The 72,089-nt window shown below is 36.0% G+C and overlaps 6 protein-coding genes and 1 pseudogene across 8 annotated transcripts in view; 4 read left to right on the top strand and 3 right to left on the bottom strand.

Annotated features, from left to right (window-relative positions):
- Positions 1–27, top strand: part of LOC145070299 (putative histone H2B.1) — a 711-nt gene extending 684 nt beyond the window's left edge. The window contains exon 1 of the mRNA XM_079017236.1: positions 1–27. This exon is cut by the window's left edge and continues 684 nt beyond it. The gene's annotated coding sequence lies outside the window, so the exon portion shown is untranslated.
- A 29,429-nt stretch (positions 28–29,456) lies between these two features.
- LOC145068990 (small RNA-binding protein 11, chloroplastic-like) lies at positions 29,457–31,022 on the top strand. Its single transcript, XM_079015967.1, has 5 exons — positions 29,457–29,649; positions 30,084–30,150; positions 30,238–30,306; positions 30,396–30,502; positions 30,803–31,022. Exons 2-5 carry the CDS (start codon positions 30,111–30,113, stop codon positions 30,878–30,880), a joined length of 294 nt encoding a protein of 97 aa, XP_078872093.1. The 5' UTR covers positions 29,457–29,649; positions 30,084–30,110; the 3' UTR covers positions 30,881–31,022.
- Positions 31,023–32,195: 1,173 nt separating this feature from the next.
- Positions 32,196–33,200, bottom strand: LOC145066012 (histone H2A-like). The gene is made up of 2 exons (XM_079013154.1): positions 32,924–33,200; positions 32,196–32,610 (listed from the first exon to the last, which is right to left on the bottom strand). Exons 1-2 carry the CDS (start codon positions 33,131–33,133, stop codon positions 32,353–32,355), a joined length of 468 nt encoding a protein of 155 aa, XP_078869280.1. The 5' UTR covers positions 33,134–33,200; the 3' UTR covers positions 32,196–32,352.
- A 2,059-nt stretch (positions 33,201–35,259) lies between these two features.
- On the bottom strand, positions 35,260–35,673 carry LOC145067304 (uncharacterized). The gene has a single exon (XM_079014474.1). The coding sequence runs from the start codon at positions 35,671–35,673 to the stop codon at positions 35,260–35,262; it is 414 nt and encodes a 137-aa protein (XP_078870600.1).
- A 9,948-nt stretch (positions 35,674–45,621) lies between these two features.
- On the top strand, positions 45,622–47,597 carry LOC145066167 (actin-depolymerizing factor 1-like). Of its 2 annotated transcripts, none has more exons than XM_079013370.1 (3): positions 45,622–45,848; positions 46,891–47,156; positions 47,227–47,597. In XM_079013370.1, exons 1-3 carry the CDS (start codon positions 45,816–45,818, stop codon positions 47,375–47,377), a joined length of 450 nt encoding a protein of 149 aa, XP_078869496.1. In that variant the 5' UTR covers positions 45,622–45,815; the 3' UTR covers positions 47,378–47,597. The 2 variants fall into 2 exon arrangements, with proteins under 2 accessions (XP_078869496.1, XP_078869497.1); XM_079013371.1 differs by having other exon boundaries at positions 45,626–45,818.
- Positions 47,598–47,800: 203 nt separating this feature from the next.
- On the bottom strand, positions 47,801–50,263 carry LOC145067303 (uncharacterized; annotated as a pseudogene).
- Positions 50,264–56,639: 6,376 nt separating this feature from the next.
- On the top strand, positions 56,640–58,826 carry LOC145066166 (bidirectional sugar transporter NEC1-like). 2 transcript variants are annotated; one of them, XM_079013368.1, is made up of 6 exons: positions 56,640–56,768; positions 57,115–57,151; positions 57,248–57,458; positions 57,697–57,858; positions 57,975–58,094; positions 58,330–58,808. In XM_079013368.1, exons 1-6 carry the CDS (start codon positions 56,717–56,719, stop codon positions 58,513–58,515), a joined length of 768 nt encoding a protein of 255 aa, XP_078869494.1. In that variant the 5' UTR covers positions 56,640–56,716; the 3' UTR covers positions 58,516–58,808. The 2 variants fall into 2 exon arrangements, with proteins under 2 accessions (XP_078869494.1, XP_078869495.1); XM_079013369.1 differs by lacking the exon at positions 57,975–58,094 and having other exon boundaries at positions 58,330–58,826.
- The last annotated feature ends 13,263 nt before the right edge of the window (positions 58,827–72,089 follow it).

Below are 72,089 nucleotides of genomic sequence, written 5' to 3'. Positions count from 1 at the left end.
GTTATGAATATCCATATCGTTTCTTCATACTATGAATTCTGAAGCATTTCTAATCTGTATGTAGTGTTCTTTTTCCTCAACACATAAACGTCTTATCTGTACGTAATGTTCTTTTTCCTTAGAAACATTATTCATGTGTTTTATTTTAACCTCTAAAATGTTATTTGTAAAAAACGTGAAGATGGCTATTGCATCCATGACTAATTGTATGTCTTAAAGTGGAAGAACTGCTTTATTTTATTTCATTTTTAGTAAGATGTTTACCATTCATTTTTTTATTTATGTATATTTATTGATTTATTCTTCGTAAGCTACCGCTCCTTTTACTTACGGCTTAAGTGTGATGATCCAATGATTTGAGAAACACAAATAGTAGGTTTCAATGGATCAAAAGTAAAGTGATTTGAGCTTATGACAATTCTATGACTATCGTTAGATAGAAAGTAAAGTCATAAGCCGAGTTTTAATCACAACTGATGCCCTAAGTCAAAACGTGAAATCCTGAAATTAGATTCTTATGTGTAGTGAAACAATGATGGATTCCAAAGTTTAAATGAAGCTTACTCAAATCTTAGTGACTTAGTCAAAACTAATGACGGTTACATGCGTGGATTCTCAAAATTAAATTTCACGATATTGTTAGAGCTTTGAACCTTCAAACGACCAAAGCATATTTCCATATAGCAAGAACTAGCACACGTGTTTACGAAAGGATTATGTAATCATCAGTTCCACCGTCTTATAAATCCAAGTTAAACATTGATGATATTTATCAAAGTTCAAAGTAAGGGAAGGATGATTTTTATCACATGATTTTATTTAGATACGAGTTAGGATTATTTTTAGTCAGTTAATTTCCTTAACCACAGTTTGTCATCATGTAGATATAATAGCTTTCTGCAAGGTAACGGTAACTCATATGATCAATCATGAAGTTTTACATTCTTCGTTTCTCATTTCTCTTGAGCTTGAAAGAAGCTTCCAAAACGCAATCTAAACTCCATATTTAGCAATAAATCTTCTATCCTAATAAAAAAGTGCTAAATTGCCGCATGACAAGCTTCCTTTCCTTCTCAAAATGTCTAATAAAAACGTGCTAAATTGCCGCATGACAAGCTTCTTTTCCTTCTCAAAATGTCTAACTGAATTTCTGAAATTAGCATTTGCTATTATAAATATGGAAAAACACCGATAATTCTTCGACCTAAAATCAGGAATGAAATCAACAAGAATCTCGCCTAAGTTATCTCCTCTTCGTTCCAATTATATTTTTAGCCCTTATTTTTATTCGATTGAGTGATTTTGCGAAAATCATATCTATTTCGCACGGACTTTGGCGTTCTTTTTTTTCCCCCTCAAAATTCTTATGTTGATGAGTACTACGACTCTCCTTTTGGTAACTTTAGCCAAAAATCAACAATTCTCTTCGTAGTTTTTGACGCTACACATTCCTTGTGTGCGGTTACTTTTATATCTTATAAAAATCGTATCTCATTTATACGGAGTCGGATTTCTTTGAAATTTATATTTTCGGGATCAGGATGATGTGTACTTTCGGAATATAACATAACTTTTTGTGCACTTATTTTTACGGTTTACAAGCGATTTAGTTGATTTTTCCGTATTTAACTTAATACGAAACTTTATATATATATATATATATATATATATATATATATATATATATTACGTACCAAGTCTATTATACTCGACGTTTGTCGCTTTCCGTAGATAATGACCGGTGGCAACTGTCGAAGTTGTTACATGATCATCATCAACCCCACCACAAAATATGTCAATACATCATATAATCAAGTAATCAAACAATTAACAAGCAAAGACTATACAAGCCTACATGGAAAATACTACAATACATCAACATCCTAGCATACAAGGGATATATATAGTGTAACGCATAGTATAGTGAGATTATTTACCTAAACAGTTACTGACATGGCTAACAATGATAAAAATAGGGAGTAGGAAGTAGGAAGTAGGAACACTAAACATGAATTAACATATAATACAATAACTGATCAATAACTAGGGAAGTCAAATAACTAATCTATAATTTCCTTCAGTAATCCCATTAATACTGAAATGAATATCAAATAAGGATAAGCTAATCAAGACATTCACGATGTAATACTCTAAATTTTCAAACAATTTTTTCATTTTTAAAACCACATAAAACACAATCTCAGATTTCCTAAAACCCTAATGTATAAGTTGTTCAAAACACAAGACAACAAAATGTTTGATAATATACTAGAATCCTCAAAACAACATAATCTCAAGCTGGTGTGTACAATCAAGCCGGCGCCTTCTCGCGATCCCGAGAGGTACCTGAAACACATTTCACACAACACTGTAAACATGAAGTTTACTGAGTTCCCCAAAATACCACACATAAATAATTAGCTTCTCATGGCTATATCTCAATAAGGACCCTCCGGTCATGTGTCTCAGTGAAGACCCTTCGGTCTCACGGCTCGGGTCGGACCCTCCAGTTCGGTATCTCAGTGAAGACCCTCAGTTCTCACAACTCGGTATGGAGCCTCCGGTCCTAACTCAGTAAGGCACAAAAAATTATACATCATAAATCACAAAGACAAAATGCATGATATCAAATAACTCAGAATAAGCACATAAGACCCTCCTGTCAGTAACTCAAATAAGACCCTCTGGTCACACAATATTACCACTCAAGTAAGTATAGTAAGAAGACTCACCTTGTAAGTAAGCAATTAGGTCTTGTACTCAACGATCAGTCTAATCTCCTTCCACATGTCATAATCATCTCTAATTAACAATTTATAACAACAACTCCAAAGATGTAACATCCCAAATTTCAAGTCTAAAAATTTCGTTTTTAATATAGTAATTCATAAAACAATTTATAAGAAAACATCATCAAGTGATGTATTTCATTAAAACCATAAACTACGTGTCTCAAAACCATATCATCAACTAGTAACAATGTTAGAGTACAAATCCCAAGAATCTCATGTGCGGAAAATCATGTGTGTATGATGCATTGCTACCGTGTCGGCTCCTTCCCCTTCGATGAAGAGGTACCTGAAAACAAAACTAAAAACTGCAAACACGAAGCTTAATGAGTTCCCCCATCATACCACATACCATACATAACATATATTGCTTAACATATCTGGGTAATAGCTACCCCTTCGACCCTATCGACCGATAACTTGCCTAGCATATCCGGGTGCTTGCCTACGTCTTCGGTCCTGTCGACCGGTAACTTGGCTAGCATATCTGGGTGCGGGCGTACCCCTTTGGTCCTGTCGACCGGTAACCGGGGACTATTTCACCCCTACCACTACCACATAATATCATATCACTAGGACTGTTCATTATTTGGATAAAGCCGAATTGTCCAATTAGACAAATTGGATTGGACTATTTGGTTCGGATATTCGGGTTTTTGGATTGATTTTCAACAAAACCGAATTGCTATTTTGGATTGGTTTTGGTTTATAAAATATGAACCGAATAATCCAAAAAAACCGAATAACAATTTATTATTTATTTATTTTTAATATCAATATAACTATTTATTATGTTTAGAATTTATTTTTCAAATAACTTTAAAAAGTTTCATCTAATAAAAACATTAATATGCATTTTCTCTTAAAAGTTCTTTACCTATTAAATATTAAACTATAATATACATTCTTAGTAGTTTATAAATTTTTAATCACAACTAAATATTTTTTTTGTTTCTTCTATAAAAATTAAATAATATTATAATTATATGTTATTTTAAAATGTTTTAGTTTTTGAAAACCGAATTATAAAAATTGATCCAACCGAATTGTAAGTGGATCGGATCGGATCGGCTTTGAATTTAGTTTGGATTATTTGGATCCACATTTTGAAAATCGAAATCAATTTGGATTTACTTAATTGGATCGGATCGAACCGATCCATCCGAACGAACACCCCTACATATCACATAAGTCATAAACTGTCTAGCATAGCTGGGTACTAAACTACCCCTTCGGCCCTATATATCGACCGGTAACCGAGGACTATCTCCCCTACTACCACTATCACATAAAATCATATCGGGCTAGCACATGAAACATATCAGGTAGTAGCAAACCTAGATAATTATCACAAAGACAATCATCTAAGAAACAACTCCTACTAGTGGGCCGACATTGTGGCCTTAGACCCACTTCTACTGGAAGATAACTCACCTCAATGTTGTGCAATAAATGAACTGTCCTCGGTGCTGGGATCAACTCCTCTCAAGCTCCTACACATAACAACCTTCCTTAATTACCCTTCCATACTTATAACCCTTTCAAGGATCACTCGGGTCAAAATCAAAGTCCAGGTCAACACCCTGGTCAAGGTTAACATCTGGTCGACTCAACTCGCCGAGTTGGTCCACCAAGTTGTCAAGCTCCATAACCCACAAAATGTTGGAACTTTGATCCTACTTGTTGAGTCTTTCAATAACTCGTCTAGTTCTCCTTCATATAGAATCAGGACCTTTGCTCATGACTTGCCGAGTTCATCCTTGAACTCGTCGAGTTCTTTGATCTTCAAGTCCATATCCACATCCATCTTGTTGAAAACACAAGACAAAAAATGTTTGATAATATCCCAGAATCCTTAAAACAACATAATCTTAAGCTGGTGTGTACAATCAAGTTGGCGCCTTCTCGCGATCCTGAGAGGTACCTGAAACACATTTCACACAACACTGTAAGCACGAAGCTTAGTGAGTTCCCCAAAATACCACACACAAATAATTAGCCTTTCATGGCTATATCTCAATAAGGACCCTCCGGTCATGTGTCTCAGTGAAGACCCTCCGGTATCACGGCTTGGGTCGGACCCAACTATCCGGTATCTCAGTGAAGACCCTCCAGTCTCACAACTCGGTATGGACCCTCTGGCCCTAACTCAATAATGTACATAATAATATACAACATAAATCACAAAGACAAAATGCATGATATCAAATATCTCAAAATAAGCACATAAGACCCTCCGGTCAGTAACTCAAATAAGACCCGACGGACAATAACTCAAATAAGACCCTGTGGTGACACAATATTACCACTCAGGTAAGTATAGTTAGAAGACTTACCTCGTAAGTAAGCAAGTAGGTCTCGTACTCAACGATCAGTCTAATCTCCGCCTACATGTCATAATCATCTCTAATTAACAATTTATAACAACAACTACAAAGATGCTAAGCTAACCCCTTTTTTAACTCTCAAAAGGGTGAAAGACCGTTTTACCCCTCCATGGTCTCCTAAGTCCATAATTGACCAAACCCTAAAAGTCAACGAAAGTCAACACTTGAGTCAATAGTCCATGTTGACCAACTCGTCGAGTGCATTGTAACGACCTAATTTTTATCAAGAATTTTTTTCATTTTTAATTACTCAAATAATTCCCAACACTCATAATTTCCAAACCATTTGTTTTCCAAATCATAATTATTACAATTTCAATGTACTTTTGAAAACATCAGATAGTCCCATCCCACAAAAAGAGAGGTAGAGTGCACGCCACGTCATCACGCCTTGCCTTTTCCCTTCGGCTCTGAAGTACCTGAAACAATCAACAACCTGTAAGCGAAATGCTTAGTGAGTTTCCCAGAGCATACCACACACCCAAACCACATATCATATATCCTGTTAGCTATAAAAGCTACACATATATCACGTAAGCCATGCATACATGAAACCTGAGAAAGTGCCATGGGCTACCCCACATGGTCTTTGCCTAGGACTGCCATGGGATCCCCCACATGTCCTTACATCCAATGCCATGGGCTACCCCACATGGTCTTCACCTAGGACTGCCATGGGCTACCCCACATGGTCTTACATCCAATGCCACGGGCTCCCCCCAGGGTCTTCATGCATAACATGCCATCACATAACAGCACACAAAATATCTACCACATATGTCATAAACAAATAATGGGCCGGCCTTGGTGCCTTAGACCCATGGGTATGGTGAGAAGACTCACCTGTCACGAATGCTGAACTGACACTTTGCGACCAAATGTACCCCACGGGCTGCTCCACGCAATTTCCTAAAAAGTGTCATACAATATCCAGTCATTTAACCAAAGTCCATCCTGGTCAACTACAGCCAAGGTCAAGTCAACTTGTCCATGTTGACCCTAACTCGCCGAGTACAACTAGTGACTCGCCGAGTTTCCCAGAATATCATCTACTCGCCGAGTCATCGAGGCGACTCGTCGAGTTCATACAGTCTTGATTGATAATCTAAGGTCATACATCGAGTTCCCTTGCTTGACACTCGACACGTCTACGAACATCCAACCATTGGGAAATCCTACTCGACTCGCCGAGTTGTTCATCCAACTCGCCGAGTTCTAGGTAACTTTCATCCGACTCGCCGAGTTGTTCATCCAGCTCGCCGAGTTCATGGCAAAATTCATCGGGCTCGCCGAGTTGTTCATCCAACTCGGCGAGTCCATGCCTGCCTTCAAATGACTCGCCGACTCACCCTCTGTGACTCGCCGAGTCCTTTCAGATCTCAATCCATACAGACCCTTTTTGAGCCATGCAAAGCTTCCAAACTGCAGATCTAGGCTCCTGAGGCATGCTTTCCACGTAAAGTTGCAAACTTTATGTGCATGCAAGGCTTTAAGGACCTAAAATAGCAAATCTAAGCTTGGAATGGGGTAATACACTTGAGGGAAGGTACATGCTAAGCTCAACTGATAATTTTATGCATCTTAAGGCCAAAAGGAGTTCAGATCTAAAGTTACAACTTCAGATCTTGGCTTAAACACAAAATCCCTTTCTTAGAATCCATGCACAAGAGGGTTTTGGGTGGAAATGAGCCAAGAGATAGCTTAATACCTTTAGAAAGTGCTCCATAGAAGTAGATCCAGAATCCCCATGATCCCTTGCTTCTTCTAGCTTGATTCCTCAAGTGATTCCTTCACCAAATCCCCCCTTCAAGCTTCAAAATCACAAAGAACACACTCACACTCGAATCATGGTTTTAAGGAGGTATAGAGCTGTAAAGGGGAGGCCAAGGGAGGCTAATGACCCTTTAAATAGGGTGCAAGGCCCTAGAATCTAGGGTTTCATCCGCCAACATCTACTCGGCGAGTACCATAATGGACTCGGCGAGTAGATCATTAAACCCCCGCGTCCAAATCCGCTACTACTCGACGAGTTGGGAAGCCAACTCGCCGAGTAGGTCCTCCAAAAATCCACACCGAAATATCTTTATCAATACCTGAGGATCAGGGTGTTACAACTCTCCCCCACTTGAATTAGACTTCGTCCTCGAAGCCTGCTGGTCCAAACAACTCCGGATAGAAGCCTCGCATCTCACTTTCCGGTTCACAAGTCCATTCGGAACCCTTTCGATGCTGCCATTGCACCTTTACCAAATTTACTTCCTTATTACGGAGCCTTTTCGTCTTCTGGTCTAGAATCGCAACTGGTCTCTCGACATAATTCAGGCTCCCGTCCAACTGAATGTCGTCCAAGGATATGACTGAAGACTCGTCGGCAACACACTTCCGGAGGTGAGACACATGGAAGGTGTTGTGAATCCGACTAAGCTCCTCTGGGAGCTCTAAAGGATACGCCACCTTGCCCACCCGAGCGATGATCCTGAACAGGCCTATGAATCGAGGCCCGAATTTGCCCCTCTTGCGGAACCAGATAATCCCTTTCCAGGGTGACACCTTCAGTAAGACAAAGTCTCCTTCCTGAAATTCGAGGTCTGATCGACACCGGTCCGCATAGCTTTTCTGACGACTCTACGCGACTCACAATCTATCGCGCACCTGCTGAATCAGTTCGGTGGTCTCGAGTACCACCTCCGTGCTCCCCAAAACCCGATGTCCAGCCTCATCCCATCATACTAGGGTCCTGCACCTCCGTCCATATAACATCTCAAATGGTGCTCGGTCAATACTGGCGTGATAGCTGTTATTGTATGAAAACTCTACCAGTGGGAGGTACGTATCCCAACTCCCTCCGAAATCCAGTACACATGCCCGCAGCATGTCCTCCAGTGTCTGGATCGTCCACTCACTTTGGCCGTCGGTCTGAGGGTAATATGCTGTACTAAAATGCAGCTGGGTACCCAGTTCCTCATGGAACTTCCTCCAAAACATGGATGTAAACCGAACATCCCTATCTGAAACCACTGATACCGGCACTCCGTGCCTGGCCACCACTTCTCGAACATAAATGTCCGCCAACTTCTCTGCAGATATACTCTCGGAGATCACAATGAAGTGAGCACTCTTCGCCAGTCTATCCACAATCACCCATATGGAATTGACTCCCCTCGCAGTCCGCGGTAGCTTCGTGATGAAATCCATAGTGATCTCTTCCCACTTCCACATGGGAATGGGTAATGGCTGAACCTTACCATGAGGTCGATGGTGCTCGACCTTGACCTTCCCACAGGTCAAGCATCGTTCCACATACCCGGTGATCTACCGCTTCATGCAGGGCCACCAATAGCTCATTCTCAAATCTCTATACATTTTTGTCGCACCTGGGTGTATAGAAAATTTGGACTTATACGCCCCCTCTAACAATCTCTGCCTCACTCCCCCCGACATCGGCACCCATACTCGGCAACACTGCGTCAACAAGCCACGACTATCCTTAATAAACAAAGGATACTGCCCCCGAATTCTTTCCAATTTTCAGTTCTCCTTCTTCACCCCCTCGACCTGAGCCTCTCGAATCATGTCTATTAAGGGTGGGCTTACCGTCACCCTCAAACAAATATCCCTGATCGGCGACCCCGTCGCTTTGCGACTCAAGGCATCGGCCACCAGGTTGGCCTTCCCTGGATGGTATAGGATCTCGTAGTCATAGTCCTTTAGCACGTCCAACCATCTCCTCTGACGCATATTCATGTTTTGCTGGTCCATCAAATACTTCAGACTCTTGTGATTGGTATACACAACGAATTTCACCCCATATAAATAGTGCCTCAAAATCTTGAGGGCAAACACCACTGCCCCCGACTCCAGGTCATGCGTGGGGTAATTTCCCTCGTGAGGCTTCAACTGCCTCAAGGCATATGCAATCACATGACCCCTCTGCATCAGTACCGCTCCCAGACCTGAAATTGATGTATCACAATATACCATGAAATCGTCCAATCCCTCGGGCAATACTAGGATCGGAGCCTCACATAACTTCTGCCTCAGAGTCTCAAAAGCCCTCTGCTTATCCTCACCCCATCGAAAAGCCACATTCTTCTTGGTCAAACGGGTCAATGGTACCGCAGTCTTGGATAAATCCTGGATAAATCTCCGATAATAACCCGCTAAGCCCAAGAAGCTACGAATCTCTGAGGCATTCCTTGGTACCTCCCATCGCATCACAGCCTCCACCTTTGATAGGTCAACCGAAATACCCTCTTGATTAAAAACATGACCCAAAAACTGCACTTCCCGTAACCAAAAGTCACACTTAGAGAACTTCGCATACAGTTTTTCCACTCTCAAGGTCTCCAATACCTCTCTCAAATGCTGCTCACGTTGTTCCCTGGTCTTGGAGTAGACCAGGATATCATCAATAAAAACAATCACCGACTAATCCAACATCGGCCTGCATACCCGATTCATGAGATCCATGAACGCGGCCGGAGCATTGGTGAGCCCGAATGGCATCACCACGAACTCGTAATGCCCATAACGAGTTCTGAAAGCTGTCTTCGGTATATCCTTATCCCGAATCCTCATTTGATGGTATCCTGACCGAAGATCAATCTTAGAGAACCACGATGTCCCCTGAAGCTGATCAAACAGGTCGTCAATCCTAGGTAAAGGATAACGGTTCTTCACCGTCAGCTTATTCAGCTCCCTGTAATCGATGCACATCCGGTGTGACCCGTCCTTCTTTTTCACGAAAAGGATCGGAGCTCCCCATGGAGAACTACTCGGACGGATGAACCCTCGGTCTAGTAGCTCTTGAAGTTGTGCAGATAATTCCTGCATCTCGGGTGGCACCAACCGATATGGTGCCTTTGCTATCGGGGCGGCACCGGGTACCAAATCAATTCGAAACTCCACCTGCCTCTCAGGAGGCACCCCAGGTAACTCTTCGGGAAATACGTCCCAAAATTCCTGCACCACTGGTACACCATCGATATCTGTCACCGCCTCCACTCGCATATCTGAAACATAGGCCAAAAATCCCATGCAACCCTGCTGCAAAAACCTCCTCGCCCTCGCGGTTGAACAAAGGGTCGGGCCCTGCGTAGTCCTCTTGCTGTGGATAACCAGTTCTCCTCCTCTTGGGGTTCGAACCCGGACGAGCTGCCGCTCACAATCGATCATAGCCCCATTAGCCCCCAGCCAGTCCATCCCAATAATCACCTTCAATCCTCGCAATGGTATGGGAACCAAATCAACGCGAAACCTTTCGCCGTGCACATTCAGGACGCAATCCTGACGCACCCTCGCAACACTCACAGTGCGATCATCCGCAATCTCCACCTCGAGCGGGGTATCCAGAGTCCCCGGTGCATCTCGGAATCTCTTGCTAAGCGCAAGAGATACAAAAGATCGGGTAGCCCCCGAATCAAATAAGACATGGGCTGTCACACCATTGACCAGAAAGGTCCCTATACAAAGCATAATAAGCGTACATACAAGAATTTAACATAAAAGAGACAGAGGATAATGAACACATACCAGCCACAACGTCTGGCGCGGCCCGAGCCTCCTCGGTAGTCAGCTGGAATGCGCGGCTCTTCACCGCTGGAACCTCCGCCTTAGGGCGGCCATCAGTAATCCTCATAGTGGCGGGCGCGTGTGCTGCCACAGATCCTCCTCCTCCTCCTTGCAACCTCGGACAATCGGCCTTTTTATGGCCTGTCTGGTTGCAGTGAAAACATATCAAGCCCTTCTTGGGGCAATCCTTACTCAAGTGACCCTGCTGGCCAAATGAGTAGCATCCCGACATCCCAGCTGTCCGAAAAGTCCCACTATGAAATCTCCCGCACTTGGCACACCGGCCCCGACCCTGCTGGCCCTTACTCGAAGAATCGGAGGTCTTAGGCTTCTTAGCCTGGGCCCCCGCTGCCTGAACCTGCTCAGTCTTCCGCTTCGTGCGAGACTCCAACTCCATCTCTCTCTCACGGTCCTTATCAACCATCTCATTTAGGGTTTTGCACCCTGTAAAGCTCACAAATTCCCGTATCTCCTCTCTCAACATAGAGTGGTATAGGGTCATCCTCAAGTCCTCATCTGCCGCATACTGAGGGATCAACAAAGCTCGCTCTCGAAACTTTGCGGTGATCTCCGCCACAGTCTCAGTAGTCTGATGTAAATCATGAAACTCCCTCACCATCCGTTGTACCTCAATAGGTGGTGCAAACTCCTGATCAAATCGTCGTACAAACTCGGCCGACGACATGTCAGCCACACCGGCTGCTCCCACCTGACTAGTAATCTCGCCCCACCAATCTCAGGCCCTATCCCTCAGCATACAGGAAGCAAATCCAACCTTTGCCTCCTCCGGGCAAGAACTCGTGCGCTGGGCATTCTCAATGTCCGCCACCCAACGTCTGCTCGCAATGGGGTCCCTGACCCCTGAAAACTCCGGAGCTCCACATGCCTTGAACTCCCTAAACGAGGGGGTTCGAGCTCCACCCTGGCTCGCAGAAATATCGGCCTTGAATGCTCTAAGCCTCTCTTCCATGATCTCCATCATACCCTCCTTGACCGTCCCAAAGATGACTGGGGTAGCGTCAAGGATGCCCCTCGTAACCTCGGCCGCAATCAGCTCACGCAGCCTATCATTGATACCATCAGTAGGGCCGCCTGAACCAGCCCCGGATCCCGATCTCGATCTTGATCCTGATCCCGGTCCTGATCCCAATCCCATAACCGCCATGCTGGACTGTCATTTCACAAAACATAATGATCAGGACACCGATAACGAGGTTACTTCCATACTGTTTCCTTTGGGATTACCAGGTAGAACATGGGTTTGGGTACGGGTCCTGTGCTTCCAGTAGTACGGGCCCAATACTACCTTCCGCACCTACTCGTACCTTACCCCGCTACTTTACCTGGTACTTCCAAAGCTATTCACACAAACCATGAATCACAACCCTCGCATGAATAAAACCCGGACACCCTATGGTTGTCCTACTCATAACAGTCAAACCAATCACTACAGGTTGCTTTTAGGCATGCAAATTATACACAGAAAGGATCAATAGGCTAAATCAATCATTCTGAGGCTATCAGCTCCTAACTGTATATAATTTTTAAACATACACTTAGCAATTTCATATAACATGGCTATTCAACTTGGGAAACTACTTACTTGGCTCGGCTGATCACGCACATTGCACTCTCCTCTTTTCGTCCAAAAATCCTTTTTAAGTTTCTTTTGAAAACATTTTACCACTTCCTTAGTTTGAGTCCCGACACACCCGAGAATGTGCCCGAATCCCTCAAACCAAGGCTCTGATACCAACTTGTAACGACCCAATTTTTATCAAGAAATTTTTTCATTTTTAATTACTCAAATAATTCCCAACACTCATAATTTCCAAACCATTTGTTTTCCAAATCATAATTATTACAATTTCAATGTACTTTTGAAAACATCAGATAGTCCCATCCCACAAAAAGAGAGGTAGAGTGCACGCCACGTCATCACGCCTTGCCTTTGCCCTTCGGCTCTGAAGTACCTGAAACTTATTTATTAGAACGAAGTGTTGCCCAAATTACTATTTTAACCTTCGGTTATTGCACGGTGAGTTCAATATATAAGAACAATTGTATGTTATGTGTTATATGTGCTATGTGCTTTTCCGTGTTATTTTCACAAGCTATTGTGCTAGCAAAGCTATACCTTTGACCATGTGATCAGTAAAAGGACTAGTATCACAGTGGTATTGGTATGTAGCTTCTGGCCTTGTAGAGCATGTCTCGTAAGAGAATGACTTCTACCCCTATGACATTGGCAGAAGGTTAGATAGAGTTGAAAGCCTGAAATCTACCAAAATGTTTAATTAGAAATTGTATGTCTTATGTGCCACTGTGTCACATGATTCACATATGCCTTTGTTGTTCTTGTTTCTCTTTGCTTCTGTTATATTGATGTATATATATATATATATATATATATATATATATATATATATATATATATATATGTCATAACGTTATATTATATCTATTATTGAACTCACTAAGCGTCACCGTTTATCCCTCTCAGTGTTTAACCATTGCAGGTAATAAGGACCAAGTATAGACATATACTGTTAGAAGATTTTGAATAGATAATACTATTACTTTTGTAATTAGTGTTCATGTATGTATAAAACTATAATATCATGGGTAGTTATGTAATAAAGATAATACTTTGTAATAATCTTAACAGTCAGTTTGTATCCAGTCTTTTGAAATTAAACTACCGATGTAAAATATTGTTTATAAATATGCACATAACATGTTTTGGAATAATATGATGTAATTATAGAGAGTGGTTCTCACAATCATGGTATGAGAGCGTTAATTTAAGTGAACTAGGATTCTTTAGCTTTTAGAAAGCTTCATAGTTTGCCTATCTAAAAAGATCTAAAACATTGTTTCAAAAGCTATTTTTAAATACTCAAACCTTTTTTTTTTAGTTTATTAGTTTTTCAGTTTTCCAAAAATCAAATAATCTAATAAGTATTCTTAGAAGCAATCACAAACACTGAATCTAGAATATCTTAGGAAAAAAACACTTGAGAAGTTTTTTTTAAGCTAAAAGCATTATTAACTTTTGGCATGGCATTTAAGTTTGATTATCGCATGACGGCTTTAGAAACGCCTAATAAAAAGCTTGACAAAACATATTATTTCTTGTAATTAACATGCAAGTTGGTATTTCGTTATTTTTTTTTACAAACATCATATTATTATAAAAAAAATCTATTAGAAAGTAAGCATCTGATTATTTTTCTTCATATAATAAAACAACATTAATAACAATTAAAAATGGGAAGAGATATTGCCACGGAAGTTTTTGGTGCTTCTACTGCAAAACATAATGACAATTATGTCCCAATTTATTTATAAAGGTAGCATCTATAATTTTTTTTTTCAAAATCCTTTTTCTCTTTGAATTAACCGCCTCATTGTCTCAGTGAAGGACCATTCGACCACCATTCCCACATCAACATCCTCTGAAGAAGAATAAGGAGAAACACATGCCTTTACACCATCGAAGACCGTTCTTCTTTCCACCTTGGCAGTCTTGAGGTTCAACAATATCTTTGCAAACCGCAATTGGAGATATCACCGATGTATTTGTTTTTATGGGGGTTTTGATTTTTCACAGTCATCTAATTCAACGGAAGAGAATATGGAGTCGTTCCAACCTTAAAGCAAAAGGTCAGAAAGGATTTACCTTCGAAAGATTGAAGACGGTTTATGCTTAGCTATTTTGTTTTCAATTCTCATTGATGAAGTTATGAAGGCGGATTGAATCACTGATCATGGTGAGTTCAACCTTTGATGTCAAATATTTTGCATAACCGTTGATGTGCCTGTTCACTCTCGTTTAATGTTTCTCTCAATTTGTTTTTTTTGTTTTTTTCATACGCAGATATAAAGCTAGTTGTTATGTTTCAAATTTACATTATTTTTGCTAGGTAATATTTACTCCATTTATATCATTCACCATCACTCCATATCTCGTGTTTGTTAGTTTGGATGAAGTTTGGCGTCATTAGGTTTGTAATTTTTTGGTTTAAATTGACTTCTTGCTAGCGACATAAGATATTTCAATTAATTACTTGGCACTGTTAATTAAAGATTCATGAGGGTATCGAACTTGTTGAAATGAATTTGTTGCAAGCCATGGGCACCATCAACTTATGGCTACTGTTTGTACCGATGGTGCCAGCTAAAGATGAATCTGCTGAAGAGCATCGCCGAAGGAGGAAGAAGTGTACCTTTTTTGTGTGTCGTTTGAAGTTCCAGGCTTAGTCGTGTGTTTCATAAAATAAAGATTTCCATTTACATCTCTTAGATAAATAAAGGAAAATTGTCAATCTATGTTTTTTTTTTCAGTGGATGGTCCAAAACTTGTGGCAATATCATCCCCCGTTCAAAATAGAGGAGTTTTTATGGAAGGAAAAAAAAAGTATATATGGTATTTTTCTAGCCCAACATTATCTGGTGTTGTCTTCCCTCTTTGGGGTTGAGGGTTCAAGTCTCGTCGTAGACATAGATAGACTTAAAGATTACTTTAGGAATATGTTAACCATTTAATATATATATATATATATATATATATATATATATATATATATATATAGAGAGAGAGAGAGAGAGAGAGAGAGGGTTAAGTTCATATGAGACCATAATATTTTGTGAGACATGGGGACCTATTTATGTCCCTTGATAAAAAATAATCTAAGGCTGAGATCAAAACATACAATCTGATAACAGGCAGTGGAAATTTTGAAAATTTATCAAAGTTTATGATTAATTCGATGACACGAAGGGGTAAAATAGGAATTGTGTACTCCAATGGATGATATCTGATCAATTCACGTTCAGAAGTTTGTTCATCATTCTCGCCCAAATTTTCTTGATCTAAATTTCCTCTCAATCTTATTACCACCATCTTCCTGAAAAAATTGCTCTTTTGATTATATACATGATGAATCTCCACTTTGCAAAACATGAACATTTATAATTCCAGTAAAGTCTAAATACTCTGGAATGTTTTATGTGATGTGCTAATTCGTATATGAAGTATAATGTATGTTTTAGTTGAATACTATGTATATTTTGGATTTATATTTATTTTATATATTCTTGATTGTTATTATGCTATATTTTAACTATTCTAATTATTATAACGTATTTTCTAGTAAAATATTTTATGTATTCTGAAATGTTATTACATGATATCTTGTTAATCTATGAAATGAAATGTGTGCTTTAGTATAAAATTATATATATTATGCTTGATATTATGTGTTGTAAAAAATCAAAACCCTAGAAAACATAATCACCAAGCTCAACTTTCATCTATTTCTAAATCAACATGTTTTTCGTGATTATAATTTGTTTCAGATTTCATCACGATAAATACTAAATCGGTCATAGAAATGCTTCATTCTACAGATTCATATTTGGATTCTACACCTGATCATTCTCCAATTCACAAAACAGGTATTGATTTTTTCTATATTTCAACTATAACTTGTTCTTGAGTTATCCTTAATTTTTTATGATTTACGTAGTTAGGGTTTATGATATAGTTGTTCTGATTTATAAATCAACAACAATTCAAGCATTTGTATTCTACATGCCCTTGAGTTATCCTTGATTTTGATTCTACATGCACTTTAAAGTCTAATTGTTTACAATTTCTTTAGAGTTTATGATATAGGTTTATTGTATATAGGTTTAGATATGAATTTTAGAATTTTCTAAGATTTTACAAGTGTTTGAACATAATATAATCTTAGATGTTATTGCTACTTTGCTGATTAGTTGGGTATTGAAGAAAAGTTTAATAATCTGATGTTTCATAAGTTGATGGAGCATACACGTTCAATTATCGTGTATTGTAATTATAAAAGTGAATAATATTACGAAATATTATATGAAATTGAGTGTGGAGTTCTAATGGATAGTTTTACTAAGGAATGAAGTAAAACTATGTTTAGGATCACTCAGAAAGTATTGGAAGTCTTATGAGATTCCACTCAAAAGGCAAATAGTAAAATTTAACGAAAATATAAAATTCAAAATAAGTAAAATTTTATTATTGAAAGTTGTAAAGAATCTTGTTAGAAACATTTAGGCGAAAACCTCATCGAAATTCGAGTTATCACAAAGAAATTATGACCAATTGAAATTCGAGTGATTTTTAGCCTACACAACCAAAACGAGAATTGAAGGTCTCGTCATTACTGACGAAAACAGACGTCGGATGAAGAAGTTATGAATTTTTAACATATTTTCCTGTCACGTCCCGTTAAAAATATAATAACAAAAATTAATTCAAAATTAGCCAATGGAGTCTAAACGAAAGTTGTAGAGTATATTCTCGCCTACGTGTGCATATAAAGAACGTCAAAAACGGAGTTCGTATGCAAAAGATATGAATTTTTGAAGTTATTAAATAAAAATAAATGAAAAATCGAAATATTATCCGCAGCCGTACGCCCAGTGTACGAGTGCGATCCGGAATCAGCCACGTCTCTAACTCTTCGCCTTATGTACCACGTCCGAGCCCGGGAACCGAACAAGTGACACCTCGCATGTACGCCCAACGTACGAGGCTACGCCCCACGTAGTTGGCCGCCTCGCAGTATGCCCAACGTAATGCGAGCCTCGGTCCCCTATAAATAGAATGTGAAGGCTGCCGGATTATGTTACATTATTCACCCATTTTACCCCATATACACTCTCTAAATTTACCCTATTAACCCCTGAAGTCCCGGTATCAATCCCGAAACCCGAAGCAAGTCCCGACGCTCCGAAGTTCCCGAGAAAATTATATTTTCAAGTCAAAACTCTGCCCGAATAAGGCCCGGTTCTCAATAAAGCTCCTAGTTTTCAGCAAAGAAAGCTATTTATTACAACGAAGTGCTACACAAATTACTATTTTAACCCTCAATTAATTCACGGTGATTTCAATATATAGGAACAATTGTATGTTATGTGTTATATGTGCTATGTGCTTTTCCGTGTTATTATTTCGTGTTGTTATTCCATGCTATTATAGTAGCAAATTTATACCTTTTACCATGTGATCAGTGAAAGGACTTAGATTCACATTGGTACTAATATGTAGCCTATGGCCATGTAGAGCATGTCTCGCAAGAGAATGACTTCTATTCTATGGCATTGGCAAAAGGTTTGATAGGGCTAAAGATATCTAGCCTCTGGCCATGTAGAGTATGTCTCGTAAGAGAATGAATTTTATTCTATGGCATTGGCAGAAAGTTAGAAAGGGCATGAAAACCTGAAGTCTACCAAAATGTTTAATTAGAAATTGTATGTCTTCTGTGCCATTTGGGCCAAAGCGTTATCGATGTATATCAAGTATGGAAATTGTTATGTCTCATTAGTTGTATATCTTCGAATCAAGTCATTGATTGAAATTGAAAGCTTATCACATGATTCACATATGTCTTTGTTGTTCCTCTTTGCTTCTGCCATAATGTTATATTTTATCTATTATTGAACTCACTAAGCGTCACCGCTTACCCTCTCAATGCTTAACAATTGCAGGAGATAAGTAATCAGTATGGTTATATAATGTCTGAATATGTAGAATAGTTTTTACTATTACTTTTGTACTTCGGTTTATGTATGTATAAAATTACAATATCCTGGGTAGTTATATAAAATATTAAAACATAGTCAGTTTTTATCCAATCTTTTGGAATCACTTTGTCAATGTAAAATATTATTTTACAAATATGCATGTAGCATGTTTTGAAAAAGTAACTTGGAGTGTTTATGAAATGTTTCAATTATGAAAGTGTGGGTCTTTCAGTTGATATTATAGGTATTCTAATATAATGTCATATGTTACTTCATAACTTTATTTCATTAGATGATATAGTGTTTTATAACATTAAAGTCTAACTGTTTTTTAATACTTTTACATTTATGATGTAGTTTTATTGTCGACAGGTTTAGCTATGAATTTCAAATTTACAGAAAATTCAATACCAAAGAGTCGACGATAAAGGATTCAAATAAAGTTCTCAAACAAAGTAACATTATGATTCCAATGAGGACCATATGTGAGTTATTTAAGGTATTATGTTGATTATTTATCTTCTGGTATAAATTTAGTAAAAAAGTTTTTTCAATTTTGATATTCTACTTATTCTTATTAGTATAATCTAAGTTCAAATGTTATTGCATTATTTAACTGAAAGATGCAGTACAAATAGAGTGATATGGGTTTTGTTATCAAAATATTATGATTTTGTCTAAACTAGTTAATTTGAAACTTTTGGTGAAGTAATATGTAATATTCAGAGACCATTTGATATACTATGAAGTAATGTGTAATATTCTAATTTCAGACATTTTGATTTTGTTGGAAACAACGTTCTTTAAAAAAAATTGAAGTAATATGTAATATATTATTTTAGACATTCACTACTAGAAAAATAGTCTTTTACGCGCAAATGCGCGTCAAGAAAGCCCCTGTCATAAAGAGAGACGACACACTTTTGCGCGTCGTCTATAGACGACGCGCATTTACGACGCGGATTTCTGACACGCAATGCGTATCATGAAAACCCTGGTCAAAAAAGGCCATGTCATAAACGAAGATGACACACAGTTTTGCGTATCGTAAATTTAAATGTTTTAAAACTATATATTTATATATTTCTTAATTTTTATATTAAATTAGCATTTAATGTATCATAATAGAAATAAAATACCATATAGAAAAAATACAATCCATTGCATAATATAAAATAAAATTTCATACTCAAAAAATAAAATAAATTGCACAAATTATAATATGTCGTACAAAGAATCATTCAAATGTTAAACAAAAATAAGACATTGCTAACATGGGTTATACATTCCTATAAAACTAACAAATAATCATCCATGTCCAAAGTCGGATCTACCTTCCTAATTTGTATGTATAACAAAGACACATGTTTTTTGTTGATGGCAAAAGAAAAATGGGAATATTGGTTATTATATTTAAACCTTCCAGACTTTGAAATATTTTAATTGTGTTAATGGCAATGCACTTGTTTTTTGTTGTGTGAGACAAACATTAGTTGTATTCTATTTCACACCACCAGTTTGCATGAAATAATTAAAAAAAATGACACACCTGCAAAAAGAATGAAAATTGTCAATTAATATGTAATTTTTAACTTACTTTGTTTCTAATAACTTTAGTAAGGGTAAAATTCCATCTACTTTGAGTTTATTAAAACTTTCAGCTCTTAATTGCTCAAGACTTGTCTCATACAGAGAAATTTTAGGATTAAGAGGTCTTACTTCAGGGCCAAGGATGCCAACATAAACGGTTGTGTACTGTGGATTATTCTCAGGGGCATCACTATCACTTTTCTCTTTAGTATCCTTTGCAAAACAAAACTAAAAATATATATCAAAAAATGAAATTTTATATAGTTTTATTTTATAATTATGCCTAGAGTATTGCATACCTGAAGATCCATTTGTTAGCAATGAGCACCTGAGTTGCAACAACCATACAACCAACAACCACCATTAACCCAAAATAAAGCTGCAAATTTGAAACAAAGACAATTAACACAAATGGTCGAAAAAGATGGAAAGAAACTGCAAAAAAGAATGAATGCAGGGGCTACCTTTTTGTATCATCATGTTTGGGAAGTGAATCCAAGTTCTCAATTAAGTGGCCTGCCAACGACAAGTATTAGCAAATGTTCAGCATAGTAAAAACTGCTTATTCATGCTGCTTGTTAACCAAAAAATAACATTGTGGTGCTTATGTATTGTGTACAGGGCTTTGAATCAGGCCAGATAAATACCCAATTCTTGTTGTTCAGGACCTCATGTTCACAAATTAACCAGCAGTCACAATCCATGATTTGAAATAGTGTGGTATAGCTTGAAAGGCCATTGTAACTGACAGCGATCATTGGTTTCTCGGTTGGATCGGGAGTGACCGTGAAAGGCGATAAGACATTTTCCATCTATTACAGGACAAATAAAGTAAGCATAAGCTTTGACCCAACATGAAACAAAGTCATATTTCAATTATTTGATACAGATCTATGAAAATGTATGTTTGGATTTAAGGAGCATAACCTTTACCTATCTATGAAGCCTATTCTTTGTGAAATCAATTTTAACTTGATGATCCCAAATTGGTCCTTAGTATCTCAAAACAAGCCCGGCCAATTCCCACAAGAACCCTGTACATAATATCAATGTTACCTCTCTTCCAAATAACAATGTACTTACATTTTTTATCCATAATTGACAACTTTCGTTTTTCACCTGTAATAACAACATACCTGGATTTTTTATCCATAGTTTTAACTTTTAACACTTGTAAGCTTTTTTAAGTTTCAAGCTCCATATTTCAAGTAGGTTGCTATTTTCTGCAATTTGATGAAATAACACTTACAAGACAGCCTTTTCTTGTTCATGATCAAATTTTCAAAAATAAAAATAAAAAACAGTTGTATTCATTGTTAATATAAGACTTTAGGTATAGAACATCTCAACTCCAAATATACAAAAAGAAAAAAAATGGCCTTTTCCGAATTAGAATGCAAACCTGAAAATCCCAAACCTTGAAATTTTTATGAGCAAGCTTCTTGCTACTACCTAGTTCCCATATCATGACTTCTCTAGTAGTTGTTTCAACTGTAATTATTTAAAGAGTCAGAAAAAAAATTGAGATAATAAATGCTTAACAGAATACAACTATATTTATTTAGCAGATGAAAACTAACCAAGAAGCAAAATTTGATCTAATAGATGGAAATTGATGCTTTTGACTACAGAAACTTGGTTTGGTGTCATCATCACAACTTTAGGTAAATCTTCAGATGAGTATCAGCTTTGACCATGACCTTTCACATGCAGAATGATTCAGCTGCTAACATCACATAGATGTGTAAAATGAGTCGATTTGGTAAAAGAGAATGCAAATTAAATAATCAAGAAATATAATATTGAAAGAGAGAAAGAAGCTTACCTCCTCAGATATTACTTCCGAGTTTGGTAATCAACAAATAACATTTAAATTGTCCTTCAAATTTAATCCCAAAAAATATTATTAAGAAAAAAACTTACATGATTTTAAAACATGAGGGCATAACTTGCCATTCCTCATCACCAAACCTTCATCAATCATGTTCATACCACTGTTGATATTGCTTTAAAAACCCACAACAGACATCACTGGTACAAAACAAAAAGCACAAATTGTCGACCTCTAACTGCACAAATTACACAAAAAAAGTATTAGTTATAGTGGTTTGATTAGAATCGTTTTCATTGTACGGTGAACTTTAATCCCAGTTGAGATCAGAGGTGGAAGTGTATAGGCGACTGAATAACTTTCCAATAATCATCAATGGAAGTCTAGAACTCTTATTGATTATCAAAACTGTAATAAACTCTTTGAAGCCAAGAAAGCCTTGTCGTCTAGAATCTGCAATTGCACATACCTTAAGAAGTAGTATGAACAGGCGTAGAGAAATAGTTAGGACATATTGGGATTAAAAGATTATAAAAGCAGAAAGAGAACTATAAGCTAATTTTTGTGCCCTTATGAACACACTTAGAAATCAAATTAATGATCAAAACTTGAGGATGTAAAACCCATATACATGGTAATATAGATAAATGAATTCAACGCACTGTTCTTTCCAAGATCGGTTAAAAGAGGGGTTTATGTACAAGCTAGGGTTTATAAAAATCCACAGTTCCATCGTAGGTAAAAAGTTAGAGCATCAATAGAGATGAAGATCGAAACCTACTTGAGATTTGGTCGAGATAAATTGAACATGACAAAGAAATTCAACGCATTGTTCTTCAAGGTCAAATAAATTGAGAAGACAGTCTGATTCACCTGTCGTTCAATGAAATGATTCAAACAGAAGCCCTAATTTTAAAAGATGATAGCTATACTTAAAAAAAAGAGTCAACATGAGAAGTATCAAGAGGTTCACATTACCTTGGAGACAACTTGAGAAGTATTAATCAAAAGTTTCAAGATCTCTCTGCTATAATGGTTCAACCCTGCATTTTGATTCCGCCACAACCACCACAATGGTTTTGACTCTTGATTCAGTATATGGAATAAACCATACAAGTAACCCTAGGAGTGAAATTAAAGAAACCGTGAAGATTTTAATGGATAGATGAACAACGATTTTAGTGAAGAGATGAAGAGTTGGGGAGGGGACAAAGTCGATTTCTAACTGAAAAGAAAAATCTAATTGAATAGATAAACCTATTAAGGTAGCGGACAGGGAGGTGAGACGGGACGCAATCACAGGTGTGGTGGAAGAGTCACATTCGTAGTCAATAGTGTGATGGAGGAGTTGCACACCCAATTGAGAGTGAAACGATTCTGTTATAAGTATTAGCTTATCGTTGGTCGATTTGTAATGAGGAAGTCCTGATGTCGCCGGAGGAGAACTGACCAAAGGCGAAGCAAGGTGAATCGTCCAGTGTTTCAGAGCTAAGAGAGATGCGAGAGTGTTTTCCTTCTTGAAAAAATCCCTAGCTAAAATCGTCACAACGATTTTGTGGAATTTAGTATTTGGTGATGTTTTGGGATTTTGTTGTGCGAGAAAAGAGGAATGGTTATGATATTAGGGTTTTTTGGGTATTGATCAATGAGAGGGAAGAACGGTGGAAATAATGTAGAGGATAAAATGGCGGCCTTTCAAACTTTTGGGATTTTCATTTCCCCCCAAGCTGCTAACGAAGAAAACGCGCGTTCATTAAATAAAATATAAAGCGACACCTCTACACGACACTCATTTTAACATAGGTGCCCTCCGTGTTTTTAATTTTGTTTTATTGGACACTAATTTTAGGGCACGCTAGAATACGTGTCCTCTATCCTTCATTTTTCTAAAAAACGGACATTATTTCTAGGACATACAAAAATGCGTATCGTAAATCACTGTGTGTCATTGTTTGCGTGTCATTAAAGTGCAGTTTTCTAGTAGTGATTTTAATTTTTTTGAAGCATCTTGTTTTGAATATTTTTGTTAAGTAATGTGTAATATATGATTTTAGACAAAATGGATTTAGTTGGAAACAACATTTTTTAAAATTTATTGTTTATATCCTAGTTTATTGTTTTAACAAAAGTATGGTTTATTTTTTGATGCAGATGAGATGACAAAATTACCAAATCAAGGGAAAATGAGTTTTTTATCCTAAAGAAAAGAATGTATGACAAGGTCTATAAAAAACTGTAGTTCATGGTACCTTATCAGATAGCTCTTCAACTGATCAAATACATGACACAAAATATGAACAAGTATATACGACAATATAGTTGTAATTTTAGAATATAAGATGTATAAATTTAACATTCAATTGTGTTATGTATTTTAAAGAATAATAGATCTAATGTTATAGAATTATACCTAATTAAATTTAGGCTTGTTTAATACTCACTGATATGTTATTATTCTGGTTATTCTAACTATTTAAAATATAATATTGTGTTGAAATTTAACATTCTGAAACTATGTGTAATATTCTGATATTAAAGTGTAATATTCCAATATTTTTAATGTGTAAAATGAAATTATATTATGTAACATTCTAATATTATAAATTAGTATTTAACAACTTGATATTATATACATTTTGATTTGGCGAGTCAGATGTTCCTTCTTTTTTTAGATGTTCTTTTGTCATAAACTACTTACTTTAATCATTGTATTCAAGTAATGTATGATATTATAATAGTATTTGACATATATGAAGTAATATGAAATATTATGAAATTATGTGTCATGTTATCACTTTAGACATTTTGATTTTGTTGGAAACAAATTACTTCGAATATTTTTGTTAAATAATATGCAATATATGATCTTAGACATTTTTCTTTTGTTGGAAACAGCTTGTTTTGAACCTTTTTGTTAAGTGCTGAGAAAGTACTTCAGTAACAATGAAGTAATGTGAAATATTCTGAAATTATATGTCATGTTCTGATTTTAGAATATCCAATATTCTACAATTAAAAATTAATGTTATAAGAATGTTATTCGTTTAATGATCAATGTGTTGTATATTAAGGTATACTTTTCATAATATTGTTGAATTTTGAATATCTACATTAAATTTGATTATCCCGATGAATTGAATATAATGACATTATTATGTAATATTTTCAACATAGATTATGTAATGTTAGAATTAACTTATAATGTAATATGTAATATTATGATATTATTATGTAATATTTCAACTTACAACTTATATTGTTAAACCAAAAAAATTTATAGATAACAAAATTTTATGATGTTATTAAGTAATATTCGGGGCACCATTCCCTTTAACTGTGAAGAAAACCAAAATAACAAATATTTAAAACCATAGAAAAACATATAACTTTATAGAATCAAATGAATATTTTTTTAGGATGAATATCAAATTTGTCGCTGAAAGTAGAAATGTATTCTATAAACCTGATAGATTAAAAACACATATTAAGGTTTTAACATATAAGATCAGCAAGAATTTGCCAAATATACAATTTCTAGAGTTATAAGAATATCTAGAATTATTTACAAGAAATCAAAATAATTTATAGAAACAATTTTTCTGACATTAATGTGTAATATTATGAAATTATGTTATAAAGTGTAATATTCTAATATAAGATGTTATATTCGAATCCAGGCCACCCTTTCCTTCAACCATGTAGGAAACCAAAATAACAAATTTTCAAAATAGAAAGAACCACATAAGTTTAAAGAATGAAATGAGTGGTTATAGGATAAATATCAAATATTTATCTAAAAGTTGAAATGTATTCTAAAAATCTAGTAGTTTAAAACCACATTACAATCTTGTACCATTAAAAATCTATCGCGGTGTTACAAGGTGTAATATTCTAATACAATGTGTAATATTCTAGTTCGGGTCAGTCTTCCTTTCAACTATGTAGGAAACCAAAATAACAAGTTTTTCAAACCAATGAGAACCACATAGGTTTATAGGATGAAATGAATATCTTTAGGATAAATACTCAATTCATTGTTAAATGTTTAAAATGTATTCTAGAAACCTGATACCTTGAAAACAACATTTCATGTTTGTACCATAAAATCTGTCAAAAATTATTTTGTTAGATAAATGGAGGAATGATGAATTTCAAAAAGGGTCTACAAAATTATAGTCAAATAACATTATACCAAAAGCCTAAAAAAATCTATCACATGCTTGTAAGATCTATTAAATATTCAATCATCTCAGCACTTGTTAAAAACTTCTAATTTGAAATATTCAAGTAGGAATTCATTAGCTAAAATTACCTGCAAAAAAATGAAAGAAATATAAGAATGAAGTACGGTTTCTACAAATATTTCAAATTGAAGTCAACATGCTATGGTATTGTAATTAATGAAACAGCATAATAATGTAGTATGTAATGTAATTGATCATAAAACACATAATGCAAACATTTCTAAGAAAAATACTTTGATCCAATGATCGTTTCTTGAGTACAACCAGTTACTACACATCAATAAGAGCAGACAATATTGTTCAAAGAGACATCGCTAACCTTTTGTGTTCAAACAAACCTTTTTTGACACTATTATAGTAATTATCATATTCTAGAAACATATATATGAGAAGCCAATGTTTTCTTTTGTACAACCCTTTTTCTGCAAGCTAAGAAGAAGATATCCGAACCAAACTATGTTGAATAAACCTCCAACATTATGTGTTTGAAGAAGTAAAAAAAAAAATTAATAAAACTGTGGTAAATTTAATAAAAGTATCATCATTGCATTATTTTTCACTAATTGTGACTAATATTTTAGAAATATACTCATATTCTTAAAGAATAATTTAGTCATGAGAAAGGGTGATACATCTAACTCTTTTTTCATTCAGGACTTTCATCAAACAGGTAGAATGCATGTATAGTTTAAGTGAATTTGTTGAATAACAGTAATTACTTTTTACATACCTTGTCAATTTTACAAAACACATTGCTTGAAAAGTGTTGAAATCAAAACATAAAAGTGTTCAAAGTCAAACCTTGACAAATTGTAAAAACCAAATATCTGATAAATGAAATCGAATCTTGAAAGTGCTCAAAATAGATCTAAAACAGCTAAACAAATGTGATTTGATGAAGAATTGTTGAAATTGAAGATCAAGGAAGAAAAACTAACCCTTTTTGTTGAAATGGGTGATCATGGTGCTAAAAATCGATTAGATTTTGATGGTGATATATGTGATTTGGTGAAGTATAATTTTGAAAATAACCTCTATCTGATGATCACCCCCAGATGTCGATGGATGAATATCAACCCCAATCAATCCGATTATCAACTACAGATGTAGAAGAGTGAAGAAGATGAACTCGAAAACCACAAAAATCATGAATTTAGAAGCTATGATGTAGATAGGATACTATCATTCTTCGATCAATCAATCTGAAAAATCAGAGGATGATATGGTTGAAATAAGTGAAGATTTAAGGAGATTGAAGATCGATTACATGAGAAGATTAAGGAATGTTGATCACATATGAGCGATAATCTTGGTAGAAGAATCGAAGTAGATGAAAATGTTCTTGAAGATGACGTGAAAACGATGCTAAGTGTGTATCAGATATGGTAGTGATGTTATATTTAAATTAGTGACTAATTTGCCCCTAATTAACTAATCAGTTAGATTAATTAGTGTTAATTTGTTTCTTTTTTAAGCCACAATATCAAATTTAATGAAAGACTAAGATTTGTTCCTCATGTTTCACAAAATATAGGCGGTCTCAAATGAACCTCTACGTCTCCGTCTCTCTCTCTCTCTCTCTCTCTCTCTCTCTCTCTCTCTCTCTATATATATATATATATATATATATATATATATATATATATATATATATATATATATATATATATAGAGAGAGAGAGAGAGAGAGAGAGAGAGAGAGAAAGTTACAGAAATGGTCCTTATGGTTTGGGATAATTTGCGCGTTTGGTCCCTCACTTATTTTTTAACTCGAAAAGTCCCTACTGTTTGTTTTTGTTACGCCATTGGTCCCTATTGTTTGTTTTTGTTACACCCTTGGTCGGTTGGTCCCTATCTTAACTAAAAATATTATTATTTAAATAGGGAAAAGTTATGGGGTAGGTAAGGTAAGGTGAGGGTGATGAGGTTGGTGGTGTGTTTATTTAAATAAATTAAAAAAAATCAATAGCAAAATAGTTTTTTTAGGTAAGACAGGGACCAAACGCGTAACAAAAACAAATAATAGGGACCTTCCGAGCTAAAAAAACAAGTTAGGACCAAACGCGTAAATTATCTTAAACCATAGGTACCATTCGTGTAATTTACTCATATATATATTATTTCGACAAAACTGTAAAATTGGTCCTTGTGGTTTGCAAAAAATTTTGGATGGGGTCCAAAAAGTTTTTAGGTTGTATGGAAAGTCCAAAATCAAGAATTTTCTTTGGTTTTGGTCCTTGAAAAATTAAAATGACTATTTTGCCCTTATTATTTATTTTTCATGTTTTCTTTATTTGTTTTAATTGTTTTATTATTAAAAAGAAAGCAAAAGAAAAGAAAAATAGGACGGGTCTACCCCCACCTGATCTCTCTCTCTCTCTCTCTCTCACACACACACACACACACACACACATATATACATACACACATGACCTTTTCTATTCATATTGTCTTCTCCACCCTTCATCTTCAACCCATCTTGTTGTATCTTACACAAATCAAAGACACAACATCAAAAATACTTCACTCCGTGAAGAATTTTCAATCTGTTCACCTTACGCTTCTTCCCTTCGTGTTTCTTCACCTCGAGTTTCTTCTCTGAGATCGACTAAGATCAAATCGGTGATTCCAGCTCTGATTTAGAGCCCAAGTCGTAACCCTGGCCCTTGCCCAAGTCCAATAGGATCAATACAGAAGAAATCGGTCGTTAATAGATGGTTATCGGTGTCCGAAGCAGCTTCCGATCGTAGGGTATCGGGGTTGTCTAGAATGGGTCCAGGTTCTCATTGAAGGTTAGTGTTAAAACTGTAAAATTGTAAAGTTTTTTTTGAGAGAGTCATGTTCTTATCACCGTTGACCCGGGCAGTTCACGCACCCCCAATCATATCGTCTCCACCACCACGTCTTTTCGAATCCAAAGAAGAATACCAACATAGTTTGGGCTTAACTGCCATGGATATTTTAAATTTAGGGCTTATAAATTTAAGATTCAAACAGGGGAGGGTGGGTTTTGTTTTTTTGAGTTGCAACTGCTTTTCAATCGACCCAGATGAAGAAATTTGAAACTTCAGAAGAAATTATTTGATATAATGGTAGCGAATTTCAGTTCTTGTTTCAAATTAAACTAACCTAAATCGGACTATGAGATTGATCGGACAAAATGGAAGGAAGTGAACCAGAGTTGAGGAAGACGAACTGATGTGTGTGTGTGTGTGTGTGAGAGAGAGAGAGAGAGAGAGAGAGAGAGAGAGAAACCGTGTGGGGTGGACCTGCCTTTTATTTTTCTTTTCTTTTGCTTTTTTTTTAATTATAAAACAAATAAAAAAAATATGGAAAATAAATAATAAAGGCAAAATAGTCCTTTCAAATTTTCAACCAAAGAAAATTCTTGATTTTGGATCTTTCATTCAAACTGAAAACTTTTTGGACCTATCCAAAAATTTTTGCAAACATATGTACCAATTTTGCAGTTTTGTCTGTTATTTCACTATTTTGTATGAAAAAACCTCAAGCTGTTGCTCCGCGTTTCTTTCATTCACTTCTCACTTTCTCAGCCAGGACAGCAGGCAGCAGCGCATCACTTGGGCAATTCAGCTTCGCTCTCACCTTTCATCCCTTCGTTATCGATTGAACCTTCCCGTTCGTTCGGGAACGCCTGTTATTTTTTGGTATATTTCAGCTGGTAGAAATTCATATTGCCCGTGTCTCACATAATCCGAATTTCCTTTTTAGTCATAGATGGGTGTTATGTTTTCTTTTTAATTTAGTATTTTCTATTCATTGTCAAGTTCGAAATTGAAATACCCATATACTTAAATGGGTGATTATAAGTTTAATACTTGATCAATTTTCAGTATGCAGGCAAGGTGTTTGATAAAATGTCTCAAATGGTTCACGTTCATGAAATTGCTTTACACATTGTTCGTTAATTTTCAATCAACAGCGTGTAAATCTTATATTGATGCCAACAATAAACTGGTTGGAGATTTGGATTACATTTAAAGAACGTGCTCAAATTTTGATAAACTGCCTTTTCAAATCATGCATAAATTGTACAAAATCTATATTTAACATTGATGCCTAGTATTTTTAAATTCTACAGTTACCCATTTTGTGGCAAACTTACACAATGGCAAAGAGACTTCTTGGATCCCAGCTATTCGTGAGCAGTAATCTCTCCTTCTTTTCCATTTTCCAGACACTATTTTTCCCCTTTTCTCTTTGAGTAAATTAAAGATTATGTTATTGTTATGTAGGATTGTCATTTTACACTACACATAAGGACTTGAAGAGGTTGTTTTCACCTTTTGGTGCAATCACTGAAGGTATATGTTAATTTTTAGTTATTCTTTTTGGTAATTCAAAGTCATTTTTATATCAAGATTGTTTGAATTTTATTGAATCAATGTTGCAGCTAGACTTGTTGTGGATTCAAGAACTCAAAGGCCTAAAGGATTTGGTTTTGTTTCATTTGAATCAGATGTTGATGCCCAAAATGCAATGAAAGCCATGAATGGGAAGGTAATTTGACTATTTTGATTCTATCTTTAAAGGATACCTATATTTTTTTTGGGTGTGTGAAAAAATTGAATGCTCAAAAAAAAATCTTGTTTGAATTGAAGTAATTCACAAGCCTAAAACCATCTTCTTGTTAATACCCTTGTGACGCTTCATCAGTATTTCTATCTTTCTTGTTTTAGATGGCCAATTTAGCTATACATTTTCTAAAATATCAATTGAAGAAACCTGTAAAATAGATTTAAAGTTGTGGTAATGCAATTGGGTTCTTGAACTAATTAGTTTTTCATACTTAATGTGCAGATTGTGAATGGTGGAATTATTTTTGTTGAGGTTGCCAAGACTCAAACGCCCCAAGATGATAATGACACTGTTAGATAATTATTATACAAATGATTATCTGATGAGCATTGTTGTTCTATAATTAACAGTTGTATACCTGTTATAATCTGAATTTTAGTATATCTGAAAGATATGTATATTTATTCCATATTCTTAATAGTTTAAGGTATTCGGTTTTATATAGCCTCGTTTGATCAAAAGCATAACCCTTTCGAATTAAAATAAATGATGCTATAGTTATATGGGTAGATTTCTTGGGTAAAGATAAAACATGATTAAATTTGTTATGCAGGTTTTATAGATACAAAATAATAGTTGGTGAATCAGTTTAAAAATGTTATATGGGTTTTTTCAATACAAAATGATGAACCAATAAAATGGTCAAATTTTGTTCGTTTGGGTTTCGTCTGTACAATATGATTTGTTATTGGGAAGGATTATAAAATTTAAAATTTAAAAATAAATAAATAAACATTATATAGTTTTTGAACGAAATAATTCAAATCATAACAAAGCCCCTACATGTACCAATTAAATCATCCATACATTGCATACTAAAAGCATGACACTTGCATAAAATTAAATCTCCATATCAAATGACGTTTTTACCCCTCAAACTGTCAGCATAGAAGGCCAAGGGTAAAAGGAGTCTTCTATTTCTTTTCCTTTAAAATCCGTGCAAATGTGAGCGGATACACTTTGTGCTTATTTCTTTCTTCCTTAACATGTAAAACTAAACATTACACAGCAACTTCACCTGAAGAAATGGTGAAATTTTCGTTTGATCTTCGAGCACAAAAATATTTTGTATTGAATATTCAATTAAATTTAGGTAACAAAGATTCATGGAAGTAAGAAAGCAGTTACTTTTGGTTGACGTTGAGACTGATGTTAGTTCATATTAAATAAATCCAAAGAATAATCACTCTTTCCAAACATCTACAACACCAAGTAATAATAAAATGCAATTGCTAAATTGCTATAATATCACATTAACAACACTCGATAATTAATAAGTTAACATACAACTCAAAAAAAAACCAAAATAAAGAGGACATGTTGAGTGGAAATTTGCTCCATAATACTAGTTTGCACATATGCAACACCTATAACAAAGAACACTACAACAATTCAATATATAAATAGAAGACACTCCAACTGTAACAACAAAATAAACATCATAAATGACGTCAAATAAAGGAAAACGTAACAAATATCTAAAAAGTGCATTTAATGATTCGCGAAACTGGGCAGAAGAGTCTGGACATCTGTTTATTTGATTCAGCTCATTTAAGTTATTGAAGTTACACATTAATGTAAGAAATAGTAGAATAACAGAAAGAAACAAACAAAGTTGAGAATAGAAACAAGTGGTTTCTTCCATTGATAAACAGAGAGGTGGTAACATACGATCGATAGTCTAAACAAACGGAATGGTTAGAATACTAAACTCCATATGTAATTTAACGACAAATACACACACAGATGAACAACAACCAAACTACCATAGCCTATTCAGCTTTCTTTGGAGTTTTAGCTGCTTTCTTTGGTGACTTTGCAGCCTTCGATGGTGATTTAGGCTCTGTTGTAGCAGACTTCTTGGGCAATAGAACAGCGTGGATGTTTGGAAGAACACCACCATGAGCAATAGTCACTCCACCCAAAAGTTTTCCAAGTTCATCATCGTTCCTGATGGCCAAAAGAACATGTCTTGGGATGATTCTGGTCTTCTTGTTGTCCCTCGCGGCGTTTCCTGCCAACTCCAACACCTACAATCGAACAAAGAGCATGATTAGATATGGAATGTATAATCGAAAAGTATTGAACAGGAGATCTCGATTCAGCGCCGTATTTGGAATATAATGTTATAGAACTAGGTCTAATTCTTCAAATCAATCAAAATACTAACTCTTGTTTTGATTTCCATTTCGTATAATACAAACTTTCTGAAAATACATATACACCCCCAAATTGCAAGTTTATACATTGAAACCCTAAAATCATTTTTGTTTCCTTGAAGTGATCGAATCTATAATTAACTACATGAACGAATTGATAAAGATAATAAAGAAGCAAACTTACTTCAGCGGCAAGGTATTCAAGAACAGCGGCGAGGTAGACCGGAGCACCGGTTCCAACACGTTTAGCATAGCGTCCGACCTTAAGGTAACGCCCAATTCTACCAACGGGAAACTGGAGACCAGCTTTGACGGATCGAGTAACAGACTTCTTCCTTGGGCCACCGCCTTTCCTTCCTCCGGCACCCTTCTTAGCTTTTCCGGTGGTTTCCATTTCTCTTTTTGGCTTAGAAGACAAGTGATTTATGGGTATGAAAACAAGTGATTGATGATAACATTCGCCACCGATGAGTTGTTTATATAGCGAGGATTATTTGGGGAGGATCAGGACCGTGAACTGGGCTTGTTTTTGGCCGCTGGATTGGTATTTAATCTAACGGTCTTCGTTTATTCATCACCGATCCGTGTGAAGTGGATCCACCAATTAAAATGCTCCGATGAATTTTAAATTTGGGTTACTTTTTGAGATTATTTTCGGTTTCCCGCCTTGCATGTTTTCTTTTCATGGTTTTTAAAGAAAAATTTTGAATCCTCGTGCTGTTAGGAACCGTCCTTGGGCCAAGTTTAAATTTGATTCATTTCGTTGATATGAATCCGCAAACACATTCATTTCATTAATACTTACAAATATTGAACATATAGATAAAACAACATTGTTTAAAACATTAAAAACATTTATAAGATTCTATTTTATATTGTTTATTCTTTTGGTCTATTTTATATTGTTTGTGCTTTTGGTCAGTAATTATGTGTTAAATGCTATATGTTTGCCATATATGAAATTGTTTGTCCGGATCTATGGTTTGTTGGCGACCAGATCTGGAAACCTTATGTGTTTAGGATTCTAAGCGTACGACTACGATATTAGAACTAGTATGTAAATGTTTCGAAGTGATAAGGATGATTTGAATATTTACCGTGAATGAGTATCTAAAATCACCTTATTCAGTGTATAGATCAAAAAATGGCAAGAATCAGGAGTGGAGCTAGAAACGTGAACGAAAACAGGAATCAACCACTTGTGGTTGAGCAAGTAGTTTGAGTAAGGTTATTGAGCAGCGTGATTGCGGCGGTGGAATAGAAGCTCATCCGGTTTGGGATGTTTGTTGAGGTTGCGGAAGGAATTCCGCAGGTGTAGAGTCAAGAGGCTCGGAAGGGATGCAGGGAGAGAGTCTCGGTCTCTCGGTATGATTTCTGACCAGAGTATTGAGTATATTAGTGGTTCATCCTGGGGGATGTTGGAGGATATCATCAGTGTATCGGGTTTTCCCAACCTGAGGGTGCTAGAGCTAGTTCAGCATATGTACGTGATTGCAAGAGGAGTTGCTCAGAGATTGAAGAATGGGTCTTTCCATCAGTATGGAATGGATGGAGTGGGATTCGGATCGGGGATCCGATGGTTCATGGTTTGCGGTAGTCAATACATACTCTCCACCCGTTTTGCACACGAGTGGGGACCATCATACCTTTGTTGTTCTCGACCACCGTGATTCCCGTCTTCTTTGGAACGACTTGCACCGGGCTCACCCACTTGCTATCCGAGATTGGATAGATCATCCCCGCATCAAGAAGCTTTAATATCTCTTTCTTCACAACTTCCATCATTGGCGGATTTAAACTTCTTTGCGCGTCTCTACTTGGCTTGCATTCATCCTCCATTAAGATCTTGTGCATACAAGTGGAAGGGCTCAAACCCTTGATATCCGCAATCGTCCAACCCATGGCTTCTTTATGCTCCTTCAACACCTTGAGGAGTTGCTCTTCTTCAGATTCGGTTAAATGAGTTGAAATGATAACCGGAAGGGTTTCATTCTTTCCCAAGTAGGCATACTTCAAATGTTGAGGTAAGACCTTCAATTCTAATTCGGGTGGTTGAACAAGGGATGGAGGCAATTTTGTGTGAGTTGGGGGCAATTCAATTTTCTTGACATCTAATCTTGTGAATTTTTTCATCTCCATTTTATTTACCAACTTCTCAACTTCCGGATCCAAAGAATAAAGCTTTAATTGTTCGGCTAGCTTCCCACAATCGAATCCTTTGCTTAAGATCATCTCCAACATATCACCGTTAGACAACTCAAACAATTCTTGAGTAATTGGCTCAACAACATCAACAAAGTACAAAGATGAGACGTCACTAGGATATCTCATGGCATCATAAATATTAAAACTTATTGTTTCGCCATCAAACTCCATTGTCAAACTTCCCGCATACACATCGATCTTTGTCCTAGCCGTCTTCAAAAACAGTCTCCCAAACAAGATTAGAGCCGATTTGGAGGACACTTGCTCATCTAGATCAATCACATAGAAATCCGTCGGGAAGACTAATTGGTTCACTTACACTAGGACATCTTTTAAAACACCTCTAGGAAAGACACTTGATTTATCCGCAAGAGAGATTATGACACCGGTTTCACTTAAGGGTCCGACATTTAATGATTCATACACCGAATAGGGCATGACATTGATAGAAGCACCAAGATCAGGCATAGCACTACTAAAAGTGACATCTCCAATCTTGCAAGGAACCGTGAACATTCCGGGATCTTTGCATTTGGGTGGAAGTTTCCTTTGTAAAACCGCGGATGCGTTTTCATTCATCAAAATTTTCTCATTTCCCTTCAATTTCCTCTTGTTGGTACAAAGTTCTTTCAAGAACTTTGCATATCTCGGGATTTGCTTGATTGCGTCAAGTAGAGGGATGTTTACTTCCACCTTTCGGAAGGTGTCCAAAATCTCTTTCTCCTCCATATTCTTCTTTGAAGTTGCAAGTCGGGAGGGGAACGGTGGTTGAGTGGCTATTGGTGTTACTAGAGGGGCAGTCTTCTTTGGAACTCTGGCTTGTGCATCATTCTTGATTATAGGTACTTCAACGGGAATAACTTCTATCTCTTCCTCTTCTTCCCTCGGCTTCTTCTTTGAACTACTTTCTCCGGCTTGTTTGCCACTTCTCAATGTCACCACATTGACATTTGGGTTCTTTTCGGTTTGAGAAGGGAGTTTACCACGGGATTCCAACTTTCTTATGGATGTAACTATATCTCCCATTTGTGCTTCAAGGTTGGAGATACTAGTCCTTGTTTCTTTTTGGAATTGTTGGGTACTAGTGGCTAGAGATTTGACAATGTATTCAAGAGACATTCCGGAGCTACTTGGTTGGGATTGAGGAGGTTGTTGATGATGATGTGGAGGGTGCGGTTTGGGTTGATAGTGTGGTTGTTGATGTTGGTAATGAGGTTGTGGTGGTGGATAGGATGGTCTAACCAATGCATTTTGAGGCAATGATCTTGGGTTGTAGCTCATGTTGGGATTTGGCTTCCAACTTGAATTATATGCATTTTGGTAACCGGATGGTTTGTTGTGGTAGTTTTGGAACTCTCCCGTGGCATTCACATGCTCCGCATCTTCTTGAAGGATGGGACACATATCCGTAGGATGTCCCATTGTTGCACATATTCCACAAACCATCACTTGTGGAGTTTGTCCCATGGCTAGCTTTTGGACAACGGAGGTTAGATCTTTGATTTGAGACTCTAGATTTGATGTTCCCACTTCATTGACTTTGTGTTGTGTGTCTCTTTTCATATCTTGGCGAGGGCCAAAATGTTGTGAATTCGCGGCTATGGTGTTGAAAAGTTGTCTTGTTTGTTGTGGGGTTTTACTAAAGACATCTCCACCACTTGAGGCATCAACTAGTCTTCTCTCCATTGGCAACAATCCCTCGTAGAAGTGTTGAATGAGGAGTTGTTCCGGAATTTGGTGTTGTGGGCAACTATAGCACAAGTTGTTGAACCTCTCCCAATAATCATGGAAAGTCTCATTTTGACCTTGGCGGATTCCACAAATCTCATTTCGAAGACTTGAGACTCTTGAGGCGGGATAGAACTTATCAAGGAAAGCTCTTGCCATGTCGGTCCATGAGTTGATCGACCCCGGTGGAAGATAGAATAACCAATCTTTTGCTCTATCGGCCAATGAAAAGGGGAATGCCCTTAGCTTGATTTGGTCATCGGTTGACCCTTGTGGCTTCATGCTAGTGCAAATAATGTGGAACATCTTCAAATGCTTATGAGGGTCTTCGTTCTCCAATCCATGAAAAGTTGGTAGGTGGTGGACTAAACTTGACTTCAATTCCGAACCTCCTTCCAAAACCGGGTAATTGATACCGGTTGGAGTTTGTGTAACATCGGTCTCCATCATTTGCCTCAAGGTTCTCTTGGGAACTTCTCCTCCGTCCGCCATTACAATTGGTTCAATAATGGGTGGATTTTGTTGTAGGGGTGGTGTTTCGGGAATTTCTTGGCGAGGGTCGGGACTAGAATCGGGTTCTATATCACTTAATGAAGCGGTTTCAACCTCCGGGTTCCCGTGGGGATTAGAAGTTTGACCACGTTCAACTCGTTTTTCCTTAGCCAAACGCCTTGCTTCTTTTTCGATTTCGGGGTTGTAAATCAAGTCACCTGTACGCTGAGATCTGGGCATAGAGAAACAAATTGATTAAAAATAAACCAATCCCCGGCAACGGCGCCAAAAATTTGGTGGTTGTCGAGGCCAACACAAATAATAACCCTAAATATTACACACTAAAATAGTGTATAGTGGTAAAGGGATCGAATCCACGGAGATTGGTTCAATTTATAACTCTATGAAAAATCTCTTTGTAAAAATACTTGTAAAATGACAATAAAAATAAAATGGGGGGTTTTGGTGTTTTGAAATACTTGAGACAAACTAGAATTAACTATGATTTAAATAGACAAATGCAACAAAAATAAGAGTTTGATGTAAAATCAATAAGGGAGAGATGGTTGACTTAAAGTTTCCTCACTTTGACTTTTGATGAACATATCATTAGAATCCAATGGTGCAATACTTTGATTTAAATCCTTAATTTGGCTATAGTAATCCAAAGAGCTTGAGATTACCTAGAATTTTCTTAATTGTTGAAATGGCTAGAGAAGCTCATAACAATTTCCTTAGTCAAAGTCACTAATTCTAAATAGCATGTAATTAGTGAAAGTCAACTAGCATTAAGAACCAAAAAGTCACCAAATCCAAGAGGGGTCAAATGCTTTCACCACCATGTTGGAGGAAATGTTTTTATGATTGTGTGAAGCAAAAACAACACAAAAATCATTTGTTGCTTGCTAATTTGAGGATCCTTTACTTAATCAAGAAATTAGCCAACTAATCACCACAAACACATTTAAACTCATGAAATAAAACATACAAGTAGTGATAAGATGTTAAAACACAAAACATTCCCATAAAGATTTAAGAACATGTTCATGGATTCTTCAACATTCAACAAAAGTTCAAAGGATTAACCAAAAGTCAACCAAGATTAGTTTAGCCAAGCATGGCTAAACCCAAAGAAACAAAGTTAGAGAAAATTGTACCAAACATTAAGCAAGAATCAAGAGGTAAAAATATGATGTTATTTAAGTGTTCTTGGCCTTCAAAAGTCTTCAAAACTCCATAGAGAATCTCCAAAAATCGGATGTCCAAGAGTCCCCAAAAGATGGGCACCAACCTTCCTCAAATAGCCTTCCAAATGGATTTCCGAAATTACCCCTGCAGAGCCTTGCGCGACCCGCGTGCTGCTGCGCGGGTGGGTTGCGCGGGTGGTGCCTGACATGGGCTTCTTTGAGATTTTGGGCCTCCAAAGCATATCCCACTAGCCCAGATCGAATCCAATCACCTCCTAGCCCATTTTCTTCAAGTTTTTCTTCATTTTAAGCCCAATTTGACCTCTCCAAATCCTCCAAAGCTCGTGCACTCTCCCGATTAAAAATCTACATATGCTTGAATAAACTCCCGCATCTTGCAAATTTAAAGTTTATTTCTCTCCAAGCCTTCAAATAACCATCAAGCTCGCTCCATGCATAATCTCCACAATCACCAAGCCTAATATCATTTTTGTCTACCAAATCTCATCGCTTCCCATACGTCCCGAACACTCCCGCTCCGCTAGACCCGAAAACCTGCAATTATGCTCACAAGATTCGAAAGTACCCGAAATAGTCATAAAATAACAAAATGGAAAATATGCATGGAAATTATCTAAATTATGAATGAAATATGCTAAAATAAACTATAAAAAGAAGTAAACAAAACTAACTATCAGATCTGTAGTTTGGGCTAAAGAGCTTAAGCCATTAAGCTGTAAGAAGGACTCAATAGTTTTGGCAGTTACGCCCCGCGTAGCGGGCCGGTACCCCGATTGTCCTTTGCGAGTCAATGCAGTACGCCCCGCATACTCCTCCTGTGGACTTCCTTTTTGGGCCTTTGTGTTGGGCCATTTGTGGGTTGTGGTGTTTGGGCCAGGTCTGGAAATTATGAATAAAGTATTTTGGGTCCAATTAATATTATGAATATTGGATCTAGGCTCATTTGGTGAGGTGGGCCCAATTTGGTAAATTGGGCCAATGTGGGATTTTGTATGAGATTGGGACTTTGGTCTTGGCCCGATAAGTGAAAGTATGATTGACCCTATGTTTATTTTGTGATGATGGTTAGTTCGGGATTTGCGGTGAGTTGGTGATTCGAGAGTCTGCTTCTTCGGTCCAGAGTGTCGGCAATCGCGAGGTGAGTTATCCTCACTATATCAACGGGGTCTACAGCACCAAGGCCGACCCTTTATCGGATGGAAATCCGAGTAATGTTTGTTGTTATGATATTGCGGAATATGGGCCGGAAGGCATTACGATATGGGCCGGAAGGCATTACATGTTGTGGGCCGGAAGGCATTGCGATGTGGACCGGAAGGTCATGGCCTGGAAAGGCGTATGTGTGTAATTAGTATGTTGACTGATTCGTAGGGTGATGTTATGCTAGTGACCGGTTAGTCCGGTATCTTGGTTAGGGTAATGATATGTTATGTGATCTGTTGATCGATTTGCTGACTGTGATCTGTTGAATGATTATATGTTATGTGCACAGTTGCTTGGTCTGGGGTTTGACCCGATATGTAAGGCTGTTCTATGTTCTGTTATGTTATGTATGTTGTTATGTTATGGGCCGGAAGGCGATGTGTTATGGGCCGGAAGGCGATATGTTTTGGACCGGAAGGTCGTGGCCTGGAAGGGCGTATTTGTGGTTGGTATTTTTGGGGGTATCTCACTAAGCTTTCGGGCTTACAGTTGTGGTTTTATGTTTCAGGTTCTCAGGAGTCTGTGGCAAGGCAAAGGCGTGATCGTACCGTTCCCCGCGTTGGTGTTTTATGATTTGAACCTGGGAAAAATACTCTGTTAAATAATGTATTGAAAACCTTTTGTAACAACGTTATTAAAATGAGTGGTTTTTGAAAAAAATTAATTGTTTTGAAATTTTGGTCGTTACATTTTGTATTGACAATGATATCCCAAAGTTTTAACATAAATAAAATACATTTGTTCATAAATTCTTTGATAATATATTTATCATGTTTCCTCGGAACAAATTCCGCAGTATTATCCTTTAAAATGGATACTCTGGTTTTTAAATAAGCATAAATAAAAATTTTCAAATGACCGTGAATTTGGGGATGTCATATTTTATATATGGAAATATTATAGCAAAAGATTGAACAAATATCAGACCCTTGTAATAATGAATTAAATCCCATATGCTTCAGATATAGGATCGACTACATATGTTATAAAATTCGATTATTCTATTTTTCAAATGCTCTTAGCACAGTGTGAAAAGGATTAGAATTTCATGTGACTAGAGTTATTAAACAAACTGTCAAGAGCATTATAAGTTTATACCGAAGATTGGCATGCTTATGTACAATTAAAAGTATGACATTATTTGGAAGGACCATGGTGACACGTTTTGGATTGAGATGATTCTTGGTTAAAATTGATGGTCATATGGGAATATGGAAATGTTTCCATAATGGGAAATGTTTGCAAAATAGACATATGAGATGGAAACTTTAATGCAAGGAAGTATTCAAGGAGAGTACCCTAAATTTGAGACTTTATAACCATGAAATTGTTTTGTAACATCCCTATTTTTCATAATCAATTAAAACATTTTTCTTTACACTTTATAAATTGAGATGCATAATTTCTCAGTTAAATAAAACATTTTTAAAATAACGAAAGTTATTTTATCAAAACCTTGAGGACGTCATTCATTCGTATCCAAACATACATTACAACGTAAAGTGTAAAAGGTCACGAAACTATTTATTACATGCACATCTCTTTATTCCACTCAACATCCTAACTAGACCACAACAACCTTGGTTCCACTAAATGTGATGTATAAAAATGAGTGGGTCAGGTTTGGGAAAACCTGGTGATATGCATAGGGATTTCAAGCCCATAATAATAATTTAATGATAATAAAAAATATCAATCATGGGGAACAACGTTATCAGATAATATATGTGTATATAGAATTTGACCTAAGACCAACTACCTAACCTAACCGATCCCCACATATCCTAATTTGACAATCATCTGGAAGAATCACATTACCTGATGAATTGTTTGAATATCTCATTTACTATACAACAAGGGGTGTCCTTGGCTAGTGTGATCGAAGTTGTCGTCTCGATAAAAAATAACCTCAAAACCACTAGATAGCTAGGGTAAGTAAGGGTCGAATCCATGAGGAGTTCATGGTTAAACATTGTGTTAAAATATTCGGATGTAAAAAAAGTAATACTTAAAATTGGTTGTTAAAACAAATACTATAAATGAGAAAACAAGGTACTCTCGGTTCAGTTGTCGGACAGTTCATATTCACGCAATTTCTTCCCTAAAATACCAATTCAATTACTTAAGTGTAATTAGGGGTTTATTAACTTGTAACATGTAATTTTGGGCACACATTATGTTCATTCAACAAGTTGTCTTACTCTTTAGGTCTGATTGAATTAAGAACAATTAGTGAATTAGCAATATGGTGTCTTGCAATTACCTATTACAATCTTAATCACTACATACCGTAAGTTGGAATAACATATGTAAATTCAACCAAATGTCTTAATTCCTATACTATTTGAACTTGGAACAATCGGTGAAATGACAAAACACTATTTTAGTTATGAAATCAAATAAGTTCACAGAACAACCCAATTTCAACTATCATTACCATATATTATCACTTGAAGCATAAAAAAACAATTGAAATTAACTAGAATCAAGTAATAATCAAGTGTATTCATAAAAAATTCCTAAACATCCCCGAAAGTGACCCTAATAGTTTAGCCTTCCATTGAATTCATAACAACAATAACTTCGATGAAATGATTAAAATGCATAGTAAAATTCATAAACAAACTTAAAATCATCCAACAATTCCTAATGATTATCAAATAAAGAAACAAATAAACTTTGGGGAATAAGCAACCATTTATGAAAATGACTGGAATTGATGAGATTCACCGGTTGAATGATCTTCAAATGTTGCTTGACGATGCATTGAATTAATTCTTGCATTAAATCCGAATTGAAATGGAATGCAATTGCATTTTGGAATGATTGTAAGGGTTTAGAAGCCTCGAAACCGTAGGCAAGAGCTTTGATTTTCGCCAACGGGAACCCTAAAAACGGATGCATAGGTCCATATTTATATTGTGTGGACGAAATAACAACATTTTGGCGATGTTGGACGTTGGACGTCTTAGACGTTGTGAATAACGCCGAGGCGTTATTTGTGCGTCTTTGCATGATCTATATTGTCCTTGAAATACACTCGAAAATGGCCTAAAACGGTCGGCATCGTAGGAGACGTTTTAGACGTTGCATATGGCGTCCTTCACAAATCCGAGCTCCTTACGTAGCACGCCGTTCCAAAACGAGACACTATTAAAGCGCCTTTATGTCCCAGGGGACGTCCTAGACGCCTGGTAAAATGTTGAAGGGGTTTCCTTCTTTTCTCTGCTCCGCAATCTGCCCAGATGTTGACCTGTTTGACCTTGGCGTCCCATGGGGCGTCATACACGCCTGATCTGCGTCCTTCGCCTTCCAGGCACGTTTTGGTGATGAAAACCACAAAATCAACAAAAACACAAAACATGAGAGCTGTGGGAAATTGTCTCTAGTTTCCGAAACTTCTTGATTCATGTCAATATGAGGTCTAGAGCTTGAGATATGACCAAAACAATGAAGAGTGGTCAATTTTCCCATCAACCTTTTTTCTTCATTAATTTAACAATTCGTTTCCCTTATTTGTTAGCTTCCTTTTGTGCGTTTTCTCGCAGGTTTCGCTCACTTTTATATTACATAATTACCTGCACATAATGTTCAACATTCCATCAAAGTAGTGCCATTATTGGGCAATTACACATCAATTCAACATATTTAGCACAATCTATGATATTATAAATATAAACTGATCATAGTGTAAGTCATATAAGGCAACCAATATTCAAAGATTTGATAAATATGATATCTCATTTTATCTACGTCCATGGGTTATAAGTCCAATGCTAGCAACGTAATTCACTAGACTGACTGGAATAGTTAAGTTTTGTCATCTACTCTAGTTGATGACCTATACATACTTGTCAGTTATATGATATGGAGCCACCATTTCTGGTAATCCAATAAAGAGGAGGACTTCACCCCATTCTGATCTTAAATTCTACCCCGACTACAAGACCCAGTCGATATGAAAGTTAATTTGAACTAAGTAAATAAGTAATTCTTAAACTCAAGACAAAACTTATAACTAAAGGCAATCTATTCCCAATATAGTATCTAATCCAATTCTCGTATTTATACAAATAAAACATAACACGAATAATACATGTAAACATTTTGATATTACTTAATAACACTAATACTTTTTAGATTACGATTATGTTCTCGATAACAACTACACACTCACCTGACAAAATGGCTGGTGATTGGTGAACCGACAGAACTTTACCTTATACCTTTTTCCAGAAGGCCTAGATGTATATAACGCTAAGTATTGGTCTAATTTCACATCTCATGGAACCATTATCCTACATGTTTAGATTCCTCAATAATCTCAAAGTCTACTTCATGATCTATCAAGTAAGGATTAACCATGTAGGACTGTCGGGAGGCAAGACCATTTCGACGTATAGTCTTTCTAAAATCCAATAACCAAGCTGACATGACCATTTAAGACACCTCTCCCGTAAGTGGATCAATCAATATATCGACTTATGATCATTGATAAATCTTAATTATAAGTTCCCAGTAAAGACTTATATATTAATTATAAATTACACAAAAGCAGAGTAAGTGAAGCTTACTTACTGAGTGCTTTTGATGAGAACCGGGATCTAAGCAGACAGAATACTAAATCGGGAACTCCTACTCGAAGATTACAACTAGTTGAGCACTCATGGGTGTTGCAGGCATTCACCGCATGCCAGAAACGAAGGAAATAGGGGCTAAAATAGGGTAGAGCTCGAAAGAATCGTATGAAGGGGTGATGGAATAGCAGGAGGGACTGATTGATATTTATAGGACGAATTAGGGGTAGACGCCCCGTGCACCATAGAGGCGCGTCACACTCTTGATCGAAACATAGTGTCGTGGCGAAATGTTGGCTTGACACGTGGCGAAAAGTGGGCGAGGCTGCATGGTCTTGTCCGACGTGCCGCACTCCTGACGATTTTTAGTGTTTTCATATACATATATTGGATGATATTCATATACTACAACACAATAATATATTCCAACAATTAGGGGTTTCTCACCAAATTATGCTTTTATTTCATTTTATTTTTTTATTTAGGTTGTCTACCAAAATTGAAATAGATTATACGAAAAGATAATCTACCAAAACCGAGACAAATTAAATGAAACCTTATTGTAAACGGAAACCAACAACAAAATCACTTTTAGGATTTTCTACAAAAAAAAAAAAAAAAAACAAACAAACCACATTGTAAACAAAAATCAACAAAAAAAGGCGCAGCCAACACTAACCAATGATTTCACATAATTATAAAGTATTATTGTAGGTTGTCACGACTCCAAGACTTGCAAAAACATTGAAGAAGGTTTACATTTACAACAACAGGGCTCGTTTAGTACAAGGTTATCGACGAGATCATTTGCTACTTGACATGATAACCTTAAAGAATACATGGTAGTTGAAGAGGTTTGATCGTAAAAGGGGAAACATGTGTGAATTTGATCTCAAGACACCCTTGTCTTAAATACAAGTCGAGTTGTCGCCCAAGTTACTATACTATGGCAATATGGTCTTATTTTTGGTCCACGTTGCATTTACCCAAAAGGGGGATTAATGGTAAGGAATTGAGATTGAAAAGAATCCCTTAATAAAACGTGCATAATCTAAATTAAATGATCTAAGAGTATAAAAAAAATGTTGGACGATCAATTAATGATATTATTGAAACTTCATAAGGCTTTTATGCCAATAACATTTCTTATAATCCAAATAAAAAATAATATTTACTATAGTTTTATTATATTATCTATATATACGAAAAATAATCATATCCATTACATACAAAAATAATCTTATTGTATTTCTTTCGCATACAAATAATCCGGATCACATAAATTAATTATTTCACTTTATTTTTTCATTTATTTTGTAGAAATCATTGGAATCGTTTTTTTTTTTTTTTTTTTTTTTTGACAAGATCAAAATTTTGAGAACTTTTTTACAATATCATGTACATCTTTGACAATATTCAAAATATTTAGATGTCACAAAGATATTTGAAAATATGAAAGGCGAGTAGCCAGCGATTCAGCAAATTCGAACCCCAAATCTCTGTTTATTATTTATCTCCGGAATGCCATTCCTAATTTGCCTCAAACTTTCTCTCTCTAAAAATTATTCATATACACCTTTCTTTTCCCCTAAATATCCTCTCTACGATTCCGTTTGATTACCATCTCAATCTTCTCCGATCAATCGGTCAATCCCCTGCGGCCATGGTTAGTCCATTCGAAACACATTCATCTATAGTTAGTACTTATTCTCATCTGTATATATTATTTAATTTTCATTGTTTATTCGTGTACTGGTTTGTAACTTATTAGCTGCATGCGTGGTTATGTGTATACGTTTGAGTTGCGCAGTACTTTGGTGTTTTATCGTTGATATTTGATCTGTATATTTCCTTTTGGTGTATTTGAAACCCTAGCGTTGTAATTGTACCTGGATTTGCTTCAGAGTTGGTGCCTTTTGAGTCTCCGGATCTGATTTCTGTAGAACTTTCATGATTGAGAGCTCTCGATCTTGTAGCCTCTGCATAATCTTTGTTTATCACTTGGACCAGTTAAATTTTTGGCGAATTAGTTTTAGGGATTAGCTAGAACGAATAATAGTCGGCTTTAGGTGGCAACAAGTTGGAGCTTGTGGGTTCAAATCCATCTTTCTTTTACCTTTTAAAGCAAGTGTTTGGAACTATTATTTCTGGTTACAATTTTATTCTGTAGTTGATTCAGGATGAAGGTCTGGATCGAAAATGTATCTATCATATCGTACTTGTCATTAGGTGACACCGAACTCAGATACATGATGCAAAACCAAATGTATGAAATCGTTCTTGTTTTTTGATTTCTAAGGAGTAAGGTCTAAGCCATGAATATACAATGACACATATTCTTATTTGATAGTGCAACAAGAAGTCAAGAATAAAAAAAAAATTAAAATTACTTCTTTTCTATTTCACCCATGATTATTTTTCTTCTGTTTTTGCTCTGGTTTTTTGGTATTTTCGCTTTATTGCTACATGACTTATTTCATCATTTGTTTCTCAAGAATTACTAAACATAAGGTGGAATCTGATGGAATTGGAATCCAAGATTCCATTCCATGGTGTGTTTGCTTGTGAAATGGACGGAATTCTATTCCACTAGATTTCTTTTAAACTCCATGTTTGATGGATTTCATTTTCACCTATTCCTAGGTGTAGGAAAAGAGAATTCCATTCCATTCCTTTTTTTTTTCTTCCTTTTCAATTAAAAGACGAAAATACCCTCCTTACATGTAATTAAAATGTAGGCAAATGCGGCGTCTGGAATGGCGGTGCATGATGAATGCAAGCTGAAATTCATGGAGCTGAAAGCAAAAAGAAGCTTTCGCTTCATTGTTTTCAAGATCGAGGAAAAACAAAAACAAGTAATTGTGGAAAAAGTTGGTGATCCAAATCGAAGCCATGAAGATTTTGCTGCTTGTCTTCCTGATTCCGAGTGTCGATATGCTGTTTTTGACTATGACTTTGTCACTCAAGAGAATTGCCAAAAAAGCAGGATCTTTTTCATTGCATGGTAAGATTTTAAATACTGTAGTTTTTTATAATCATAAGTAGTAATTTTATAAAAATGTAAAATTGTAAAGGTCTCCTGATACTGCGAGGGTGAGGAGCAAGATGATTTATGCAAGCTCAAAGGACAGATTCAAGAGGGAACTTGATGGGATTCAAGTGGAGCTTCAAGCAACTGATCCAACAGAGATGGATCTTGATGTGTTCAAAAGCCGAGCCAATTAACAATTAGAAAAAGTAAATGACTTTTGATCATTTATTGGTTGGTTTATTAGAGAAGAGAAGAGATGTTAATATTTTGGTTGGGTTATAAGGTGTTGTTATGATGGTTTGTTGTTAAAAAGTCTTATTGATGTTGTTTTTGGGATTTTGGGTGATATTTTGTCAGATTTGATATTTGATCTTTCACATAGTGAAAGCCTTGTAACTGAGGTTATGTGCTCCACCATTACTCCACTTTTTAGATTACGTTAGGGATTATATATGATATAATTTAATAGTTAGTTATTAATAAAATTATTATTTAATAAATATTTTAAATCTTTAGATTAATATACACTAAATAAATTTGATAAAAATATTTGTTAAATAAAATTTAAAATGATTGTTGATGTGTAAGCTGGAATCACTTTTGAAAGAAAAGCAACATTACACCGTTGTCAAAACTTTGAACTTCTCGACTTGACTTAATGAACCCATCTTTAAAATCTCTGGAGGGATCTTCTCACTCAATTGAAGGATCTTCTCACTCAATTCGTTAATCTTTACGTCAAATTTAATACATTCACTCAAATCTTTTGATATTTCTTTAAGACTTTCAGTAATCAAACCAACGACATTATGGAACACATCATCGGCACGCCGTTTCCTCTTATTAGAGCGAACACTTGGTGAAGTTTCATCATTTTGCACTGATGTATTATGGCTAAATTCCTCGGATTCAAGTATGTCATCATCCGACTCTTGCATTTCTTCTTCTAAGTTCACATCTTGCTGCATCTCAATGAAATCTCTAGCTCTATTTCCTTGAGCTTGGTCTTTTCCAAAAACAATGCAAAGATCTTCATAGTAAGGAAATGATTTGTGTTTCCATCTAGTCGCTTCTTTATGAACCTATTTACCAACATGATAACTTATATAAAAAAATAAAATATTTCCATATAGTCACTTCATTATAAACTATAAAAATAAAAATTTTATAACATCATGTACCTGTAGGTACGCCTCCCAAACCGGATCCTCAACAGTAACACAATGTTTTTCAGAATCATAACCAAACCCGATTGTGTTTGAACCATTTACCATATTGTAGACACATTGACAATCTCTCTTCATGGTTTTTATCTTTGACTCAATATGTGGCTTACCTAAAATACACAGTCCGGAAGTGATTGTTTTAATGCTTGCTCAAGATGTTGCAAATAACCTGACTTAAAACCATCATCGACTTTAAATCCTCCAGCATTTGTCATATTCACTAATGCCTCAACTAGCTTTGCTTCTTCATTGTTTGTCCATGTCTTATAATTTCTAATTTGACTTGTCATACCTATATAAACATAACAAAAACCAATAACTAATTGTAGATACATTATAAATAGATAAGCAAAATGCCAATTGTCCAACATAACATTAAGTAAAGAACAATTTGTCCAACATAACGTTAGAAAAGCAACAATTGTTCAATGTAACGATAAGCAAACAATACAACAATTTGTCCAACATAACGTTAAAAAAGCAACAATTATTCAACGTAACGATAAGCAAAATGTCAATTTAATTTGCCACGCCCCTATATGCACACATGGACTCCGCTAAATTATCTCTAAATATGGTCCATTCATTCGAAGTCCCTACAGAAGTAATATTATCAACATCTTCAGGTCCAACATCTCCGGTTCCCTCATCCCGATCACATTCATTGTTAAAAGGATTTACTTCCATTTCTTGTCTTATGAAGTTATGTAGTAGACAACATGCCATTATGATCTTATTTTTCATTTCAATTGGATAATATGAATTGTCCTTTAATATTCCCCATCTTCCCTTCAAAATTCCAAAACATCGTTCAATGACATTTCTTGCTGATGAATGTTTCATGTTAAAGAATTCCTTTGCTGTAGTTGGTTGGTGCCCATGACGCCATTCATTTAAGTGATACCTTTGCCCTCTATACGGGGCTAGAAAACCCTCTCCATTTGTATATCCAACATCAACTAAGTAATAACCTGCAAATAGGATTTATAGTTAATAACGTTTTATAAATAAGATTTATAGTTATATATATATATATATATATATATATATATATATATATATATATATATATATATATATATATATATATATATATATATATAAGATTTACATACCCGGTCTTGGAACTTTCAATCCATGTGGTCTAAGAAGAGCATCCCGAAGAACTCTACCATTCGCAACCGACCCTTCCCATCCCGGTAACACGTAGATAAACTGCATGTCTTGAACCCCTAGAACGTTTGTTGCAATGTCATTCTTTCTTGTTCTATATATAGGCTTTTATTCGGCTGGAACTAGGCACTTTATATATGTTCCATCTAAAGCTCCTAAACAATTCTTAAACCATTTCCATCTTTGATCGGTGGAGTTGTTGGGAACAGGTTCGGGTCTCTTAAGCAAACGAGTATGCAATCGTATGACATCATTACAAACGCGACTAAAGTGCCTACTAATCGTTTCTCCCGAACGATGAAAGCGACTTATGATGACCCGATTCTTAACATCATGAGCAAGAATATGTAGAAACATGGCAACTTGTTCATCAATATCCATATTCCTACTTCATTTTAGTCCTCCGAATGTTTCAAGCATATGACATAACTTTTTAAAGCACATTCGAGACATCCTAATTTGTGATATAGACATGGTGTCACTCTCATAAACTATTTCATGTAGTATTGGGTATTGATCTATATTTGAAGAAATCCGCTTGATACGTCGTTTATCTATATGGTTTTTGAACATCATTAACGGGAGGAGTACAACAATGTGCAAAACCACATTCCACCATTTCAAAATCAAAGAATTTTGTCTTTGTCTACAATTATATGTTGTTAAACTAGGTCGGGACATTTTCCTGTGCATACAAACAGATGAACAATTTTATTTTCACATTTGCTGCTGTTACAAGATGTTCTAATTGATTAATTAATAACACTTTGATTTCCAGGAAGATAAACAACATGGTTTTCATAGAAACAACACTTTTGAATAAAGCATGAATCTTCACAGAAACAACTAGATAATCAACTTGATAATCAATGTTACTGATAAAACTAAAAAAGAACAACTTTGATTATCACCGAAATCAGGAAATTGAGAAGAATGATTTTGATTATCACTAAAAAAGAACAACTTTGGCTTTGTATTCAATTTGCATTTTCCCCAATTTTCGATCCAATTCTTACAAGAAGTGATTAGAGGTTAAATTCTCATTTGCATTCTATTATATAAAAAATTAGTGCTATTTAATTTTGGATTGAGCCTCTCAGTCGACCCTTTTCTTGTTGGTTTTGTGGATGTTCAATATTGGGATTAAAAGAGCAAATTTTTGCAGGAAACAATTTAGATATACATGTTTCAGGAAATCGATTTTCGCTGAATAAATATAGGTAATCGATTTTCCTGAAATCGACTTATCACAACAAGAAACAGTGGGCAAGATTACGAGGGAGAGAGAGAGCGCTAGAGAGAGACAACGAGAGATTTGTACACACACCTGACGAAGAGATGGAGAACGAGAAGCCTGCAATTCGATTTTGACCGAGATGGAGAACGAGAAGCCTGTGATGTTGGCCATGTCCAATCCTTTCTTGCCAACCAAACGCAGCTAAACACAGCCTAATTGCAAATTTGATATGACACAATTAAAAGATTAGTGACATTGTAGTGATGTGAATTATATTAGAGGTACATGTTAGGCCGGTGGGTGTGGTGTTATAATTGCCATAGTCAACTTAGGTGTCAAATCACACCTACTATACTAAATATATATTATCTTTAATTAATTTAGAAAATAAATATTGCAAACATATTTTTTTAAACTTAAATTCCATTAAAACAAACATAGAAACTAAAAAAAAAACATCATGCTAAAAAAACATAGACATTAATAATATCACAATAATACTAGAAATTCAGAAACATCATGCCATTTGGGGTTTTGCCTCACAATTTGCCAAAACTCAACAAGCTTGAAGGGTTTGACGATTGTATATTTCAGCGACTCTACTCCAAAAAATAGTCGAAGGGTAATCACTGTGGTGTGGATTTTTTGCTATATCAATCCATGAACAAGCGAGTAAGATCTCTTATTCGGTTGACAAAACAATAGCCATTTTTTTGTGATGAGGTGTAGAAAATAATGGAAAAATAAAAAAGTTAAGAGAATAGAATTAAGGAGATTTGAATAGGGTGAATAGTGAATAAGGATGAAGGTATTTATAGTTGAAGATTAAGGATTTAAAATTTGAAATTTTAGAAAAAAAACGGTTATATTTTTGAAATTAAGTATTTTTTGGAAAGAGGGTAATTTTTGGAAAAAGGGTTTAAATAATAAATGGGTTAAAAGAAAAGAAAAGAAAAAAAACTCTCACATCTGTTTGTCTTTGCCAAGTTGTCGAGCCGAGCTCGGCATGTCGAGGGCTCGACCTAGTGTTTGCTGAAGTAACCAAAAGGAAACCGAATGCCACACCCACCAGCCTTAGAGATGCATGCCGATAGTCCTGGTTTTGGATCGTTTTCGAAAGGGTTTGGTCTTTGCATACTCTTTTTTTGTTCAATTTTGTAGGTTTCTTTGGTTTTGGTTTCAAGTTTTTATATTAACAAATGTGTAATTAACATAAAAATAATATGTATATAAAACATGCATCACTTAGGGGCGACGGTTCAACTTTAGCAAACCGTAATATATCAAGGGAAAATACTAGCCATTGTAAAAAAAATGGGGGGTATTTTCAAATTTAGACATGAAAATGGACATTTCTGGGTAAAGACATGCATTCCGTGGAGGTAGCTCCGCGGAATCTACTGTAGCTCTGTGGAATGACAAAATCGTAAGTGTATTAAAAAAAACTCAAGATCCATTCCGCGGAGCTACCTCCGAGGAATGAACTCATTCCGCGGAGATAACTCCGAGGAATGGATCTTCAGATTTTTTTTTCACATCGATTCTTTAGGGTTTATATTAATTCTCCAACTAATTATTTTCAAGAAAAGATTATGATAGTATGATAATCTTTATTGAAAATAATTAGTTGGGGAGTGATTATATAAATCCCGGAGAATCGATGTGAAAAAAAAAACTGAAGATCCATTCCTTGGAGCTACTTCCGCGGAATGGATCTTGATTTTTTTTAATACACTGATTTATTTACGATTTTGCCATTCCGCGGAGCTACTTCCGCGGAATCCATATCTATATCCGAAAATCCAATTTTTTATGTCTATATTTTGAAAATACCCCCTATTTTTTTTTGCTATTGCCGGTATTTTCCCATATATCATTCTTGTTACAATTAATTCCAAAACATTAAAAGAACTTTACGACCAAAATGAACATTTGTAATAGTTTATTTTTTGTGTTTGGTTTTTTATATTTTCCCCATTAAACAAAAAAACTACCACTTAATACGTTGCAATCTTGAAAAACACACAGAAGATGGAACATTTTTTTTTCATGAAAAATGGAAAAAAAAAGGCTACCAATAAACAAGTCCTAAATAGTAATGGTCAAATTGGTGTCGATTTTGGGATGGTGATATGGCTACTTTTTTTAATGGTAGAATTGTATTAGATTAAAAAAAAACATATATGTTACAAAGAGAAAAATACTTAAATTCGGGTTTTTAAACCAACTAACCCGATTGAACTTAAGTTGGTTTCTATTACATAACAAAAAAATATGATCAAGCAACAATTATATCGAAAACCGTCCTTCATAATCCTTTGCATACAAAATTTTATTGAATTAAAAGAATCAGATGACAATAATGAAGATCAAAATTGTAACTTTCTATACAAAAAAAAGTCTGTATCTAAAATAATTTGTTGTTTGTCGCCAAACCCTAAAACTACTGATTTCTAACCGGCCCAACCCTAAAAGAGTAAAACGTGACATACAAAATTAGGTATTTAATCACATCATTGAATCGACGATCAATTAGTAAATATCTCACTATACACAGTGACACTACAACTGACAAAGTCTTCGTATGTGGCCTTTGTTTTTTTGTAACTTAGTTGGTAGTTGGAAATTTAAATATGATAATTGAAAATTGTACCTTTTATTTTCAAATCATGTTAACCTCCATATGTGCATGTGTCCTCGTTACAGTGCCATGTAACATGTGCATTACACCGGTGTGGCACAAGTCACGTCAAACTCATTTACAAAGCACTAAGGATGAGACGAAACCAGTACCGACCAGTACCGTTCACGATTTCCTGAAAATCAAATTCAATCGAAAGTAAATATCGAGTACCGAACTGAATTAATATTATCGGTGCATGTACCAGTTTTCGGTACTACCATCGATACCGATGATATATAATCCTGAATTTTATGATTCTAGAGTACCGAGTATCATCCCATATATGTAAATTACTAGTACGAGATCGGGATTTGGTACTAACCGTTCATCCCTACAAAGCACATTGAGAAGTTTAATGTGACCATACTTCAAATAAGACAAATACAAATTACAATTTATTTGAAGTAACTTGGACCTAAATTTTTCCAATAATGAGCATAAATGTATTACAAAAGTACAACAATCGACCACGTTGTGTCATTCTATTTAGAGGGTGTTTCGTAGTTTTTAAAATGATAAAAACTTTTTAACTTATTGGTTTATTAACTTATATCGGCACGGAAATGAACGTTTTTTTTTAAATGTACAGATAAATTTACGTGGTATCAAAATGCTATAAGTTGATAAACATTTTTTAGTGTTTGACAAAATGAAAACAAAATGCTTCCTAAAGGTGTGAGACAACTACAAATTATAAGGAGTTTTTTTATAAGTTATGAGAGTAACTTATTGAAAATTACTGATTAGAGGTGTACGACAACTATAAATTACTGATTAGAGGTGTACGACAACTATAAATTATTTTAAAAAAATATCGGTATAGAACTAGTAATAAACTAAAAAAAATTAAAGTTTTTTCAAACATCCTCTTTTAATAAGTATTATCATAAACATAAGGTTTCAGAATGTTTGGAAGGATTTTGAATGTTAGATTTAGATGGACAATAAAGTTTTAATATGAAAAATAAAAGAAACACAATGTTATTAAAAAACAAATATTTGAGATTTAGCAAAAAAGCATGCAATAGAGACACCTATAAAATTGTAACCTACCCAACACGTATGTGCCCAATTTAAACAATGTATGGTAAACCCAAATGTGTCTTCATTCCCATTTTTCATAATGTTACTTTTACATATATACAGACAGACATAAACACAATATATGGTGCCTACAATTGTGAATGTGTCTTGATCAATTGTTTTTAAACCTTCATGCTTCAAACTAGGCGAATATTCATTGCGCGAAATAAAATGATTTAGTTAACATTTTAGTAATTATATGTTATATGTTATTGAAAATATTTATGTAATTTATATTAACTAAAAAATAATTATTATTACATTTAGACATTTAATTAATATAACATTATAATTAATTTGAACAACAGATAATATAACACTTATTAAAATATAATCATTTAATGATATATACTTATGTTTTACGTGTGTATAAAATTAGTTATATTTCTCATATATTTTAATTAACTAATGTTATGATTTATTAACTTAAAAAAATTAATAACATTTTAATTTCATCATGATGATTATTTAAATTATCAATCATTGTTTGTGATGTAGCATAACTTAATTTATAACTTTATGTTATTTTAACTATTATTATTATATATAAATTAAAAAACAACTTAATTGAACTTCAATTATTATAAAAAATAGTTTTTTAAGATCTTTTAGTTAAATTTACTTTTAGATTTATGTCTTTTTATATTTATTGTATTTAATATTTTTATTTTAACTCATTGTAAAAATATACATTGAGTTTTTTTATAACTTTATTTAATATTTTACTTTAGGTTTTAAATTTTACACTATATTTTTAAGTTTGTTTGATATTAACACTATATCGAAGTTATTGATAATTCAAGAAGTCTTTTATTAATGATAATATTTATAATTAATAACATATTTAAGTTAAAATGTTACTATTTATTTATTTTTGTCTTTAGGTTTAAACAAACTTGTGAGAATAGAGTTTATAATATTTCCATACACTTATAAGCTCTAACTATTTTTAACAACTTGTAAATATGACATACACTTGTTAGTTCTACGTGTATACAGAAGCGTGAATGTTATGTTTGACAGAACTACCTACAAGCTAGAAGAGGGAGGTTTAAACATTCAAACTTGGAAGTTTAAATATATAGAAAATGTAACTTTAATTTGTATATAAATATTTGACAAACCCTATTTAAAATTTTTGAAAGTTGTAAAAATGATACAAAACACAATACTTAAAAGCTTAAAGCTTATATAAGCTTTCAAAAATTATTTGAAATAATTTTTAGATTATAAGTTTTTTCTTTAAAATAACAGTTTTAAGTTTGTACTAATAAACAAAACTCTTTGTTTAATTCGAAGTTTTTCTTCGTTCTAAAACTCAAATCTTAAAAGCTTTTTATTGAACATACCTGCAACATATACATATTTTATGTTTTAAAAAGATGTAAGAAATCAATGCATATTTAGGGACTTAATGAGAAATACCTCATTTCTATACCTAAAAGATTAAGTGTTGACATCACTAAGTAAAAAATGAGATTAAGTAAACCAAATGAGAGAATTTCGTATTTGTTTTTATTAAACATCAAAATATCGTATTTGGCAGCTTAATTTCTAAATTTAATATTTATTTTTTATAAACTTTTAAAATATTATTGGTTCAAATCATTTTTTAATATTTAATAATAATCTTTTATATTTGAAAATCATTACCATTATAAAAAAACAAATCCATTTCCTTATATATTAATGGAATCTTATGAATGTATATCGCAAATTTAAGTGCCAGTACTTCCATCACTATACTTCTAACGACGATAGACATTTATGTAGGAAAATTATCTACCTTGTAATTTATTTGGCATTTTTAGGGACACCACATGAGACTATATATCTTTTAGTAGTACATTTTCATGTAAACTCCCCTAATTATGTCTTCACAAAACACCATAATGACAATTCTCCCCAACCCCATATATTGCTAACCCTAAAATGCATCTAAATTCACTGATACTTTTGTGTCTACCGAATCTACGAAACTGTTCAAGTTACGAATTGATAAACCATTAGTTTCGCCTACCAAATTTTGAGTATATATATCAACTTTGTATTAAGATTTCAACTCACTCGCTCTCGAGCTTAAACATTAATAAAAGCATTGGGATTGAGTCTACCTAAGACATTAGACGATATGTTTCCTTTCTTGAATGCTCGCATCTTGGCTTTCGTCTTCGGCCTCTTAGGTATTGATTTTATGATGCATAACAAAAGTTACATGTGTAGTTTATAAGTACAAAAAAAATCAACAAAACATGTAACTTTAAGAGGTAAAAGGCATCATGGAAAAATATATTTAGTGACGACTTGTCCTGTCGCAATTTCAAAGATATCTTGTCAATAGTTTTTTGTATAAAGTCGAGGTTTCTTAAGGTTGAAGTCTGTGGAATTCAAAACTCAATCAGTTCGATTAAAAATGTATATTTTCAAATGATTACATATAACACCATGTCACTTTTATGGTGATGTTATATTTAATATCAATTATGTTGGTCACATCTTATTTTAAGATTTCTTATTGTGTTTATGTAGGTAATATCATCGCCTTCCTGGTTTTCTTGGCCCCATTGTAAGTTTGAAACTCAAAGCTTAACTATAAACTAGTGATATAATTATAATTTATTTGTTATTTATTGTTGTTTTCTTAAATCTTTTATTTCTATAGGCCAACATTCTATACAATCTATCGAAAAAAATCATCAGAAGGATATCAAGCTATACCATACATGGTTGCTCTTTTTAGTGCAGCATTGTTGTTGTACTATGCTTTTCTCAAGACGAATGCATACATGATCGTTAGCATTAATGGCTTTGGATGTCTAATTGAAATAACTTACCTTGCAGTGTACATATTTTATGCACCCAAAAGTCTAAAGGTATATCATCTTCTTCAGTAGAAATTAAGGGGGTCATTGATGACACAACCAACCAGTAATAGAAACGATGTGACAATAAACATTCCTTTAACGACACATTTTGTCACAAAATAATGTTTTCGTTGTACATGTTACGAAAACTATTTCCATGTTTAATATAATCATTTAGTTATGATTTGAGTAATTATTTATCACATATCTTATGCTTTATCGGTTTGTATGATGATACCATTTTCAGATATCCACAATAAAATTGATATCAATATTCAACATTGGTGGACTTGGTATGGTGACGGTAGTCTCACTTACCTTAGCAAAAGGCCCCAAAAGAGTTGCACTTGTAGGTTGGATATGTGCTATTATCAACCTTGCGGTGTTTGCTGCTCCTCTAAGCATCATGGTAAGAACTTACTATCCCAACAATTTTGATCAAACTTTGCAATGTTAGTGATGAAATCAAAAGTGACGCAATATATTGAATATGTGTACAACTCAAATTATTGTGCATTTATGTAGAGGAAAGTGATTCGGACGAAAAGCGTCGAGTACATGCCATTCATGCTCTCATTTTTCCTCACTTTATGTGCCATTGCATGGTTCTTTTATGGCTTCTTTGTAGACGACTACTACATAGCCGTAAGTAAAGTATTTTTTTAGCAACACTCCATCGTTATCTATACCTATATTTTTGAAGTCTGGCTCACAAAACCCCTAAACTACTTTTAATTCTTTACATTTCATCCCAAGCGGAACTTGAACCCTTAGGCCCCTACCTACTAGCTAGACACACCTCCCTAACGACTTTTGATAGCGTAGACCCTTTGGTATCTCTATTTAGATAATAATATAATGTGGAACTTTACTTTTATAGGTACCAAACATTGCTGGATTCTTATTTGGGATCACTCAAATGATACTTTATTGTGTGTATAAGGATTCTAAAAAGCAAACCGGTGAGGATCAAGTAGCGAAATCGAACGGAAAAGGGAAGAGTCGAGAAGATTTTGATATGGAAGTTATGGTTTGCAACAGTAATCAATCGTTGCACAACAAGTAATTTTGTTATGGTTTATTCAAGATAATAAGATATAATAGAAGATGCATATCTATAGAGGAAAACTTGTTTTCAATGAGTTTTTGAATATGTTAGTTGAAGATAAGGTAAAAAAGCTATATTACCCCTTGTAGGATGAGTATTTAAGATCAATAATGTGGTATGCAGTATAGGGGTGATAAGTTTTAGCCATTACAAACAAATAATGTGGTCTGACTTTCAGACTTGCAAGCTTAAGTGTTATCAATGGTGGTAGTTATATATTTTTATAACGTTCTAATATTTTATATTTTTTAAATATGCTAAAGTTACATATTTAAATTAAGTACTTGATCCCATAAAAATATTTGTAGAAGATGCTTGGATATTATTATTATTATTATTATTATTATTATTATTATTATTATTATTATTGAAGTGTTTGTGTTAAACACTAGTTATTTTGAAAAAAAATACTATCTTTTATTGAATTTCATATAGTATTTCTTGAAGAAAAAATACATTTGTTGATCGATTATCGTTCTTTTATGTATACATCTCGTTTGTCCTAAATCCTTTAAATTTTGCGAGAGATGACGTAATTTTTAGGACACACACGTTTGCATATCGTTAATCACTGTGTGTTATGGTTTGCATGTCATTAAAGGTCTGTATTCTAGTAGTGACTTCATTTAATCAATGTTATTGCTAACTTGTATAGTTCACATTCTTCGGCTCTACCCATGAATTATCCGGTAATAGGTCTTTCACAACGAGCTCTACCTATACAGTAACGATATTTAATTATGAAGGTTGGCTGGGTAGCTGACCTTGTTAGTCCGTTCTTGCAAGAGGGGTCTATATTAACTAAGATTTCCTCTGCTTAATGGATAACCATTTGCAACCAATGGAGAATTGCTTCTCATATTGAATTGATGTGAGTGGATTTACACCAATAGAAACCATAAATTTCATACACGGTAAAAGGGACATGCTCCATTTTCTTATTTTTTAGATAGGAAATGTAGTTCGTTTTTCATTCTATCCTATTTGATCATTGATATTTGAACATGGCTCTTTTTCCTTTGTTCTAGTTCATGATCTGAATGAGTCACACATACACCCTAGTACATGTTCCTCGACGTTGAGGGCATCCGCGAAGCGCGGGGGATTTTGTGACATTTCTAATTGGATGTCTTGTATTTCTAATAAGTTGTTTAATTGTTGGCATGTTGAATCATATACATAATGGACTGGTTTAGATCGATCCTAACCACATGATTATGAATTCCTTTTAGTGGATAGAATAATAAATAAAAGTCATAATATATTAATATGAAACTTGACAGGGGTAACTTCAAATCACGAATTGATGCGAAATCCAGGCCATGCTATTGTCATTCAACCGCTACAAGGTCAACAGTTCCATAAGCTTGGGCCTCTGTTGCTGACATAAAAACATCTATTTCCATGTCTTCGGAGACAACCCATAGGGGTTTGCCCGTTCTTTGTACATAAACCCTTGTCAGGGTTTCACGTAGTTTCAGCAGTTCTGCCGCTTCCAGGATGAATTCTCCCGTTTCTACTTTAGAAAAAGAACCAGCAGGTTGATGGATCGTTACCCTGATGATATAAGAAAATAAAAGTTTATTTATTTCGCATGATAAAGGGAAGATAAAACAAAGATAAAATAATAACAAGAAAAAAAAAGTTAGAATCGAACAACCGTACGGGCATTATGCATTGCATACGACTCTATAATAAAATTGACCCTTACCTTACATCAAATAAAGAAAAAGTAGGATCGATCAGACCCCGATTGGTAAATGATCAACTTACCATCCTTCCTTTCGGAGTAATTCAAAAATATAATGATGTCTCCATTGCTTTATATATTTTTTTATTATATTTTTTTTGTCTGTGATAAAGCAACCCCAAAGTTGCTTCTTTTTATCAAATAAACTAAGGAAAAAAGAATCTTGTTTTTTCTTCGCTCAATAAATATTGTTAAGAGACCTCTGGTGTGAAAAAAAGTTTGTGACGCTGAACTGGACTTCCGATAAGAAAATCGGAAATACCTTTTTCTCATATTACTCTCTCGATACATAATCTAATGTTTTGAAAACAAAATTTCGTATATCGAATTCAAAGTGTCATGCTATTATTACTTAATATTCATATTTCATATGGCAAAGGCATAGTCTTCTTTTTTCTCTCAAATAAAAGCCTCATTGATGCCAAGCGTGAAGGAATGCTAGATGTTTGGTAAGTTCTCCTCCGACCAGGATAAATAAACAGCCACCCCAGGTATTACCCATCCGCCAAGAGAGTTTATAAACAAATACAGATCTTTGGTATCATCCTCGATACTGAGATATATCATAAGACCAATAAGTTGATTCGAGATCTCGCTATCAACCTCTTGACCTAAAAAAAGTAATCTTTCTCAATAAACTCGGTTGATTAGGGTCAAATCCCTTCGGAACCGTACATACGTCTTTTGATGCATACGGTTCAAAAAAAAAAGAATCAATATGTAGATTCCAATACTTTTTATTTTTTATAGCAAGTTCCTTCTAACTTATAAAAAATGATTTTCTTTTATTTTTCACTAAACACGAGTTTGTCTTCCTTTCCTTATTAATGTATAATATAAAAAAATCATTAAACTTATCCAATTAACTTCTCATTGATGGATTCTTTCATCGTGATTCAATCGAAATCATGATGTTATTTTCTTGCTCTTAAATGGGCCTCTTTTAATATTTTTAGGTTTATGCTCCACTCCGGGTAAAGATCCGTCCGATTTTGATTTGCACATATAATACAAATGCTTCCATTACCACTTCTTTTTCTTATGCCTTTTTTTTTAATTCACACATTTTGTAAAATAGTTGACGGCTATATGCATATTACTCAACTGATTAACATAAAAGTTTGAAATAACTTCTACTTACAAAAAATGATTTCTTTCAAATCAAATAAAAATAGGAATCCTTTATTATATAAAATAGATATATTATCACTTGTTTTTTTTAAACGGAGCCTGTATACTTCAATGTAGAAGTCCAATTAAGCCAACCATAAATTATTCTAATTGATAATAATAATTTGAATCCCCCAAAAAAATGGATCTAATTGCACTTCACGATCCAAATTTTTAATGATTCAATTAATCTTTCGTGGGCGAAATAGAGGATATCTCGATTGGGGAGAAAACGGGGAAATCTCATATGACCCAATATATCTGACAAGTCGCACTATATGTCAACCCAAGATGCATCTTCCTCTCCAGGACTTCGAAAAAATGTACTTTTAGAACACCAACAGGCATTAAATGAAAGAAAAAAGAACTGAGTACTAGATTTTACTTTGATGTGGAAACGTAACAAAGTCTTTATTATCTTTATAATTATCTTTATAATATTGTACTTTATCCTAGTCATATTTTATTTATAAATTAGAAAATTTTCTAAAGAAAGTCAGAAAAAATAAGGGAAAATTATTACGAACAATGTCCTTTAATGATGAACAAGTATGGTCACATTCACTCATATAAAATGGCATTAACCTCCCCATTGTGTATTGGTACTTATCGAGTATAGAATAAATCTGCCTCTCTTTGTTCCTACGAAAAAATTGTTCCATTATTACCAACAGAATAGAACAAATATGAACCCTTGCGTTGAAAAAATCCACTAAAGAGGGGTCTATAACATAGTCATAATATATTTCCAATGCAATAAAGTTACGTAGTGTCTTTTTTCTTTCATAAAGGGGTATTTCCATGGGTCTGCCTTGGTATCGTGTTCATATCGTTGTATTGAATGATCCCGGACGGTTGCTTTCTGTTCATATAATGAATACAACTTTGGTTGCTGGTTGGGCCGGTTCTATGGCCCTGTATGAATTAGCAGTTTTTGATTCTTCTGACCCTGTTCTTGATCTAATGTGGAGACATGGTATGTTCGTTATACCCTTCATGACTCGTTTAGGAATAACTAATTCATGGGGTGGTTGGAGTATCACCCGGGGGGGGGGGGACTATAACCAATCCAGGTATTTAGAGTTACGAAGGTGTGGTCGGAGCGCATATTGTGTTTTCTAGGTTGTGCTTTTTGGCAGCTATCTGGCATTGGGTGTATTTGGATCTAGAAATATTTTCTTATGAAGGTACAAGAAAACCTTCTTTGGATTTGCCCAAGATCTTTGGAATACATTTATTTCTAGCAGGTGTGGCTTGCTTTGGTTTTAGTGCATTTCGCGTAACAGGTTTGTATGGTCCTGCCATATGGGTGTCCGATCCTTATAGACTAACAGGAAAAGTACAAGCTGTAAATCCATCGTGGGGTGTGGAGGGTTTTGATCCTTTTGTTCCGATAGGAATAGCCTCTCATCATATTGCGGCAGGGACTTTGGGCATATTAGTATGCCTATTCCATCTTAGTGTCTGCCCGCCCCAACGTCTATACAAAGGACTGCGTATGGGCAATATTGAAGCTGTCCTTTCCAATAGTATCGGTGTTGTCTTTTTTTGCAGGTTTTGTTGTTGCCAGAACTATGTGGTATGGTTCAGCGACTACCCCTGTCAAATTATTCGGGCCTACTCGTTATCAATGGGATCAAGGGTACTTCCAATAAGAAATATATAGAAGAGTTAGTGTTGGGTTAGCCGAAAATCAAAGTTTATCTGAAGCTTGGTCTAAAATTCCTGAAAAATTAGCCTTTTGTGATTACATCGAAAATAATCCGACAAAATGAGGATTATTCAGGGCGGGCTCAATGGATAACGGGGATAGAATAGCGGTTGTATGGTTAGGACATTCTATTTTTAGAGATAAAGAAGGGCGCGAACTTTTTGTACGTCGTATGCCTACCTTTTTTGAAACATTTTCGGTCGTTTTGGTAGACGGAGATGGGATTGTGTAACACCCGAAAATCAGAAAGACCAAGAAAGGAAAGAAAACCCTAAGTCAAGGGGGGGGGGTCAACTCGTCGAGTCCAAGGAGGAACTCGACGAGTCCGAGCAGGATCCGGGTCGAGGAGTAAGTGACCGACTCAGCGAGTCGGAGTATGGACTCGGCGAGTCCGGTCTGAAGAGGGAAACCCTAAATTTGGGGCTTTGGGCACTATTTAAGCACCTCATTCTTTTCCTTAGGGTTCCTTTACACCTCCTCTCATCCAGAACATCGAACCCTAGCCATCATATCCGTTTTTGAACAAAGATCTAGCCTTGGAGTTTGATTTGAAGCTTGGAAGAGAAGGAAGTTCATAGCGGTGCAAGAGGAAGCCTTCGATCCAGAGTTGGTGTGGCTTTTCAGAGCATTTGAAGGTAAGAAGTCATTACCTTCACTCATTTACTCATAGTTTCCTTTTTGTCATGAGATTTGGGGCTTTATGCCATATTCTAGAGCCAATTGGAGTTAGAAGTCCATATCTGAAGTTGCTACTTCAGATCTAAGTGTATTCTAGCCTAAAGAGTCATAAAGTATCAGTCTTAAGGGTGTAGGTGAAACATGGTTGTCTTAAACCCGAGTATGGAATGTTTTGGGCCTAGATCTCCTTAGCTACACGTAAAGTTTGCAACTTTACGTGAGGGATAGGCCTTGGAAGAATGGATCTACAGTTTGGAGTCCCTGCATGACTCAAAAAGCTTCTGAATATATGAAAGACTAAATAGACTCGGCGAGTTGGATGAGCAACTAGGCGAGTCTGTTGAAGTTTGCCTTGGACTCGGCGAGTCAGGTCGCAAAACCCCGAACCCTTCGAGGTAAGACTCGAATCAGTGAGTCGGGTGGAGACTCAGTGAGTTGGACAGGACAGGACTCGAAAATTGATGGACTCGGCGAGTCATGGGCTGACTTGGCGAGTCAGTAGGCGGACTCGGCGAGTAGGGTTTGACCTGGAAGGTCGACTTTGACCAGGACTTTGACTTTGACCAGAGTTGACTTAGTTGACTTTTGGGGGACAGTTAGACTAAGTGTTGCATTGATATTGGTAGCTCGGGGAGCTAGTGGAGCAAGAGTTCAGAGAGTTGTCGGGTAGCAGCTAGAGGGGTTACCAACAAGTTCAGCAGTACGAGGTGAGTTTCCCTTTGTGTGAATGGGTTTACGGCCACAATGCCGACCCATGTAGTTATGAGTAGGAAGACCCGGGGGTTAGCCCTAGGCGCAGTATGCTAGAATGATATTCAGGACCACGGTCCAATGATAGCGGGCGGGTGCCCAAGGAATGGTTTATATGATACTTTATACATGTTGTCTGTGTGATAAATGTTTGTGCCTGGTAGGGAGGTGAGTGTGGGCGAGGTCCCGTATCTCACCAATAGCAGGGTGTGGACGGTGATCCACATCTCATTAGCAGCAGAACAAGGGCGAGGCCTAAGTTAGGGCAAGGGTGAGTGTGGGTTGGGCCCGTATCTCACTATCAGTAGGAGTATGGATGGGGTTCCATGACTCATCAGTAGCAGGACAAGGGCGAGGCCCAAGATAGGTGAGGCCTTAGGACAGTGTCCATTAATATATGTTTAGCTTATGTGTTGTGATATGCTTATGTGTTAACGGGCGAGGCCCAGTGACAGGCGAGGCCTATGTGAAACAAATCTGTATCCGATCGGGGCTCGAAGCCAGGCGGGGCCTGGAGCGGCGGGGCCGTTGTAGTGGGCGAGGCCGGAGGTAGCGGGCGAGGCCCGAAGTAGCGGGCGTGGCCCATAATCTGTTGTATGTGTTTATGCAGGGTATGTGGTAGGTTGGGGAACTCACTAAGCTTCGTGCTTACAGTTTTTAGTTTTGGTTTCAGGTACTTCCGGTAGCGGAGGGAAGATCTCAGGGTGATCGCATGGCACACACCATAGATTAGTCAGCCCGAGATGTTTTACTCTGATAATAAACATATGTTTGGAAATGATACTTTGAATTCATGTTATGACTTATGATATGTTTTTCATGAATATGGTTTTGGTAATGATTTTAAAAAAAATGGTACGAATTTTGGGACGTTACAAGTTGGTATCAGAGCCTTGGTTTGAGGGATTCAGACATACTCTCGGGTGTGTCTGAACTCAAACTAAGGGATTGGTCTAAAAGTTTTCAAAATGAAAAGACAGTTTTGTGAAAAGAGTTTTTAGAAATGAAACAGTTTTAGAAAAGAGAAAAGAATTCAGAGAGAAAAAGGACTTTGATAAGAGAAAAGGGTGTGGTGCATGCAATCAACCGAGCTCAAGTAAGTGCCCCAAAATACCCATACAAGTTTATGTTATGATTATCAGTTAGTAGAACAGCATGCGATATTAGGACTAAGGATCTAGGGAGGATGCCTTATGTGCCTGTTATATGTGCTTTTAAGCTGCATGATAGTACTGGTTGGACAATTTTAGGATAGCCTGTTTAGGTTATGCCTGAGTTTATGAGCTTATGTTGCATGCTAGTGCAGATTCTTGATATGAGATTATGATTGCTTGAGTATATTATGGTTAGATTTTCCCTTGTCTGAATGTTGCTTGCTTTGTGCATTATGGGATTCTGAGTGATGGGAGTTAGCCATTAGGTGAATACGTCACGTCACATGTGGTCAGGGTTGAATAATCACATAGTGTTGGATTTGGCCCTATTGCGCAGCTCTCGTTTGATTCTAACCGTTGTAGGGATGAGTCTTTTACTTGAAAGATTATCTGAGTCTCGTCACATGTGATGGTATTCAGGTGATGGCTAATTGGCATCACAAGGAGGCCTTCAGCAGCTGAGGACTGGTTTGGGTGGAGTCGGAGATTTCCCTAGGGTAAGCCTAGGATGAGTATAGTGCTGGGAGCAATAGTAGTAGTGTAAGGGACTTGGTGGAACCAAGGTAACTCTTGAGGAAAGTACAGATAGATGTGGAAGGTAGTATGGGCCCGTACTGCTGAAGGCAGAGGATCTGTACTCGATTCAAGAGGGGCTGAAGTAAAACCAGGAAACTTGTAGTGTGTGTGAGATCCCTCAGCAGTGAGGATTATTCTGATAGTTATGTGTTTGTCAGCATGGTAACATTACGAGAGAGACCAGTAGGCGGATCAGGCGCTGGAGAGGGATCAGGCTCAGGTTCAGGGACCGAGCAGCTCGAGGAGCGGATGAAAGAGTTGATATCAGCTGAGGTTACGCGCAGTATCCTAGATCAGACTCCTGTGATCTTTGGCACGGTCAAGGAGGGTATACTGGAGATCTTGGATGAGAGACTGGGAGCCTTTTGTACCGAGATAATGGCTTTGATGGGAGCGCGTACTATGACATTTAAAGAGTTCAGAGCTTGCGGAGCTCCAGATTATCATGGGGCTAGGGACCCCATCGCTAGCAGCAGGTGGTTGGCCGATGTTGCCAACACATTCCGTACGAGTCGGTGTCCCAAGGGGGACAAGCTCAGACTCACCTCATGTCTTCTGAAGGACAGAGCGAGGGATTGGTGGGAGGAGGTTGGTCATTCCATTGGTGATGATGTCGCGTTGGACGCGATGACATGGATCGATTTCTTGGCCAAGTTCAAGGCTGAGTTTTCGCCGATTATTGAGGTGCAGCAGTTAGCACGGGAGTTTCAGGATTTGACACAGACTACTGAGACGGTGGCAGAGATCACCGCCAAGTTCAGGGAGAGGGCCCTTCTTATTCTGCAGTATGTCGCGGACGAGGAGATGAAGAAGGCCCGGTATCATGAGATGTTGAGGGATGACATCAGACAGTTCGTGAGCAGGTCCAGCTGCAAAACGTTGGAGGATATGATCGCACGAGCTAGAGAGAGAGATTGATTTGGAGCAGATCCGGAAAAGGAAGCCGAATGAGGTTCAGGTAGCCACTTGTTCGGGCAAAAGGCCAGAGGGGTCAGATTCGAGATCGAGGGATTACCCGAGCTGCGGCCGATGCGGGAGGTGGGGCAGAACGCACGAGGGTGCGTGTAGGAGTGGTAGTGGTGGAGATTCAGGCTGCTTCAAGTGCGGCCGGATAGGTGATCTTAGTAGGGATTGTACTGCTACCACCACCCAGGGACCAGACTTGATATGTTTCCATTGCAGTCAGCGGGGCCACCAGAAGGCCCAGTGCCTCAGTTTGTTTTCGGCAGGACGGGTGATAGCACCTGCCCCTGCAACTCTGAGGATCACAGATGGACGTCAGGTCCGAGCAGAGGCGCCTGCGGTAGGAGGCAGGGTTTTTCAGATGACTACCTTGGAGACGCGAGCAGCGTCGGACGTTGCAGGTATGCGACTTCCGTTTTCAGTTTTTATTTGTGCATGATTATATTGTTATGGTTCTGCATCATTATGTTGGGTTTTGGTATAATATAACATCCTATGGTGCATATACAACCCTAAATACCTTGGATCTATGTTTTCACTAATTATACATGCAAATGGTTTCCAAGGCATTAAACCTATAACTAGCATGCATTTGACATAAACCATATAATATACTAGTTAGGGAAACATACCTTTTATGTGGCTTGAAGTCTTGATGTATTTGGCCTTAAGAGCTTAGCACCTGTGACAACCCAAGTTGTTCCGTTACATTTCCCCGTTACCGTTAACGGAATATTCCAGTTTATAAAAGTTCCGTTAATTGGAGGTCGTCAATTTAATAAACGTTTCAGTTGTTTATGTTTAATATGCCGTTAAGTCGTGATAAAAGGAAATAAAAACACATAACACACATTTCCATTTATTTGGAAAATGTTAAGTTTTATTATTACGACCACTAAATCGGGTGCGACCAAAAGCCCCGTATAACGACAATATTGGGTAGAATTCCAATGAGCTCCAACTCCCACCCATATATAAGGGGGAGTAAACTCCATTTGGAGCTTTTCCATCCTCTCTCTCACTAACCTCTCTCCTCATCCAAGATTAAGGTCCAAAAACATAGATTTAAGGCTCCAAATCAAAAAGGTAACATTCCTAACTTGTTGTCTAACCTCTTTAGCCTTCAAATTAATTTTTAAAATAAGATTTAGGACCAGGAACAAGTGTTTACGGCCAAGGCACATGCTTGTGCCGTAAACACATAAATATGGGGTTTTAGAGCCAATTAACCCTTCCAAATCATTGTTGGGACTTAGATACGACTTTGAGGCTTACAAACTTGGACTTGGAACACCTTAAACTAGAATTTTGAGGGACAAAAGAGAGTTTATGGACAAGGCATGTGCTTGGGCCGTAAACTCCTCAAACATGGGGAGTAAACACCTTTTTACATGTTAGAATGCCTTGAAACTTAACCAATAGCCTTGTGGTAAATCCTAGACCCATCTAAGAATAGTTAGGAGGCCTTAATCATATCAAAATGTATCATACAAGAGTTTACGGCCATGGCACATACCCTTAGGCCGTAAACTCATAAAAGTATGTTAAATGATGCCCTTAAATCACCCCAATGCTTGGAAAATTACTAGAATCACATGTGATTGCTTTAAGTGCCTCAAATCAATTATCCTTAACCATAGGAGAGTTTACGGCCGTAAACTCCAAGTTTATAGTCGTGAAATCCCTTTTAAATGGTATAAATTCATTTAGTCCATTCCAAGGCATTTTAGAAATTCATACCAACAAACCCCAAGTCCAAACAAGCCATTAAACACTCAAAATTGCACCAACATGAGTTCACGGTCGTGAACTCATGTATGTATGTGTTATGTGGCTGTAAACTCCCTTAAATGTTTACTCTTGGGGAGTAAACTCAAATCCCAAGTCCCTAGTGCCATTACACGCCCTTAGATACTACCTGGGACACCCCAAACACTTAACCAAAGTGTTTTCCGCTCCTTTAAGTGCGTATACGTGTTTAATTAGTATTAAATATACTAATTGTATGTGAACATATGTTATCATATGTTAAATAGGTCATTGAGTGTGTTTGAGTCCTTACGTGACACTGAACGCCCAAACGGCACCTTCGTCGGACCTACTTACACCAGGTGAGTTCATACCCCTGAATGAACCTTTTATATGTTTTTACATGTTTTATAGGGGGAATACAAGTTAAACATGCCATTTATCATATCAATCACATATGATTGATAACCCGCATGCACAAGATTTTACCACACTGTACACTATTTTACCGAGTAGGATACTATGATGACTTTCAAAAAGGTTTTCAAACCGTTTCAAACTCTTACTTATACTGTTTTATTCAAAAATCATTTCAAACCGATTTATACTGTTTCCAAGGATTTCTAAATGTTTTCAAACTGATTTTACCAAAGAATACAAAAAAGCGATTTTCCTAAATATAAAGGTTTTCCAAAGTTTTCATCAAATTTCTCTTTCATGTCGAATACTTATACTTGTTAATTACCGCTGCTTCGCTTTCATTTATTGTAAACTCCTACTTGATAACGCTTTCACTTCCTGATATGCTTATACCTGTTATTGCCTTTACTTCGCTTATACTTGTAGTCACTTATACTTGTTAGACGCTTCTACTTCACCAGTTGTCGTTTCCACTTCGTGATACACTTATACCTGCTGGACGCTTATACTTGTTCACACTCTTACTTAGTGATACGCTTCTACTTCACTTATACTTGATATCGCTTCTACTTCACTTAAACTCGATATGCTCCTACTTCACTTGTTATCGCTTCTACTTTGTGATACACTCGCTTTTGGCACACTTATACTTCACGATAAGAATCCACTTGTTACACACTCAAGCGTAGTTAGATGTATGTCTGTGCTTGTCTAGATACATATAATTAATGATTGAAGGACTTAGGAAGGCTTGTCCGCCCTATTTCCTTTTCTTCGTTGAGATGTGGTCTGGTGGGATCGGATGGCCGTCCGAAGGTCGTTTGATTCATTAGTTATATATTATGTATACGAGCATATCCATACATGAATTCTCTAGTCAGTTTAGTTAAGAGTCTCTACCTCTAGTCTAAACTTACATTGGAAACACACAACCCATTATTTGGAAGTCTCTACCTCTAGTTCAGCACTTACACACTACCCACTATTTGGGATGCATCTTCAGGACACGGCCTTCTCCGTCGTCTAGTTGGTAACCAGGATCTCATGTAAGGAGAGCGGACATTGTGTGTATAGATCTATACGGGATTGACAACCCCGCACCCAAACTGCTAGCTACAGTCCCGGCCTACCAAGCCAACGGGTGAAAAATGTCATATTTTAGACGCTTGTAGGGCGTCTGGTACTCTAGTCAGTACGGTTACGAGTATCCCGGGTTACCTTATAATTCTTTGGCCTTAAGGTAATGGTATTTCATCGGCAATTTACACTGTATGCTGGTAATTCATTTTCATAGTCACACTGTTTCAACCTTACAAGACATATATTTCATTTGATACTGTTTGGGGTCTGTTTTCTCTGTTTTGACCTTACAAGACGTATCTTTCATTTGATATTGTCTGGGGTCTGCTTTCTCTGTTTTGACCTTGCAAGACGTATCTTTCATTTGATGCTGTCTGGGGTCTGTTGTTCACCGTTTTAGACCTTACCAGTTGTACCTTTCATTTGGTACCTTCTGGGGTCTGTGTCTCCACTTGTTAGACTGAACCAGGCGTGTTGTTAGTGCGATAATCTCCTGGAGCCTATGATTCCTTTGCCTTAGTCAGCAGTCCTCACTGCTGAGGCATATGTATTTCCCTGATGTCTCTTGCTTCCTTAATAATCAAATTCAATATTTTGATAATGATAGCAATTAAGGGAAAACTACTTTTTACCACATAACACTGACCAGTCTTGGTAGAAGGCTGCTTTTATTAAAGAAAATTTTCTGGAAAGAACTCTAATACACAGAAAACACTTAAACTACTACTTATTAAAGTTATTTGGATAAATGTCACTAAATACTTATGAACTCACCAGCATTTGTAAAAATGCTGATACTCGCTTTTCAAATAACTTGTATTCTCAGGTTAGCATTAGACAGGTACATCCCGGAGCTGTTGATGAAGATAGCTTAGTACCATGCTATACTTATTATATTTTACTTGTATTACTTTGATGTAATGTAATGTAACCATGTAAATTATTACTATTAATGCAATGTTTTGTTGTACTTTGATTACTATAATGCATGTGTTGTGATACTTGACATGACGTCATCCACCCCAGAACGTTTCCGCCGTTCCGGTTTTGGGGTGTGACAGATTAGTATCAGAGCATTGTTTATAGTGAGCTAAGTATATCAATTCATAAAAGATATACAACCTATAAACACAATGGGATAAAACACTCTGACCAAGAATTATACTTTAAAATATAACCATATTTTACCAAAGTATAATAACATCCAGAATCTAAATACTTGAACAAAAGTATCACAAGAAGAACAATAATAAAAGTCTTCAGATGTTGAGCATTGCCGTCAAACCTGGGCAGTTATGTAATCGTAAGCTGGAATAAATGTAACCTGATCAACTACATTTATTCGAGATGTGATGAACGTGTGCTTGGGAGTGATAGTGGTGTTGCAACAAGTATGAAGCTTACCAACTAGGAATGCTAGAGCCAAACATAAAGTTAAAATACTATAGGAGTATTTTAGAACACTAAAAGATTCACACTAATCCCAGAATGATATTCAGAAGATAAGAATCAAACAAGAATTAAAATACCA

The sequence above is a fragment of the Lactuca serriola genome, chromosome 8 (assembly GCF_051521515.1).
Source record: "Lactuca serriola cultivar US96UC23 chromosome 8, Lser_US96UC23_V15, whole genome shotgun sequence".
In the NCBI taxonomy this organism is placed as follows: domain Eukaryota; kingdom Viridiplantae; phylum Streptophyta; class Magnoliopsida; order Asterales; family Asteraceae; genus Lactuca; species Lactuca serriola.
This window is presented reverse-complemented; position numbering and strand designations above follow the sequence as displayed.

Coding starts and splice junctions, on each gene's coding strand:
- LOC145068990 (XM_079015967.1), top strand. CDS start 30,111: ATGGCAAAGAGACTTCTTGGATCCCAGCTATTCGTGAGCA. Junction 30,151..30,237: donor ATCCCAGCTATTCGTGAGCA/GTAATCTCTCCT, acceptor ATTGTTATGTAG/GATTGTCATTTTACACTACA. Junction 30,503..30,802: donor TGAAAGCCATGAATGGGAAG/GTAATTTGACTA, acceptor CTTAATGTGCAG/ATTGTGAATGGTGGAATTAT.
- LOC145066166 (XM_079013368.1), top strand. CDS start 56,717: ATGTTTCCTTTCTTGAATGCTCGCATCTTGGCTTTCGTCTTCGGCCTC. Junction 57,152..57,247: donor CTGGTTTTCTTGGCCCCATT/GTAAGTTTGAAA, acceptor TTATTTCTATAG/GCCAACATTCTATACAATCT. Junction 57,859..57,974: donor CTGCTCCTCTAAGCATCATG/GTAAGAACTTAC, acceptor GCATTTATGTAG/AGGAAAGTGATTCGGACGAA.
- LOC145066012 (XM_079013154.1), bottom strand. CDS start 33,133: ATGGAAACCACCGGAAAAGCTAAGAAGGGTGCCGGAGGAAGGAAAGGC. Junction 32,611..32,923: donor TTGAATACCTTGCCGCTGAA/GTAAGTTTGCTT, acceptor GTTCGATTGTAG/GTGTTGGAGTTGGCAGGAAA.
- LOC145067304 (XM_079014474.1), bottom strand. CDS start 35,673: ATGGAGGAGAAAGAGATTTTGGACACCTTCCGAAAGGTGGAAGTAAAC.
- LOC145066167 (XM_079013370.1), top strand. CDS start 45,816: ATGGTTAGTCCATTCGAAACACATTCATCTATA. Junction 45,849..46,890: donor TCGAAACACATTCATCTATA/GTTAGTACTTAT, acceptor ATTAAAATGTAG/GCAAATGCGGCGTCTGGAAT. Junction 47,157..47,226: donor AGGATCTTTTTCATTGCATG/GTAAGATTTTAA, acceptor AAAATTGTAAAG/GTCTCCTGATACTGCGAGGG.